This window comes from Lygodium microphyllum, chromosome 25 (assembly GCF_053477565.2).
Source record: "Lygodium microphyllum isolate KBCC chromosome 25, Lygodium_microphyllum_v1.1.10, whole genome shotgun sequence".
Taxonomy (NCBI): Eukaryota; Viridiplantae; Streptophyta; class Polypodiopsida; order Schizaeales; family Lygodiaceae; genus Lygodium; species Lygodium microphyllum.
This window is the reverse complement of record NC_141159.1, coordinates 86,130,892-86,202,980: the sequence shown is the minus strand read 5'-3', so window position 1 is coordinate 86,202,980 and position 72,089 is coordinate 86,130,892. Positions and strand designations below refer to the sequence as shown.

The 72,089-nt window shown below is 40.1% G+C and overlaps 1 protein-coding gene across 1 annotated transcript; it reads left to right on the top strand.

Moving 5' to 3' along the window:
• The first annotated feature begins 17,656 nt into the window (after window positions 1–17,656).
• LOC148014454 (transcription regulator NOT2/NOT3/NOT5 family protein) lies at window positions 17,657–58,448 on the top strand. The gene is made up of 16 exons (XM_087666246.1): window positions 17,657–17,887; window positions 18,039–18,164; window positions 18,267–18,398; window positions 28,502–28,618; window positions 29,482–29,532; window positions 48,466–48,555; window positions 49,369–49,515; window positions 49,612–49,737; window positions 50,969–51,649; window positions 53,190–53,261; window positions 54,268–54,484; window positions 54,566–54,729; window positions 56,951–57,211; window positions 57,432–57,551; window positions 57,652–57,833; window positions 57,946–58,448. Exons 2-16 carry the CDS (start codon window positions 18,072–18,074, stop codon window positions 58,010–58,012), a joined length of 2,520 nt encoding a protein of 839 aa, XP_087522372.1. The 5' UTR covers window positions 17,657–17,887; window positions 18,039–18,071; the 3' UTR covers window positions 58,013–58,448.
• The last annotated feature ends 13,641 nt before the right edge of the window (window positions 58,449–72,089 follow it).

Here is a 72,089-nt window from a genome sequence, read left to right as displayed (position 1 = left end):
TTATGTGTATCTCTAGGGTGTTTTCGATGGTTGGCTTTGTCTTTCAGTTATGTTTCCTTTTCACACTACAACATATTTGTTGGTTTTATTTCTCAATTGCAAGATTTCATTTTTTATTGTTTGGCTTCTCTCATGTGGTTCAAATTCAATTTTATGATTTCATTTGGAATTAGGGTATTGTGTGATTTTGTATTCTTTTTAAAAGTAAACAATCCTTCTTAGCACTTTGTGCAGATAACAATGCACATTGCATAACCAAGATTTCAATCTTCCATAAGCAATGTGATTCAATGCCATCCAATTACTATTGTGAAAATGGTGATCAAGCAAACTTTTTCACGTAATTCTAGTGCAATGTGCAAACAAGCATTAAGCCTCAAAAGTACAACACATTTCTCAAACAATTCACATCCTTCTCAATGATTATAACAATTGTGAGACAATTTTTGGCTCTCTCCTAGATTTATGTGGTTAGATTTGTAAGTTAGTGGGGACTCTTTAACTCATTACTTATGTCTACAAAACTTTTGTCACTCCAATTCTCAAGGCTTCTAGTAAATATTTCTTATAATCCACAATCCAAGAAGCAAGGTTCTCTCATTGCATGCCTAAAATATCTTGAGTTGCAAGAGTTTTGAACACTAAGGCATTTGAGCCTCACCCTCAACTAGGGGGAGTTATGAACACTTAGTGTTGTTGCAACTCCAAGCTGTTGGAGCAGTATTGAGGATGGCATGGACCTTGTACAATTGGATGTCAAGATTTTGCACAATGGCCTTCATGATGAGATTCACATGCAATAGTAGCTAGAGGGATTTATGGAATATGATTTTATTAAACAAATATAGCCTAAAAGCTTAAAAGGAATATTTGTGGGTTAAAGTAGGCTCCTAAGGAATGGTATAATGAGTTTGATGCCTTTATCTAGACTCATATCCTATAAGAGAAGGGAGACATACCATTGCTTATACATTGGAAAGACTAAAGATGACAGCTTGATAGTGTTGATCCTTTATATGGATGATATATTGATAACTTGCAAAAATAAGTATGAGATTGATGCCCTAAAGAAAAGGTTAATGAAAACTTTTGAAATTATGGATTTTGGACATGCGGATGACATTCTTTGCATGCATATAATCGAGGATAGAACAAAGAGATTGCTCTATCTATCCGTGTTTGGTTTGTAGTGACCATCGGTGCCAGACTAGACATGAGCAATTTTTTTGGGGGGGTGGTACTGTCTATTTTGCAAACATCTTCTCCTCCTTCTCCTAAACATCTTATCATCTTATGTTACTCTATTTTTTAAGTCTAATGATACTCAAATTAGCTTTCACTCACTTACTCTAGACCATTGTCTCTATGGGAGACCTTCAAGAGGTGATTGGGATAACCAAATAATATCAGAATGAGCTATATAAGTATGAGTATGCTAATGTAGCGCTACTCTTCCTTGTGTAACAATAGATCAATATTTGGAGGTCATCCCCTTGAGTGCATACAAATAGTGTCCCCAAGGCTAGTTCATATGGCCCTAAAGCGGCATATAGAGATTGTGCATGAACTTGTCATCAACAAACCTTTGGCTAAAGATGAAGTACAATTCGAGGCTAAAGTACATCCCAAGGAAGCCATGGAATTCCCACAACTTTAAATGGCAATGATTGTGTGTCAACTTGAGGTTGTAGTAATTCCACATAACAACAACAGTTGGCCAAAGAAAGATAACTATGTTGGGATAAATAATGAATAAATAAATTTCTATTAAACTCCACTTCTAAGTCATTGAATTTCTCTCCTGAATTCATGTGGGTGAACATATTCACATTAAATGGGGGGGGGGGGGGGGGGGGGGGACTAAACTTGAGTGTTATAAAAGCATGTTAAAAATAAAAAATTGCTTTTAAATTTTGTATCAAGTGAGAATTAACTTAAATATGCCCTAAGAGATCCTAATTGAACTACTTTAAACGTCACTTTGCTTTTACGAATGAAAACCCCATATGATTAAAGTAAGGGTAGGCTTGAGCATACCATGGTCATTTTATAATTAAATTATGATTTTTGTTTATAGCACGAGTATTTTTTGAATTGTTTGTGTTGAGGTTGTTTTACAGTGAATCCATGTTTGTGACACATGGACAAAAAAGAGGATATATTAGTAAAGATTATCAAGATCCCCACACCAACAATTCTTGAGCATCTTGCATGATATTAGAAAAACTCACCTTGTTGGTTCAAGGTCCTACTCACTTATGGCCTAACCTTGCAAGGTTGGAAGGTCCATCCTAAGTGGGATAATTTTGTTCATTCTCGTGGAAGTGATGGTTTTATAATAAACTTTTGAAATTATTATATTGTTATTTTCCAAAGTATTTTCTCATATGCTTAAAGGTTGTGTTAATGAACCTTATGTAACAGATGAATAAAAGGAAGCTACTTTTATATGCTCATGTTGTATCCTCTATCTCTTAAATTTGAGGGCACTAAGGAAGAAACTATAAGTGCATCATTGAACACTGCCCATTTTCTCTTTAGCTAGATCCTTGTTACTTCTTGCTTAGTCATGAATGCATCTACCTACTTGAGTAGTTAGTGCATATGTCCATCCTCAAGGTTTTTAGTAAGACACCTTAGAAGCGAGCTTTTGCGCCTCTCTTTTTGTATGCATTCATGTGCCTTACATTTGCCAATCTCCTTTGCCATGTTGGTTATCCCTTCGATAGCTATATTCCACCTTTCTATTGGGTCCTCAAATCCCTTGCAACTCTCTTCCAAGTCCTTAGTAGATTTATATTAAGTGACCCTTCATCAAGGAATGCAACATTAAATTTGAACAAAGGCATTCCATTACTTACCCAATTGGGTTACGGGACATTCAATATGTATAATAGTGTGATGCCGTTAGAGGAGGTGAGGTTTGTTAGCAACCTGAACATGCTCTTAATCGATGCCCACTAGCCTCCTTAATTAAGGTATAACATATCAAGTTGTGTCACTCTCCGTGCCTAGCCTAACTGCTTGTTGTGTGACGTGTAGGGGGAGTAGCTCCTTGGTTCAACACGAGTGCTAGGTCGACTAGTTTGTGAATGCATGCTAAACTAGTCCAAATTGTTCTCATGCATAAGCAAATTCCCCTTCTCATGCGATGTGTTCATGCCCTCCAATATCATGTTCCAATTACCAAGGAGTGTTAAGCTTCTATCACTCAACACCTACAATAACTCTCCTCACATAATTGCTTGCTTTGCATAACCATTTGGAGCATAGAATGAAAATACATCAAATTTCCAATTTCCCAACCTTATATTGGCAATGAACCCATTAACATTACATTCACACCAAAGTCCCTCGAATTCATAGTGATCATTGATTTAAATAAAAGCATCCCCCTCTTGCTTTGGCTAAGGCAATCAAAGTAGAGTTTGTAGCCCTTGAATTGCACTTGTTGCACCTCTTCTCACCCTAATTTAGTTTCTTCTATTTAGAATGACATATCATATCTTCCTGTCACTAAATTGATTGCTTATTACACATTCTCTATTTAATAAATTTATGTCAACATTCTCTATTTAATAAATTTATGTCAGTAAATTAATGACTCACTTTTCTTTAAGTGTTGATGATGATCTAGTATGGCCATGAGAGCATTTAGAGACTAGTATTCCTAGTGCATCACTTAATGGGGTGATCAGAGCACAATGACGGGGATATATGGTACAAGCACTACAAGTTATGAAGGGGGAAAGAAGTGTCTTCCAAGTGTAAGAGTGCACATAATAACCAAGGAGTTACACATAAATGAAGATGGATTGAGTTCTAAGAAGAGGAAGTGCATTAGCATTGTGTATATGTATTTATGTGTGCATCCGGGGACGCCTGGGAATGTTTACTTATGTGTGTAATGAGCATTGTATTCATTTGGGACCATCCTCTCCCTTACAAGTCAAGGTTTGAGGTCTTTTCTTTTATTAAGAAAGATGAGAGAGGTAATTCTCTCATTAAAAAAGACAAGAGACATGATCCTTTGGAAGTGAGGTGAGAAGTGATTTTCTCTTTCTAAGGTCTAAAATGACACAAGCTTTTGTGTGGAATCCAATCTTAAGGTTGAGGCCCAAGGCAATCTAATGAACTCTCCTTCTCTATGACTCAAGGTGGTTGCATGGACCACAAGTTAAGAGTACAGTTTAAAAAGCTATTTTTTTCTTTTTAGACATGGAAAATCCATTTTTAAAATAACTCAAAATAGAAAAATGATCTCAAAAAATGGGCCGCAAGAGTTATCGAAAACAGCAAGATCTACAACTTTTGTGTTGGATGTTTTTCCATCTGAACAATGCACAAAGAGATATCTCGAAATTAGTTTTGTAGAGTAGATCGTGGAACAACCACATCTTGCATGAAGATCAACTCAAGTCTCTCTCCAAGAAGAGAAGCTCTTGAAAGCCTATAAAAGAGGAGGATCTCCCCTCTGCTAAAATCAAGCGCCAAGAGGAGAGCCCTACACATATTGTGTAGGAGAGAAGGAGACTCAAGAAGGATCAAAAGGTGCCAACGTCCAAGTTGTGCAAGTGTTAGCCTGTTGTATACCATGCAAGGAATCGTGATCTTGTTTCCAAGATCTACAAGTAAGAATTGGTTTATGTGTAACGGAGGAGCTTTCTCCTTGTCAATAATATAACTCCACAAGGGGGGGACTGGCCCATCTTCCAATCCCTAGTGTATTCTCTCTCTCTCTCTCTCTCTCTCTCTCTCTCTCTCTCTCTCTCTCTCTCTCTCTCTCTCTCTCTCTCTCTCTCTCTCTCTCTCTCTCTCTCTACATCTTTCTTTTCTCTCATCTATTCTCCCTGAGTGCCAGCATAATATTCGACATATATATTTTAAGTATATGAGAAAGGCGAGTGTGTATCTTGGATCTTATAACACTTCCTATTGTGTTGTGACCCTAGCCACCCTAGCCCACGCACATTCCAAGTGATGGATATGCATCTTAAGTTGCTTTAGTGATGGCCAATACAATTTGTAGGCATACTTAAAGGCATTATCTTCTCCATTAAGGATTGCAAAATACTTGCAATCTACCAAAGGCTTATAAGTGAGCTTCTTAAGTGATATTTTTTGTTTTCCTTAATTAACCTTGTTGTGCATTTCCATAGCTTTTAGAACATGGCTTACTCTTGGTTGGGTTGTTTCTTTGTTGGAAATATCTTATGTTACTACACCCTCCTTGTTTGGTTACATCTTATCCTTGTCCCTTTGTTGAACCTTTGGAGGTCTTGCACTTCTTTGCCTTTTGCCTTCTTAGTTTGCATGCTATCCTTGGCCATTGGCCTTTGATTTGGTGCTTGTTTCAAGATACTTGGTTTACCAAGATTCTTGGACTCATCTACTATTGAGAGATAGGCATGTGAACCCTATCTATGAAAGGGTAGTTGGGTGTGAATGAACTAGATGGCAGGGGAAAACCCTAACCCTAGCCATCCAAAGGCTATTTAAGCAGTCTAAAGGTCACTCTCTATGCAATGTAGAGGAGAGTGTACTAGTTGTACTTGTGAACAACTCATTAAGTAATGTCTTCTTCTTGTAGTTGAGCTCTCTCTCTCTCTCTCCCTCTTGTGCACACTCTCTTGCTTTCACTTTGATATTTAAACATGATATCAGAGTCATCTTTGATCCAACAAGCTTCCTTCAACTCCATTTCCCACTAAGTGCATATGAGCATGCCATTTTCTCATTATACCTCTTCACCTCCATAGCTGCTTGCCATACCCACCTCTGTTGGAGGACCTTGAGAGAAAAAAGAGAGCATATTTTGCCTTGCTTTCTTCTGGAGACTTGCTCTCCAACTCAGGGCACTTCAATGCGGCACAACAAACCTCAACATTGGGCAACTAGGAGGACATCGTTGTTGGATTTGGTAAATCTAGTGCCGATTTCGTGGCAATAAGTTTGGCTTGATGGCACAACCTATTGAGGACACAATCATCCAAGCCACCATAGGGCTTTGTTAGCACCTTAAGTGGGCTATCTCCACCTAAGAGGGTTTCTTGAAATTCCTTTCCTACTGCTCACACAAAGCAAAACCTTAACTATGTGCCCTAATGGCAGCCATAGCCATAAAGTTTCAAGCTTTCTTTTCCCAACATTAATCCCCTAATTGACACTAATAATGATTCTAATCACTAACTCAAGTCCCGTGGAGTCTCTTACAGATCTGGAAGCTCCATCTTAGGTTCAAATATGCTTGGTGAACATCATTAAGCTTGCGAGAAAGCCGACTTGTAGACATATACTATGAGATGAGCGTTTGTAAGCACTACTGTTACATCTCATCATCATGATCCTATTTCTAATCAGCATGTGGAAGATATTTTATACTAAACCTCAGTCTTGAGAAGACTAGTTTCTATATTAAGCATATGTATTGAGTGCTTCATTGTCATTATGAGGCTATGAACACATAGACCATTGTCCTCATCCCTCATCTCATCTTGTAATTGAGCGTGGTGCGTATTAATCATCTCTTTTTGCTCTTGCACTTATTGGCCATTGTGTGAAGGACTAGACACTGCCATTGCCTAGAGCAATCGGTAAGACCTTCCTATCATGACTATGGCTTATGCTGATGTTAGACCTCAAATCCGTAAGTTTGATAGAAAAGACATTTATCCATGGCAGGTACTAGTGAAGTATAAAATGATGAAACTGGTGCACAGATCAGATGCCGTAAGCGCACATAGTGAGCGTCAGAAGGTCCCCAAGAACAAAAGAACTCTACTTTTTGCACACAAATCAATGTAAGAAGCTTGCATGACATGAACAAAAGACCAATTGGGTGCAATCTCCCCCCATGCCTTGCGTGAGCGCTCCACAAAGCATGTATTTTATGTATTAATCATCTTCAAGCTCAAATAATAGCCCAAATTACAAAATAGCACGCTTTTGGCTTTTGAGTTTGCTTTTGTGCCAAATAGAAATAAAGCTAATGGGCGCCCAAGAAGTCAGGCGTACCCAAATACAATCTCCAAATATAAATATCTAAATCGTGCGCCCATGCACATACAAAAATAATAAATAAATATCAAACGCCTTAATAAATAGGCGTGACAAAATATAGGCGCCATGCATAAGGTATGCGCCCATCAAAATATAGATGATAACTCGAATACATGCTATCCTCCAATGCTTTCCACCGCCACAACTGCTATCTCTACACATCAACTGAAGCATTCACAATCGTTAGTAAAATAATACAATTAAACCGACAAAAGTGAATACCTAGCAGTCTTCAGCTACATAAATAAATCAATTGGTTAGAAATCAATCCTAACCTTAATTTATCACGAGTGCGCACTCTAAACTCATAAATGTTTATTAATTTAAATATGTATTTTGCGAAATCACCCACTATGGAGTCACCCATGTACACACTAAATTAACAAAACGCTCGAAAAGGATAGGTGTCCCCATCAACTTCCGCACAAAGAATCCACTTTGTGTATGAGCCCCGGTAATAAAAGTTTACGGAATCCACCGTAAAACCTCACGGAATCCACCGTAAAACCTCACGAAATCCACCGTGGCACGGAATCCACCGTGGAATATGCCTCCTGGCATTAGGAACGGGGCTATTGGCCCTTTATCAAAGGGACCAAGGTTATTGATCCATCAAGCCCACTTGATGTAGAAGATTATGAAAGAGCCCAAGCCATAATCATGCTTCATGTAGATGAATCCCTAATCCATCACATAACATTGACCAAATCTCCATTGCCAAGGAGAAATGGGATGAGCTTGAAAAGCTTTATGGTGCTAAAAGAAAGAACACTAAAATTTTCCTTAAGATTGAAATTTTTAGTTTGGGGTATAAACATGGAGAAGACCTAGGTAAGTTCATTTCTCACATGAAGGGGCTCATGGCACAACTATCCTCAGTTCAAGCTCCAATTCATGATGAAGAAGCCATTGCAATTCTCTTGAAGACTATAAAGAAGGTATTTCCAACCCTTGTAACTACTCTTACAAATATCCCTAATCCAATCTTTGAAAGCACCATCTAATCTTGTTTAGACGAGGAGAAAAGAAATAAAAAAGAAGACAACACTAGTCAGGAATCCACTTCAATATCCCATGACACTGGTGCACATATCGGATGCTGTATGCGCACGTAGTGAGTGCCGGAAGGTCCACAAGAACAAAAGAACTCTACTTTTGCACAAAAAACAAGAGAAAAATCTTGCATGACATGAAGCAAAAGACCAATTGGATACAATTTTCCTCCATGCCTTGTGTGATCGCTCCACAAAGCATGTATTTTATATATTATTGATCTCCAAGCTCAAAAAATAGTCCAATTTACAATTAGCATGCTTTAGCTTTTGTGTTTGCTTTTGTCCCACTAAAGAATTAAAGCTATTGGGCGTTCAAGGAGTCGATCGGTGCCCAAATACAATGTCCAATATAAATATTTAAATTGTGTGCCCATGCACATACAAAAATAATAAATAAATATCAAGCGCTTCAATAAATAAGCGTGTCAAAATAAATATTGGCGCCACGCTTAAGATGCACGCCCATAAAAAATTGATAATTTCTTCTAAATACCTTGAATACACGCTATCGCCCAGTGCTTTCCAATGCTATCATTACATGCTCTACACATCAACTAAAGCATTCAAAATTATTAAAAAATAATAAAATTAAACCGACAAAAGTAAATACCTAGCAGTCTTCAGCTACAAAATAAATAAATTAGTTAGAACTCAATCCTAACCTTTACGAGTGCGCACTCTAAACTCATAAACGTCTATTAATTTAAATATGTATTTTGCGGAATCACCCACTTGCACATTAAATTAACAAGACGTCCGAAAAGGCAGGCGTCCCCATCGACTTTTCACACAAGGAATCCACCTTATGTATGAGCCCCGACAATAAATAAAATTTTATGAAATCCACCGCAAAACCTCACGGAATCCACCGTGGAATATGCCTCCTGGCATCATACCCTCGGGGTGGGATAACAATTGTCCTCAATTGCTATTAGCTCAATGTGGAACCAGCAGTGAGGGGTAAGCACTTAGGTCTCGAGCATGCATCCACAATATGATTTTTAAAATTAACCAGATATCTAGAATATCTATGGCCAGTTCTAGTGGTCATAAAGTCAGTATCTAGAATAGTTTCAAGCTCAAGGATTTCAGTTTCTTCTTCTAGCAAAGGAGGGTTTTCATAGACAATGTATACATATAATTGGCCTCTAAATGGTCGTAATAAACTGATATGAAAAGTGTTGTGGATTTTCTAGTGTTGTGGTAATTCTAGTTTAAATGCATTTTCATTGATTTTGTGAATGAGCTTGAAAGGTCCATAAAATCTAGGAGCTAACTTTATAATAGGGTGTTTGTCAACACTTTGTAATCTTTGCTTTTCAATTCGTAACCAAACATAATCATCAACTTTGAAACTCATATGTTTTCTTTTCTTGTTGGCTTGTTTTGTGTATGATTGCTGGGCTTTGGCAAGCATATCTTTAACTTCATAAAAAATAATAGCATGCATGTTAGCAATATCATCAGCAGCTTGAACTTTGTTTGACAATGATATAACAGGTGTAGGTAATCTATATCCATAAATAATTTCAAATGGTGCTTTCTGTGTAGCTATATGTGGTGTGTTATTGTATGCAAACTGAAGTAAATGTAAATGTGTATCCCATGTTTGTGGTTTTGAAATTGTGTATGCACGCAAAAGATCTAAAATGGTACTGTTAGTAGCTTTTGTTTGTCCATTTGTTTCGGGATGAAATGCAAATGAAAAATTAATATTTGTTCCTAAATTAGCAAACAAAGTAATCCAAAAATTATTGCAGAATCTAGAATCACGATAAAAAATAATAACTTTTGGTAAACTATGATTAGTGAAAACAGTTTTTAAGAACAATTGAGCAGCTTGAGATGCAGTTAACGTTTTCTTGCATGAAATGAAATATGCTTGTTTGCTAAACCTATCAACAATAGTCCAAATCATGTTATGATTAGCTTTAGTGTTAGGCAAACCAGTGATAAAATCCATTGAAATATGTTCCCATGGTCGTTCTGGAATTGGTAAAGGCATTAATAAACCATATTGTTTACCATGGTGTCTTTTAACTATTTGGGAAATTAAGCATTCAGATACAAAGTTAGATATATCAGATTCCATGTATGGCCAATAAAAATCTTCAATAAGTGTACGTAAAGTAGAAATAATTCCTCTATGGCCTTGGTACGGGGGACAATGAATTTCATGCCAAACAAATGATCGAAATAGAACAGTTACACATAATCTTTTTTCATAAAACATAAATCCATCAATGTAAGACAATGAATCAATGGGAATCCAATTATTTACAACTAATTTATTCCAATGAGCTTGAAAAGTAGGGTATTGGTCATAAGTATCGTTCATAGGGAGAAGAGAGTCAAAAGATATCACAGAAATATTATGAATCATCGGTCTTCTACTTAAAGCATCGGCAACAGCATTCTCTTTTTCGGGTTGATATTGTATAAGTGGATGAAAACTTTGAATAAAAGCAGCCCATTTAACGTGTCGGTCAGATATTTGTGGTTGACTAAGGAGATGTTTAATGCTTTGTTGGTCAATTTTGATCATGAATTCAGATCCCATTAAATAGTGTTTACATTGACGTAAAGCTTGTACTACAGCTAGCAAATCCTTATCATAGGTAGAATACTTAAGTTCGGAAGGTTTGAGTTTGCAACTAGAGTAGGCTATGGGATGAGAATCTTGCATAAGGACTGCTCCTATTCCAGATCCACTAGCATCAGTGACTACTAGGAAAAATGGTCTATTGAAGTCAGGTAATTGCAATACGGGAGCATGAGTTAAAGCATGTTTCAATAAATCAAAGGACTTTTGTTGATTGTCGGACCAATGATACACAATGCTTTTCTTTAATAATTTTGTCAAAGGTAATGCAAGCAATGAAAAATTTCTCACGATTTTTCTGTAAAAGCTAGCAAGACCTAAGAAAGAGCATAATTCGTACACATTTTTAGGTATCGACCATTTCAAAATTGCTTCTATCTTTTTAGGGTCAACTTTAATACCTTCAGATGAAACAATATGTCCTAGATATTCAATTTGTGTTTGGAAAAATTCACTCTTTTTAGGATTAGCATATAATTGATTCTCTTTCAATAATTTGAAAACCAAAGATAAATGTTCATAATGCTCATTCTCATTCTTACTGAAAACCAATATGTCATCAAAGAAAACAATGACACAATGCTGATGCTTCAAAAATATACGATTCATCATACGACTGAATGTGACTGGTACATTAGTTAAACCAAAAGGCATAATAAGGAATTCATAATGTCCAAATTGTGTTCTAAATGCAGTTTTGAATATATCAGATGTGTCCAATCTTACTTGATGGTATCCAGATTTAAGATCTATCTTGCTAAATATTGCAGACCCTTGTAGCTTGTCCATAAGATCATCTACCCTAGGAATCGAATATCTATTCTTAACAGTGATCTTATTTATGGCACGATAATCAATGCACATGAAATATGTATTATTTTTCTTCTTTACTAATAAGACAGATGCACCAAATGGTGAACTACTAGGTCTAATGAGTCCTCGGGTTAACAATTCTTCAACTTGGGCTTGAATTTCTTTCTGTTCAATTTGGTTATGTCTATATGGTGCTTTACATGATGGTTGTGATCCAGGAATTAGGTCTATTTTGTGATCTTCGAGACGTATAGGTGGTAAGCTAGATGGTAAGTCAGTAGCAAAACAATCTTGAAATTGTGAAAGAAATTGTGCATTCCTAGGATGCAATTTATTTTCTTTAGCTTCGATTTCATTCACCCATATTAAATAGGATTTGCTACCTTTTCGTAATGCACATTTAGCCTGTATCTTCATTGAATGCGTGGAATAGTCTATATCAAGATTGTAATGATGACACTAAGGCATTCCTAAGATAATGTCACTAGACTACAAAGGCACAACTAAGAAATTCTACGTTCAACATAATCACCAATTTTAATTTCTAAGTTATGCACTTCTTGTGTTCCATTGTATCTAGTGCCTAAGAATGCATCCTTGACGCGATAATGTGTAAAAACAGTAGGTAAATTCAATTCTTTGACCAATTTTGCAAAAATAAAGTCATGTGTGCTCCCATCATCATGTGAAACAGTCTTTTCTTTACCATGCATAAGACATTTCATTGTTAATAAAGAATGGGGATTTGGCATACTTGGTAAAGTATCTGAAGTAGTACCAATGTCTTCATCGTCTTCCGTAAACTCCAGCATTTCTTCATGGTCTTCATCTTTTGTCGCTCCCAAATAATTGATATGAACAGTTGGCTTTTTGGTTTGACAATTCGCCGCTAGATGTCCAGGTTGATGACATTTGTAACAGACTATGGGTTTGGCTTTAGATACATTATTGGTAATAGCAGGAAGTTTAAGAATGTTGGGATTTGGCTGGAGAGATGGCTTAGGGTTTGGATTTGTGTTTGATGGTAAAGCAGGTGGTCGTGTCCAAGATTTACGAAATTAAGATGGAAGGAAACGACTTTGATTGAATCTTCAAAAATTTGAATTGAATTGTTTTGAACCAAAGTTACCATTAGTTTGAAATTGTTGTGATCACTTCTCTTGTCCTCGAATTTTGTCTTCAGTGTCATGGGCCAAGGAAATTACATCTTCAAGAGTCGTTGGCTTGAACATGTTGACCTCCACATAAAAATGTCCAAGTAAGCCAGACATAAACTTGTGTTTATGGATTGCTTCAGGTACATCTTCAAGCATTCGTAGTTGCAATAAAGCATTCCAAAAATGCTCGGTATATTGTGAAATAGGCTCATGATCCCTTTGTTATAGAAGAGCCCATTGTTTGATTGCTTTTTCATGGAATTGGGGTGGAAGGAAATTCTGCAAAAATTTCTTTTTGAAAGTCTCCCACGTGTAGTAGGACAATCAATGCTCTTGTGGACAACAGTCCACCATAGGGATGCTCGGTCAACTAGATGATTAGTGAGACACTTAATTTTGTCTTTCTCAGTATATTGTTCTTCGAGGAAATAATCATCAAATTGACTCATAAAAGCAAGTACAGCCTTTCTATCATGTGACCCATTGAAAGTACGAAATTTGAAATTTCTTTTACTTATATTTGTTTCTTTCCGAATAGATTGTGCTTCAAGTGTTGCATCGATCGTACGTCGTATAAGATCTTCAAATTGCAGTCCATCTTGGTCGGCTGTAGATTGTTGCAGATTGGCCAATTGAGCTTGCAAAGTTTGATGTGCTCTTCGTTCCTCTTGAAGCTGCATCATAATCAAATCCAGTTTTTGCTCCATCATTGGTTCGGGTAGGTCACCTTCAGCCATAAAATCTTCCATGGTTTGATCAGACATCCTGTAAAATTCCAAAAGACCTCACACACTCGAAATTTTGTTAGCAAGATGAGCGTAGCTCAAAGTCAGGTTTACAAGGCTTATTTCTCTCTTTTTTTTAAATGGCTTTTTGTAGTATTTCTCCTTTGCGGATGCGGAATTTGATGTCACAGTTGTCTTCCAAGAAGATAATCTTGCATGTAGACTGCGTGTTGCAAATTGTTTTCTGGAATTTGGCTCTGTTAGTCCATAGGTGTGAACAGGGGCTTCTAGAGAGTTGAAGACACGTTCGTGTTTAGTCCAGTGGGAACTGTCGCTATGGAAGAGAGTTGAAAATTGGGATTTTGAGCATTAGTAAAGCTTTAAGCTTAAGTAAACTTTTAAAGCCTTAGGCTTTAATAAAAAACTTAACAAATTTTTTTAGACGTTTGCGACAAGAGGATGTTGACGACGGAATTGGCGCCCTTCAGTTAATACTGCCGTCGTCGTCGTTGAAATTTGGAGTTTAAGCTTTATTAAAAAGCTTATTAAGCTTTTAAGCTTAAATTGACTTAGCTGTCTTCTCTGGTCTTGAAGAAAAAAAAATGTGTTGATGAAGAAGCTTCCCGCGTGGTCCTCCGCCTGTAGAGACCGGTCCTTCGCGATCTGAGTGCGTAGCAGGGGGTTCTTGACTGCCAAGAACATACTGGTATTGACGAATTGCCACGAGACTGACTGTAGAGCTCGATCGTTCCAGGAGCTCCGCCTTCGCGCAAGATGGTAAGCGATTGAGAGCTCTCGATCTCAGCTTCGCTCTGATACCACTAGTGTACGGATTGGATGCTGTATGCACACGTAGTGAGCTCGAAGGTCCCTAAGAACAAAAGAACTCTACTTTTACACAAAAAACAAGAGAGAAATCTTGCACGACATGAAGCAAAAGACCAATCGGGTACAATTTTTCCCCATGCCTTGTGTGAGTGCTCCACAAAGCATGTATTTTATATATTATTGATCTCCAGCAAATGCTACATGGGAATTGGTACCTTTGCCTAAAGGTAAAAATGCAATTGGCTGTAAGTGGGTTTATAAGGTGAAGCACAATGCAGATGGTTCTGTGAACAGATACAAGGCAAGATTAGTAGTCAAGGGGTATGCATAAACATATGGCATTGACTATGAAGAAACATTCAGTCCGGTTGCAAGCATGGCAACCGTAAGAGCAGTCATTGCTATGGCTGCATCAAAGGGATGGTCTTTACATCAGATGGATGTAAAGAATGCCTTCTTGCATGGTGATTTGCAAGAAGAGGTCTATATGGAGCAGCCACCAGGTTATGTGCATGCTGTTCATCCTGAGTTTGTTTGCAGGTTGAAGAAAGCCTTGTATGGCTTGAAGCAAGCACCTAAAGCATGGTCTGACAAGATAGGACAGTATCTTGTCACTATTGGTTTTCAGATTTCCAAGGCAGATTTCTCACTTTATGTGAGAAAAACAGAGAAAGGTATTATGCTACTTGTCATTTATGTTGATGATTTGATTATGACAGGTGACAGTAATGAAGATATCCTTCATGTGAAAATGCTATTGAAGCAGAAGTTTGAGATGAAAAATAGCCCAAGTTACAATTAGCACGCTTTCGCTTTTGTGTTTGCTTTTGTCCCACTAAAGAATTAAAGTTATTGGGCACCCAAGGAGTCAGTCGGTGCCCAAATATAATGTCCAATACAAATATTTAAATTGTGCGTCCATGTGTATACAAAAATAATAAATAAATGACAAGCGCTTCAATAAATAAGCGCGTCAAAATAAATATTGGCGCCACACCTAAGATACGCGCTCATCAAAAATTGATAATTTCTTCTAAATAACTTGAATACACGTTATCGCCTAGTGCTTCCCAGTGCCACCACTGCCTGTTCTACACATCAACTGAAGCATTCACAATTGTTAGAAAATAATAAAATTAAACCGACAAAAGTGAATACCTAGAAGTCTTCAGCTACAAAATAAATAAATTGGTTAGAACTCAATCCTAACCTTAATTTATTATGAGTGCGCACTCTAAACTCATAAATGTCTATTAATTTAAATATGTATTTTGCGGAATCACCCGCTATGGAATCACCCACTTGTATATTAAATTAACAAGACGCCCAAAAAGGCAGGCATCCCCATCAACTTTTCCCACAAGCAATCCACCTTGTGTATAAGCCCTGGCAATAAATAAAATTTTATGGAATCCATAGCAAAACCTCATGGAATCCACTGTGGAATATGCCTCCTAGCATCAGACACCAACTTTTGGTTCATACTATATTCACTAAATGCTCCTTCTGCAACAAAAATGGACATCTTGTCGCAATTGTTGGAAAAAATATCTTGACAAAATGAAGTGTAACAAATGTAAGAAGAAAGGGCATATTACTCGTAAATGTCGTACCATCCCTAAAGTACCAAAAGAATTGGAGGCCAACTTTGTCTCCAACCCACTTAATGATCGACTTTTCTAAATCTGCAAATCCTCTATCTATAAGCACTCTTGTAGCTTGATTTTTATAAAGGCATCCCACTTTGTTTGAGGGGGGGCATTAACATGTCTTGTAGTCCAATGTCACTATGGCATTGAGGGGGGGTGTTGAGAGATAGGCATGTGAACCCTATGTATGCAAGGGTGGATAAGGGTAGCTAGGTATGAATGAACTGGAAGGCAAAGGGAAACCCTAACCCTAGCCATCGAGAGGCTATCTAAACAACCTAAAGATCACTCTCAATGCAGAGGAGAGTGTACTAGTTGTTCTTGTGAACAACTCATTAAGCAAGATCTTCTTCTTGTACTTGAGCTATCTCTCTCTCTTCCTCTTGTCCACACTCTCTTGCTCTCACTCTGATATTTCAACATCTACCACTTAGCTTGTGTCCTGTACCTTCTCCATTTCACCCTCTCTTTTAGGGGAATCCTTGGCAAAGTGGCCATGCTCCTTATAGACAAAACATACATCTTGGAAAACTAAAAACTTAACATCAATAATGAGTTCAATGCCATTAACTTCGTGAACCTTGAGCATGTTTGGTCGTGGCTTCCTCTTGTCCCATAAGATTTCTCTGGTTTAAGTGCAAGCCACATAGGTAGGCTAGGAAATGTGACCCAAATTGAGCATTCATGGAGTGTGATCTCTTTCTAGGAAGACCCAAAAGTCCATAGCATTGAGTAAACTAGGTTGCCATGATAGCTAACTACAAATCATGCTTAGTGCGAGAAGCAACTGTATGCATGAGAACTCTTGCCCACAAATCTAGACTGCATGAACATCGCTTTGTTGCCGAATGTGTGTGAAAACCATTTTGGGAATTCCTTCTCGTAGGAGCTCTTCCCATGAAGTACATCTAGAGGCCACAAAAGGTAAAATCAAAATTCATTTTGTTTGATTTAAGAGAGTGAGAAAACCACAGGGACTTCCAACACTTCCTTCCCTTTCAATTTTGTTCCTTTCTTTCACTTATTGAATTGTTTCTAATTTTCTTGCAATTGTTTTTTGATAACAATAGCATTTATGGTATTTGCTTGGCGCCTCAATATTGTTAAGCTCCATTCCCTTTGTACATCTTTACCGTTTTCCACTATTGCTCTCTTCCCCTTCCCTTCGACTCAAGGGGATGCTTGTGATGAGTAGCCCCCCTGCAAGCATGCAATCAAGAGGCCTCCCACATGTTAGGGACATGGATAGTATTTGCCCACATGGGAGTTTAATCCTCTCAAAGGAACCACCCCCATATGTTATCACTGTTGCTAGGCTTGAGTTTCATGTCAAAAGGTAGAGAGCTAGAGAGTTTCTCCCCAAAGCATTCCAAAATCGAAGCACTGCTCTGAGGAAACTATGCTTGCAAATTTTTCATCTCCTTCCCACGTTGTCAAACGACTATTGGCAAAGTTATCAAACTTTTGCCTTATCAAACAAGAGTTTCCTAAAAAATTGGAAATGCTTAAGGGAAAATCTAAAAATAATAGCTGTTTTCTCTCCAAAACTCACATGGGGAAAGAGTCCATATGTTGGATATTTCATCTTATTTTTGACCCTTGTTATACTCTTGAACATTCTTGTTACTAATGTGTTTGGTAGAAGTACAAAAACATATGAATCTAAGGTTTTAAATATAAAGCTACTTATGTCTTCTGATTTGTTGGATGGTTCCTTTTGCTTGCAAAAACGGGCGCGTAATATTAGCAGGATATTATCTACGTTATTATAATCGGAAATGCGAATGCTGTATATAATAACACTACTAGCGTTCTGCGATGACAGAGAAGAAGGGCATGTGCACAAGCTGTGTCTCCGATCGACGAGAATGACTCTCATGGTTGCCTGGTCTTAGAAATTTCTGTACTCAAGTACTCGCTCTTTCGGTAGTGACCCTTTCCCTAAACTATTTCGTAAACGGTGTCTCCAGAATTCTGTCAATGTCCGCTTGTCTACACGGTAAACATTCTGCCACAAAACCTAACTGCTTCTAGTACATAGATAACTTAGAGTTCTTAAAATGCGGGTGCTACCGAGGGTTTTTGTTACTTGAATGCAGAATCCATTATTTTGTATTCCGTAGTCGATGACATAAGAAAGAACTGTGCAGATTACTTGGTGGTCATCTAGCCTTCAAGCTGCAATGGGCGCTACTCGCAAACTGCAAGGGGAGATCGATAAAGTCCTGAAGAAGGTTCAGGAGGGGGTGGAGGTCTTTGACAGCATATGGAATAAGGTTTCTCGTGATCTCCATTGAAGACTATTTCGTGGACAGTGTGAATGAGTGGATGTTTTCCTGTCGGCTGATGATCGGTTATGACTGAACACTTTTGATCAGGTATATGACACAGAAAACGCAAACCAGAAGGAGAAATTTGAGGCAGACCTGAAGAAAGAAATTAAAAAACTCCAAAGATCAAGAGATCAAATTAAGACATGGCTTCAATCCTCGGAAATCAAGGACAAAAAGGTGAGGTTTTGGTGGTGTACATCAAATCACTCAGATTACACATATTGAATACACTCGACACTACGAGCCATCCTATTCTCTCACATTAGGCTACCATGGGGATCTTTGGAAATCACCAAGTCTGCTGTTTGATCGTAGCATGTATCATTTTCATTGTGTTTCAATGTAGGAGAGGATTGGAATGCTTTGGCTACAAGGCTCCATTTTGGTTTTAGGGTGAAGAACAAGTCAATATCTGGTACAAGAAACAAGTATTTCTCCACTTTCTCGGTAACCATTAGTTCAGTCTGGATGATATTCTTGTAAGCAAGACCATCGTCTCAACAATCCTTTTAGGAAACTCAAGACCATGGCTTAATTAGCATAGTTTAAAAATCGTGCATAGGAATATCTTGTCGGATGAGTGGCTTATCTTCAACTATGATAATTCCAGGATCCAACTTAGTCCACTAAAATCCAACCATGGGTGTTAGAGCCATTGTTCTCAAAATATTTTGCCATTTTCTTATATCTCATGTGCAACGGATGTTAGAGCCATAGTTCTAAAAATACGATCTCTGTTGATCCCTTGTCTGCAACTTCTTGTGTCCCTCTTTGGATAATATTGTAATCTTGATCTTAGATCATCTTAGGCATCCACCTTGGATTGTGACATTTCATTTTTTGGCAATTGGGTCCATAGTATACCCAAGTAAGTTTGGCTTTTGTGCCTTGACATATGGAAACAATAGAAAATAATGCTATCCTTGGGAACACTTTTGAACCTTTTCTTGGATGTTGGAGCAATGTTGCATTTGACATTGATTGTTGATGACTTCCATTGTTATGTGTGGCCTTGTTTTTTGGAGTACAAGAGCAAGGCATACTCCAACTTTTGCAATTGGTGGGTGTTTATGGAAATGCAAACATCTTTCAATGTTTGGCATTTGAGCAGACCATGGCGGTGAGTTTTGTTCTGACATTTTTTTCTAAGTTTTGTAGGGATGATGGCATTTGGATGGAGTTCCTCCATCTGAACACACCATCCAAGAATGGTATGGTGGAGTGTGCCAATTGGATCATGCTAGAGATAGCCCAATCGACGCTGGAGCATAGGGATCTTTCTCATTTTCTTTAGGGCGAGGTGCTGACTACTTCGGTTTGCATCCGCAACTAGTCTCCTATCTCTGTATTACAAGATATGACTTCCTATGTGGCTTTATTTGGAAAGAATTCTTATGTTTCCCACTTTCGCATCTTTGGGTGTGATGCGTTGGTCCACACGGACAAGAAGAAAAGGAGCAAACTCGACTCCAAGTTGGAGGAGCTTATCTTTGTGGGCTATGGCTTGACCATGAAGGGCAATCGGCTCTACGACACAACGAAAAGAAAGATTGAGGCGAGAAAGGACGTGATCTTTGATAAGGCTTCGGCCTCTGATTATCTTGTAGATGGTTCTTTTGCTGATGGTTCTTTGTCTTCGATTGATTTGCCCTCACTCCCCAATTCCTTTCCCTCTCCCCAGCCTCAACCGCCGCTACTCGGGCCATCAGCCCCTTCCCTTCCTTCTAGGTTACCCATTCACACTTCTTCGTTTGTGACTCCTCCCCCTTCTTCTTTCTCTCCACTTGCTTCCCTTTCTCCTTTGACGGTTCCTTCTTGTTCTTCTACTTCGTCATTTGAGTATTCCTACTCTATCCCCATTCTATCCAGTTTCTTCCGTGGTTATTGAGCTGTTAGAGAAGAAGAGATTTTCTCTTCAGATAAGGGGGATTTGCCTTCACCTACTAGTGAAGGGGAGTCTCTATCCCAAACATGTGCTTTATAGGTACCAAAGACCAAAGTAATTGTTTAGGAAGGCACTTTTGACATCCATTTGATAGAATAGCCAAATGTGGCGAGTGGCAAGGGTAACCAATAGACAGAATGATATCAATTGCGTAGTGGGTGCGAAGGTCTCCTCATAACCTATGCTATGTTGAAAACCTTACACTACAAGGAGACTTGAGAGCCTTGTATTTATCCAAAGTCCCATTGGCTTTCAGTTTGGTCCTAAATGTCTACTTGGTTTCTTATGACTTTCTTATGGCTTCTTAGATGATTCATCAAGGTCCAAGTCTCATTTTGATCAATACTCTTAAGCTCCTTTTTCTTGACCTCTCAACATTGGGGATGCTTTAGAGCCTTTTGTTAACTCTTCGACCTAGATTGCGCTTTATAATTTGCCATAAAAATAAATACAAATGATACACTAGGTGCATTTTGGGCATATCTCTAAGGCCCCTTGGAGTGGAATCAGTTGATAGGATTCTCAAATCTCATATGGTTTGCTGGTACTTGTGAGGTAACGGGTCTTGTGGAGGAGGCATGGGTATTGAAGATTTTGTAAGTGGGCTAGGAGTGGGTAGCACACCTGGCTTAGATTGTACTATTTCCGATATAGTAGGAGGAATTGGCATAGAGGTCAGTGTAGGGGACTACACAATATCTCTCACAAAAAATGACCTCTCTTCAGACAATCATCTTGTTTGTTCGAGAATTGAACAAACAATAAGCTTTTGCCTCAAAGAAATGGCCAATAAAAATCAAAAGATTAGCTCGGGGAGTAAGCTTTTCTATCTTATTATCAAGAGTGTCTGTGTAAGCATGACAAGCGAAGACTCTGAAGCGAGAAATGATAGGCGGAGTGTCAAAAAATGCCTTGAAGGGGTCATTTGAGGAACTATTGCAATCGAGCACTGGTTGAGGAGGATGTACATTGAAGTGTTAACAATCTCAACCCAAAAGCGCTTAGGGTGCTGTACTATGGACAACATAGAGCATGCCATGTTTATCATAGTCTAGTTCCTGTGCTCTATTACTCCATTCTGAGAGGGAGTTGGTAGAGGCGAGCTGGTGAGAAATGGCATGCTCTTGTAGAAACTTGGTAAAACTCACGGGAGATAAACTCACTACTACCAGAATCACTCCTCATACAACCTATACGACGACGTGTTAAGTTATATACACCGAATGCATTAGATTTATGCTTTAAAAAGTATATCCACATGTACCTAGAAAAGTCGTCCACTATTAAAAAGAAATATAGTGTGCCATTAAGGGCAGTAGTGGATATCGGTCCACAAAGACTAACATGAATCAATCTCACAGGTGCCTTAACTCTATGTGTGGTCTACTGAAGGAATGGAGTGAAGTGGTGTTTCCTGAGTTGGCACATGGAACATACATCCTTGGATAGTTTAAGGTTTAGAAGGCCCTCAACCATTTAATGATTGATAGCTCATAGAACGAGTCATACTCAAGGTGTTTGAAGCGATAATGCTCGAGGTGCTCATTGTTCGCAGGTTTTTGTGTAGTGACTAAGCTTGGAAGCGGTGGAACTCTAAGTCCTTTGCTGTTAGTTGGGAAAGGAAGTGAATAATCATGTAGAGGCCACTAGGCTATGTTTTCATAGTTGCCAAGAAACCTGTTTCATAAGGTTAGTAAACTTGTTTCATACCTAGGCGTTTTATAAATGTATGAAACACCTATTTTAAACTTTCACAAATTTTAGAGTCAAACGCCTTAAGACTTTTGTAATCATCATTTATCATGCATTTACTTAACATTTTGACATGAATATCGGCGCATAGGAGTTTTTCTTGAGTTGTTATCCATAATGATTGTATATATTGATGACTCCTTTTACGACTAAAGTTAATGTTGGGCATGGATAGTGGACTATGTTGCATGCAAATATTGATGCTAGGTTGAATGTCCATTTTTATTGTATAGAATAATGAATAATGTGAATCTGTATTTTCTACATCACATAAGTTATATAGTATATGCATAAAATGCTTTCATATTGTTTTATTTCTCGAATGAAACCCGTTTTTAATATTTTACAAAACTTGTATGAAACCTATGAAACCCATTTCATACCTTTTGTTCCAGAAACTCGATCCTCAGGATCCCATATGCGTCCACAGTGGATAGCTTGATGTATGCTACGAAAGCCACTAGACTTGACATAGCATTTACAGAGGGAGTTGTGGCTTGTTATATGGCGACACTTGATAGGCAACATTGGTACGCCGTGAAGGGTATCATGAGATATCTTAAGGACATTGCAGACTTGTGCCTTTGCTATGGCAGCTAGTACACTGGAGTCATGGGTTACATAGACTTTGATAATGTAGGACAAGTAGATAGTAGGAAGTCCACCTTTGGCTATGTCTTCATCTTTGTTGGAGGTGTTGTTTCTTGGATGCTAGCGTGTAGAAATGCAGTGCCTTGTTTACTGTTGAGGCTAGGTACATTGCAGCCCTTGAGGCTTGTAAGGAAGCCCTATGGTTAGGCAGCTTGGTTGCTGACCATGGTATCACAAATATGACTTCTACTTTGCATTCGGACTCTGGAGTGCCATCTAGTTGGCATATAAATCTGTCTTTCATACGAAGACTAAGCATATTGAGGTTCGTTACCACTTTATCAAAGAGGTGGTTTAGGACAAGTAGATAGAGCTTGTCAAGATCTCTATAGATGAAAATCCTATTGGTTTACTCACTTAAAGTCTCCCAATGAAATGTTATGCCTTCCTTAAGAAGAAGAAGGGTGTAGGATGAGATGACGTTTATTTTTTATTCAATTGTACTTAAATATACATATTGTACTTTGTTACCTTTTTTCTTGTTTTCTCCACACTCAAGCACATTCATCTTTAATTGAGAAATTGTTGGGGATTAAAGGTTGCCTATGCCTAGCTGCCCATATTTACTTTGTACTTAGTGCGCACACACTTGTACTTTGCAGGTGGCAACCGCCCATCACTATTACTTTATTCTTTCTATGATAATAGAATAAGAAAAGACAGGTCACACATTGCGACTGTTGGAGTTCCCAGATATTGTCTTGCTCTCTCTTCTTGCTTCAATCTTTATAGCTCTTGCTTACTTTTTCTGCTTGTGCTCTCATTTTTGCTTAGCCTTTCCACCTTTCAAACAATATTGCTTGTGATGGTTGATTGGTGATAGTGTGAATTTGGGCTCGCCATTGCCCCTAGTTTTGGTTATTGCCAACTTGTCTCCTTTGCTAGGGGTTACTCGATTGAGGTGGTGGTTTAAGTCTTTTGTTTTGGTTGTGCGTCTCTTGCCTTTGATCAACGCTCGTGGTCAAAACGACTAACCTTTTGATGGTATTGACAGTGTTTGTTTTTCTTTGGAGCATTTCGCCACATGGGTTTTAAGGATGATTGGGAGTTCTAGTTATGACTCAATAGCTTGGTTTTGATTTTAGCAGTCATACTTGTCATACCTTGTCATCTCTTGCGTGTGACCTTAGATGAGGGCTTTAGGAGCTTTGACTTCTCTGTCACTCGTTTTGATGGAGGAGGTAGCTCATTCTAGAGCAGTTATCTTATTGCCTTTTAGTGCATTTTCTCCTCCAGTCCGGATTTTGTGTGCATTTTTAAAGTAGTTTTTGCATACATTTGTTTGCCTCCCTTGCCAGACATTGTTCATTTTTTTTCCGGATTTTTTGTACATGTTTGGCATTTTTACTAGTTGTGAATGCTGATCGGACCAACACTAAACACTAGTCAACTAGTTTTGGGGATATTTGCCTATTTATAGTCTCCCCCACTCACTTGGTAGATCATCTTCCTTATTTCTTAGCAAGTGCACACTCCGACTCTGTCATCTTTCTCCGTCTTTGGTGTTGCCATCATCATCAGTGTAATTTGATGCCCTCATTGACATTGTGGGTTGCGTGCATGGATTGATCAGTCATGTATTCAGCATTTGCTCCTTGTAGGGTGTATATTTCTTTTCTTCTTTCCTTGTAGATTTTCTCTCTCTCTCTCTCTACATTATTGTTTCTTTTTCTGTTGTGCACTCTTAGATTGATTTTGGCTTTGGTTTTGATTTTGAGTTTTCTTGCTTGCCTTGTCTAGGTTGCCTCTTTTGAGATGAGGTAATAGGAGCCCCCTCTACGGAGAAAGCATCATGAAATTGGTCAAATCATTGAGTGTAATGCACTAGCTGATACGCAAATTCATAGAATGTAGGCATGGTGGACTGTGAGATCACTTGCTGCACAAAACGGAAGTATTTCTAGGTAGCTTGTTTAGGAACAGAGTAACTTGGTCCATCAAGGGACTTAGGAGTTCTTGTAGTGGAGAATTCAGCGAGAAACTGTTGATACTCAACCAACTTGACCTTAAGGCCATCCAATTAAAGATTTTGAAATTTTGAAGCTCATGGTTGAGATTTATACGATAGCTCTTTGCAAATCGGCACAAATAGAAGAAGATGCAAAGTTGACGATCACTAAAATGATCTCCAAGATTTACACCACGTGAAACCATATAAACTGAAAATGCACACTTTACTGCTTTAATCTTGGACAATGGACAATTTGTTGGCCCCGAAATAGCACCCCTTGTGGTATTTCTTTCGTTTTTATTGCACATGGATGGAGTACAAATGAGATTCTTTGATCTCCTCCACTAAGCCAAGTGCATCTTGCTATTAAAACTGACCAGCAAGCCTTCAAACCAATTTGGGGATTGGCCTTTACCTTGCTCCTTGAAAACCAAATTAAGTCCCAAATCTAATATAGGATGGTTGGACTCTTGTATTTGCGTGAAATTCTTAAATTTCAACTGTTGAAATTCAAGTCCTAGGCCCTCAATTATTAGTACGCATCCCGATGTGACTATCAAACCTTGATTTTTGTTGTAAATTAGGGTTTACATTGGAGATTTACTATTATCTTCACCTTAGATGACTCAAAATGGCTAGATTTTGCTGAGATAACTTGAGAGATGGTTGTAGGATGAGAGAGAATGCCGTATAGAGAGATTTCAAAGTTTCATCTTGAGAAAGGCTAAAAGATTGATGTTGCCTTGCTCAAATAGCCATGGAAGTTGTCACCTACAGCTTAGGACTAGTAGAAAGATTGTTGCCCCTTCCTATATGTTGCCACCTTCACCAGAAGGACCTTGGGCTGCTAACACTTGCACTTGGAGGCTCCAAATTGATGTTGCTTGTTATAGGACTGGCCCTTGGTGGAATCACATAAGCAACATCTCCTTACTCTTTAGCAAACTCTTCTCTCACAATGGTTGGAATAGTTTTTCACTAGCCCCCAAAAACGTTTTTTCCACTTGCATGGCAAGTTTTGCCAAGTGGTAGCCTTCTAATCCCATATTTTAGCATTATCTAGCTTATTAAATTAATTCTTAATATAATACCTTTAAAAATTAATTTAATAATTTCTTGTGTCCAAAAAATAATTTGACCAACCAAGTATTTTAAGTATCCTTGAGCAGTTATTAGTGCTTAGATTGGTAGTAATTAATTAATTAATGTCTAGTTCCTAATGTCACCATTGACATTAGTGGCCAATAAATTGGTCTAGGCCAAAATTTGACATTGGGTACCACCTAGTGTCTATCAAACATAAGTTATTACAACTTTTGCCTTTGGTATCAATTGATATTTTGGGGTCTTGGGTTCCACACTGTGAAATAATTAACTTGCACCTCACATGTGCACGTTGCATTAGTACATTTGATTAACTTTTAATCAAATGCTAAGCAAAGCAATAAAATTTCATGTCCTTGTGACACCATGAATGATTGATTGAAAACCAAGAGTGGCTTTAAATAGCCCAAAATTCTTCAAATAAATTAAAAAAAAGGCCAAACTTTTGAAATAATTACCATATTGGTCCAATCATTAAAAGCTATTTTTTGAGCATCAAAATGACCATGTAGGGTCATTTTAAATATTCATATTTTTGCTCGATTACATACACATGGTCTAAGGGTATTTCTTACAAGGTTATAACTCTTTCTATTGCCAAAACAAGTGTGTTTTGTCGAGGAAAATGTTGCCACGTCAAAGTGCATTGCAAGCATACACATCTTGCCTCTAGCACAAGTCCTTCTCTCGCATGCGCTTCCATGACCATGTCATCCTCCTTCGCCTATCCATTGCCCGTTTGATGTATGAACATGTGTATGTGGGCAAGGCACGCAGAGAGAATGGCAAGGCTTGGGTTAGTTTCTATTGTTGGCATGCTTCTCCTTGCACAACAAACTTTGATGTCATTTTTGTCAGTGCAAAGGATTTTTTGTGTATGTAGAGTGTGTTGTAATTTATGGGAAACCATTTTAGCATCCTTGCTTGTTTGGCAACCCTTTTCTGACTTAGACTTGGATAATCCCTAGCAAGATTGGAAAATTAATAGAGGTTGGTCTTAGAGCACACATTCACAAATCGGATATATCATTTGCTAATTAAAGATCAGGAATGGCTGATGAATAAGTGCAATTCCCTTTGTGACCTTCACAAAGGTAGAGCTTCGTGGAAATCCATTGTAATGGTGGGATGGCTTAATAAAACCTCCTTCAAATGCAAAGTTTTTGTTTGGAGAATGCTGGTGGGTGGACTCCCTCTTGCTGCCGCTCTTTCAATGTGCAACATTTCCAATGGTTTTTGCTTTTTTTGTACTACAATCAAGGATACGTGTCAGCATTGATTTCTCTCTTGCTTGGTGGCAAGACACATATGGTATCTTCTATCGAAGGTTGGGCATTACATTCTTGGGGCACCCATGCATGCAAGAGATTGGGTTCTTGGCAAAGCCAAACTGATAGACTTTGTGCAGCCACATGTAATGATTGTTTTCCACTTTTTGTGTTTTTGGGGCTGCTGGCATAATTGAACTATTCAGAATGCATTCATTTTGAGTCCGATTCTAGAGTGTACAATCCTATTGGCCACTTGAGAGGTTGCCTACATTGGCAGTTTAATACCTTAAAGTATGCAGGCCTCATTTCCAAGGATGATTTGACTTCTTGGCATGCTGCGGTCTCTTCAGTCTCTTTGCTGTGCATATAGTTCTCTTGTGACTTTTGTATTTTATGTTTACAATAGTTAATACAATTACCCATTCTCGGGGGCGGGGGGGCATCAGACAAGCCCAAACTGGCAGGATTTGCGCAGCCACATGTGTTGATAGGCTTCCACTTTCAGCATTTTTGGGGCTGTTGCCATAGTTATGTTAGCAAATGTGTTTTTGTCTTCAGTGTTTATCTCCCGTTTGTGAGCCTCAGCCAGAATCTGGCCAGGACTTCTGGAGCTCTGACACTGTCTTTGTGTATCAGTCTTCTTTATGTAATGGTTGCTTTCATCATAAGCAGGTCCAATGGAGGTTAGGGTTCTTTTGCCTTGTCCATGGCAGTCTTTGCCTTTTCCACAGGTCATGCAACCTTCTTGTGGATTTCATTGTTGGAACAACTCAAGAATGTGATGTGCTTTGGGAGTTCCTTAGATCCACAGAGTCGAAGTTACACCATCTTATGGGAAGAACCAGAACCAAATGAAAATCACTCATAAAGGAAAAAGAATTTGTTGTAGGACTCTATAAATTCATGAAGTAGTAGAAAGCTCCATTTTTTGTTTTTGGCCTTTGCAGAAAGGAGAAATTATTGATGAAAAAGTTTTAAAGAATCTAGCAGCACAAGGTTGCACAATTTGCAAAATAAATATTGGTAAAAAAGCTGTCTCTGCATGTGTCTGTGTGGAATTTTCTTTACAGTCACCAAAGCAGGATAATTGCTTTGCGTGTGGAATTCTTTACAGTCACGAGAGCAGAATTATTTCTTCAAAGTTGATGGGATTATATTGCTAAGAGCTGCTCTGTTTTGAAACACAATATTTTGCACTGAACTTGAAATTAGTTTTATGTGGATGATGGAGCTACCAAACCCAAAACAAGTCTCAATCAAAGTACTGTGATGATTAAAGCTTCTTCAGTTTCATGTTGTCGTTATTGTAGTGACATTGAATGGAGCAACTTCACACTTACAGTGCGCAGTTAGACGGTGCCAATGTATGATACTTGTTTTAGTTGCTGTAATCAGCTGTGAGTGATGGAGTGTAAGATTATCATATTTTCTATTTGCAGTGCTGTGTTTTCCGTACTTGTTATTTGTCTGGAACAGTGTTAAGTTTTCAGTTAAGCAATTAAGTGTGCTTAAGTGCATGCATTTGGGTGCACATCTTCTAATGTTTTTAAACAAATTCATAACATGTTGAAAAGTACTTACGGTCTCAAGGTCTTTTCATGAGCAGGCTTTGCTTGATGCCCGAAAGCTTATTGAGCGAGAGATGGAACGCTTTAAAATCTGTGAAAAAGAAACCAAAACCAAGGCCTTCTCTAAAGAAGGGCTCGGGCAACTGCCAAAAACAGTGAGTGTACTGGACTCTGCGTATTTGATTAGAATCGCCTCTAATTATATGCACATGAGAGAGAGAGAGAGAGAGAGAGAGAGAGAGAGAGAGAGAGAGAGAGATTTATGTCTGCAAAAGGCCAACGAGTCCTATGAGACAAACCCAGAGTACATCGGTGTCCAATGTCATCTCATCATGAAAGTGAAAGGGTGAACACATAGTGACCAGGAAGTCTCGAGTTCAGTTTATATATTCTCACAATCATCTAGTAATAGGAAGAAAAGTGAAGATTTGAACCTGAGTCTGTGGGTTGATAACACAGTTGCTACCACTAGGGTAGCCACACACACACACACACACACACACACACACAGACACACAGAGAGAGAGAGAGAGAGAGAGAGAGAGAGAGAGAGAGAGAGAGAGAGAGAGAGATTAGTGTCTCCAAAAGGCCAATGAGTCATATCAGACAAAACCAGAGTACATCTGTGTCCAATGTCATCTCATCATGAAAGTGAGAAAAATGCATCCTAGTATATGTCTTGACATCTAAAATCTAAAGATCTCAATGTCTAAAAACTGTATGTATAGAATATATAGCTACAATAGCTCCTCTCTATATCTCAAGGTCAGCACATGATTCCAACTATGATGTGGTCAAGGGCCACTCTGCTTATCTGTTGAGGGGTGTGAGAGAGAGAATAAAAAGTCAAAGTGATTCTTCACTACTGATGGCATGTCAAGGGAGTTTGGTTAAATAGACAAGTCAACTTTTTGTTAGTATGAGTCTTTACTGTTCTCACAATGTAAATGACAAATTCTTTTTCCACAGTAGGTGCTGTACAGCAGTTCCTAATTGATTATGTTATCTATAATGGCAGGATCCAAAGGAAAAGGCTAAAGGAGAATCAAGGGACTGGTTGAATAACATGGTATGCAGTTTGTGCTTTGGTGTTTCGGCGATTTTGAATGGAAATAGTCCACGTTTTAACAAATGCATAGTAAAGTGATAATTCTCATGAATTTTCTTCATGTGTAATCTTAATTTGAAATTCAATGAGACTTTGGCTTTACATCAAAGTGGGTCTGGACTACTCAGGTGCTTATTATGGAAAGTTGCTTGATCATAAAATTCCAATACTTCTGTGCACTTCATTGCATTAGAGTAGGGCCTTGGTTCTAAGTTTTTTGGCTGTGTTTTAAAGTTTTCCAGAGAAGCACAATGTATGTGTGTCCCAAATGAAAGAGGTTTATTTTTGTTCCTAAACAAGTTGTCCCCCAAGTATTTTTATTTTATCCAACAAGTGATCTCTTAGACTACCTTGCTTACCTTCTATGAGTTTGAGTGCCAATGTTTGCCTTATGCTGATTGTTCAATCAAGTTCATAAGAAGCTCTCTTTTCTATCTTCAGATGGGGCCCTAGTTTCTATTTCTTAGAAGGGGATGCAAGGGAAAGGCAAGAAAAAGGACAAAAGATAAAGGCACAAAGACTAGTGAACATGGGATGATAGGATGTACCAAGGAAAAATAGTTATTGCCAATGTTGTCAAAAGGCTAGCTGTTTTGACAATGAGTATTGCTCAAAGGCCAAGGGCACTATGCCCAAGTCACCTTCCACTTCTTCTTAGACCTCAGCCCCACTTGCAATGTTAACCCCTTTAATGGAGGCAAAGTGGTAATTACCCTCTAGCATAGGGCTAGTGGATCTTGGAGGGTAATATCGCCTTTGGATGATCATCGCAGTTTGCTCCCTTTTCAACATCGGAGATGTCAAATTGGTTTGTTAGACCATCAATGGGCTTTGGTCCTTAGGCCCACCTCATCTTTGTAGAGATATTGGGGGTTGAGAGCTTGGTCAACATTCATGAGTTGCCTTCAAATGAGGCTATTGAGAGGTTCAGTTGACACATCTATATAGCCATCAAGCCGTTTGGATAGTGGAGCCACCCATCATGTGACACTGCTAGAGGTCTTATTTGTCACTCGTGGATCTATGGTGGGAGCTGTTTGATGTGGTAACAACTCATTAACCGAGATTCATGGCATTGGTTGTGTTAGATTTGATATTGATGAGGACCCGATTCTCGCTATGTTGGACGATGCCTACTATGTGCCCAAGTTGGGCAGGACATGTTATCTGTCCATTAGCTTTGCTGTTTGGGGAGAGCAGCCTTTTTCACAATGACCATGGTTCAAGTTCTTGATGCCAAGATTGACCTTTTGATTGCTCATAGTGAGGCACAACCTAATGACCTATATCTGATGACAAAGTTCCTCTCCTAGCCAATTGGCAAGGGGCCAGGGCTCTGAGTTTCATCATATACATGGCTTTGCTGTTGCCAAGTGACGTTTTTGCTTAGGCCATCTTGTCAAGACTCTCTTCATGAGTTTGTTGTGATGTCAAATGGTTGAGGGCCTTCTACACCTAAACTATCCGAGGATGTTCACCAACCATGCCAACCAGGGAAATAACATCACATTCTCAACAATCTAAACATATAGTTGAGGGGCCACTTCTGTTGATTCACATTGATCTTGGTGGCAAATCACCCACTATCGCCATAAATGGTGCACAATATTTTTCTTTCTAATGGATGATTTTTTGAGATACATGTGGATATTTGTTCTTAAAGAAAAATCGGATTCCTTCACATATTTCTTTGCACGGGTGCTCCTATTGCTAGATAGACATGGAGCAAAGGAAGCAAAGCAAAGAAGCTGTTTTATACCTATAGAACTAAACAAAAGAGTAAGAACTCATGAACTTAGAAATAAGGAACTTGGAAAAGGAATCCATATAAAGCACAAGGGTATGCACATTAAAGATAAATCCGATGCCTTCACATATTTTTATGCATGGGTGCTCCTAGTGCTAGATGGATATGGAGCAAAGGAAGCAAAGCACTGAAGCTAATACATATGTAGAGAATTGAATGAAAGACAATAACACATCAACTCAGAAATTAAGAACTCGAGAAATGGAATCTATATATCAAACCACAAGGCTATGTACAATCACATGGGATGTGGGCAACCAAATGAGCGCTCCTAGATTCCCTCTCTCTAGTAGGATGCTGTGTGCATGAATGACACTTGATGTACATGGAGGAGATGAAGCCTATAATCAGGTTGAAATAAGTCACAAAAGAATCAGGTCATTGAAGGGTCAAAAATACAGGTCAGCAAGCTGGAAAAAGACCCTCCATACATGATACGATGATAAATGCGCCTACTATGCTAACACCCTCTCCTAGATGATGGATGACAAGTGCAATGAAAAAGACAATCATGGAAGATCCACCACAATACACACAACAATGACAATCAAAGAGAGGACCATAGATACTCAAGCAATGGGTGATCAAGCCACCTCCAAGGTGCCTCAGAAAGACACCAATGGTGTGCCAATTGTACCAATCCTTGACCATAGAGAGTGGCAATGGCTGAATCTCGATGCCTATCACAAACCAGCTTTGCAAAAAGCACATCATGACCATGGATTCCCAGCCTTGGGCCAGACATCCAAAGTGTCTCCTCATGTGGGAATAGATTAGGAGCAAAGACTGAATTGTCTCACCTCCCATCATGAACTTAACAAGCAAACCAGCTCCAAGACTTGAATATGTTGGACTTTATTGGTGCATGTAGAAAGCCATGCTTAGGGTCCGCCACACCTGCATATGGATGAGGCTAGCATGCCCCACTACGTGCTCACAGTCCCTCTTCGACGGTGGAGAGTTGTGAGGGATGACAACACTACAAGGGCTAGAAGAGGAATGCGTGGCCATTGCGGCCTTTGCCGCATGATTGGAATCTTTGTTGAAATTCAAGGTTGATGAAGAGTTGCAGGAGTCCTTATCCTTCTCTTGTTTTCGCAAGGCTGCTAGCTTCTTGCAATCCTTGTGGAGGCTCCACTTCTTGCCATAGAAGTAGGATTGACCTTTCTTCTTCTTTTGCATGTTACCCCTCTTTGAAGTAGCCAAGGCTCTTGAATGAGGGATGCTAGAATGAGATGGAAATCTCCCTTGTAACCACAAATCGGATTCATGCTCCAGTAACATGATGTCATGTGTTGGAATTTGGAAACTGATCGGAGAGTTAGATGTTTGAGATTGGAAGGTGTTTGCTACACTATTAAACTTTGGAGGCAGTTTGTGAAGAACAACCCCCACCAAATGAGCTTTAGTTAGGGTTGATTGCATGTTGTGAAGCGGATACTGGATATGTGTCACTCAGAGGCTCTGATAGACGACTAAATCATATCAATGTACTTGAATTGGGTAGTCTACAATTGGCTTTAGAGGGTACCAACTTTCATGGTTGATCGAGGCTTCTACATAACTAGGAGCTTCTCTCACACCTTAGAGATGTCCCGCAAGAGGTGATCTTTGTAGGGCTTCCTTCAAGATACATGAAAGAAGCATTGAGTACCATTGAAGAAGCATTGAGTATGCTTTGGCATCATCAGTGTCCCAATTTAGGATTGCTTCCTCAAAGATGTATTAATCCCGATTGGATGGAAAGAGGAGAGGGTCATGGGAGATGAGAGGTAAAACTTGAAACAATATACCAAAGGTGCTTTTGCACAAATAAGACTTTCATCACCACGTTCGAAGTTAGATAGTTGGGGCTTGTAAGCTTGCCATTAGTGTTATAGCATGGAGTAGCCATTGGTCGATGATATGGAGAGAAGATAGGGAAGGGTTTTTGAGGGAATACCTAGGGTACTTATGGTTAATAAGCCCAAGAGCACAAGCTCAACAATGCAAGCAAAAGATACCAGTTCGAGTCAAGATACCACTTCAAGGGCACTTCAGCTTAGGGCAATCAAGTCCCATTTGTAGGACTCAAGGCCCTATTGTGCACATCAACTTGTGATCATCACTTTTCAAATCTTGGCTCGTAGGCCAATGCATTTGCACACTAGGATGGTGTGGACTAGTGGTATGGGACACTAGCTCTTGTGATGTGGTCATGACCCGACTTGATGCTAGCTTTTCGGCTTGAGGGCGAGCCCATTTGGCTCCATGTCTGGGAGGGGAGCTCGATGTACATTCCCTTTATGTTCTTTGCCGTGGGTACGGCTTGTGTTGTGTCTCATGTGTAGGCTAGGATCCTTGTGGGATGTTTCAATGGCCCCCTCCTAAGGACTTGTTACCTAGTAACAGTAGATCATGTGGGATTTCGGAATTCTCCACCGGGCTCTATCTTGGAGGGGGTGAGATGTTCTGCTAGGCTTGTGCCTTATGATAGACTACACAATGCACTCTGAGTTGAAAAGTTGGTAGAAGGCCCTAAAGCATCCTAAGTGGTGATCAGCCATGAGAATGTATTTTTGTGACCCGTAAGCCATGTCCCAAACTTTGGTTGGTTCCTCATCTATAAATAGATGGTTTGCATGGTCATTTGTACCCTGTTCCATCTTGCCCCTCTCAGTCTACATTGTCATGTGGCTCCTAGCTCCATTGCCTATTGCTGCTATCCTCCTAGTGTGGTCATCTACAGCTGCCACTGCCCTTCTAGAGGTTGCTACCTGTTGTGTTTTCAGCACAGCTGCTGATGTCAGCTCCAGCTACTGCTCCATGACCTTCATGTTGCTGAGTTTTATTACTTCCAGCCGTTGCTTGCCTGTTGTCATGATCTTCTGCCTGTTGGACAGCTGCCTTGACTCCCCTAGCTCTCAAGAGCTTCTTCCAGCTTTTGACCTGCTCATCCAACCAGTGGACAGCTAATTTTCAGGCCTGATCAGTTGCCTGTGGCTGGACAGCCATGGGGTCACACATGCTCTGACACTTACAGGCTGTGTTTTGCTGCTTGCCCACTTCTCCATTATCTCTCTGGTGGTTTCAGCACTCGGAATCTGTCTCATGTGGATGTCACAATCCGACACCTTCCTCTTTCATGAGAACAATGGGCTGTTTGGACAGCTCTACCTTTGAGCATTGTGTAACTTCATTTACATTCAGCATTCATTTAGTTTCACAGGATTCTCTTCTTCTCTATTTTTTGTTCTTGCGTTTTTGTTTGAGTTATTATGTTTTATTCACATTCCTATATTTTGTGTTTTCTCAATGCAAACCTTAGGATACCTTCACATGTCATCATAGCCAATGCTCTACTTAAGAGTATCCTGTGGCTACCGTGGAGGCTTGGTTTGTGTGAGATACATGAGCGACACTTAACCAACTCACAATGGTTGAGACATCTTACTCTTGGGAAGCTATGGTGTCTTCTCAAGTTTCTCCTTCACTAGATGCCTAAAGGAGGCATTATTGTCTCAATGAGGAGGTCAACACATCATCTCCCTCATCTTCAATAGGTATAGAGTGGATATCAAACATAAAATTCGCGAAGTACTTGTAGAGAAGGTGGCTTTGTGAAGAAATGCTCTAAACACAAAAAACACAAAACCAATTGCAACACAAAGCACAAATTGATAAACTCAAAAGACAGTTAGGGTTAGGGTAACTCAAAGATAGTGAACACAATGAATAATGAAGTGAATGACTATTGAATATATAGTGCTCATGCAGCAAACACACTATGTTGTGAATATTGAACCTCGAACTCTCGTATCTCTGGGATCAAGGCAGAGGTTATGAGTTGGAGAGAATATCATACTTGGAACGGACCCCGAAACGTAGCAAGGCAACCTCTATGTGTCGAATAACATTAAACATAGGTAGAGAGGTTGGATTTGATGCAGACACGCAGTGAGGAGAGAGAGAAAGACTAAAAACACAGCTACTTGAGGAGAGAGAAAAATGCCAGCAAGTTGATGATGATGTGGCAGGCTGATGGCAGCAAAAACACAAGCATGATGACATGGCAACCTGATGGCAGCAAAAACGCATGTATGATGGCATGGCAGTTCGTATAGCAACCGTAGATCACAAACGTAGGAGTTCAGCAGTTCGCCAGCTATAGACGATGTGGCTGATCAGTAAATGCAGCAGATATCAATGTAAACTACACGATGGAGGTTGGAAATAGGTGCTAGATCGATGTAGACAGCAATGGGCAGCTTCGGATGAGTTGTCCTCTACGAACGGGGTGTGGGCAGTGAAGCTAGAGGGCTTGAAACTTGCAAAAACGAGATTAAGAGAGAGTGGTGGGTTGCATGTCTGTTTATAAAAAGTTTGGGGCACCCAAATTAGGGTTTCGCATATGGGACATAGTCACTCTCTAGGATCGCAGTTCTTTTTAAAATAATAAGGTTTCTTCATTGATTAAGCATGTTTTGGGGTTGTTTAAGTCGGGCTAATGCAGTTTTAGCTCAACACTCTCTCTTAGGCCTGCCACGAGAAATAAACCCATGTATTTATTTTTTCTTTTACCCCGAGCCATCCCACTCCAAAGTAGCTAGGGCATCAGGCAAGGGCATCAGGCAAAGGGTGCACGTTGGCTGCCTATTGATCTACCAACACTACATAGGCAATGGTTATCTTACCAAGGGAGCCCAAGTGATTAGTCCATGGAGGCCAGGGCTTTGGACCAAGGATGCTCGTTGGCTGCCCAAGGGCCTACCAAGTCTCGCAAAGGTGGATGGAATCAGCAATGTTTTTTTTTTGGTGGGTGGTTTGAGGGCTTTGTTTTAAATGGTCACAAGATTTAGCATTGAGGGTTCAAATCAATATTCATCCCACTAAGTCACTATGCCTTGAAGTATAGGAAATAAGGATGGATAGTCCCATTATCTTCACAAAAAAGGTAAAGTAATCCTATATACTATTAGGATAAGGGCCTAGGGATTACCTAAGCCCACCCCAAAGTAGCCAGGGCATCAGGCAAAGGGTGCACGTCGGTTACCCAGTGACCTACCAAGACTATAGAGACGATGGTTATCTTACCAAGGGAGCCCAAGTGATCACCCCGAAGAGGCTAGGGCATCGGATTGAGGATGCTCATCGGCTGTCCAAGGGTCTATTAAGTCCTACGAAGGTGGATGGAATCAACAATGGATTTTAAAAAAAAAAGGGTTTTGTTTTAAATGGTCATAAGATTTAGCATTAAGTGAGGGTTTAAATCAATATTCATCCCACTGAGTTACTATGCCTCGAAGTACATGAGATAAGGATGGATAGTTCCATTACCTTCACAAAATAGACAAAATAATCCTACACACTATTAGGATAAGGGCCTAGGGTTTACCTAAGCCCAAGGGCCATCATTGTCACTATCAAGAGAAGATGTCCATTGGCAAAAAGTGAAAGGGAAAATCGTAGACTGCCCTCTCTCACCATTGGACAATGGAAGGAGAAGTAAGCATCCCTTGTTGAGAAACCCTTCACCCTTCACTTGCAGTTTGCGTTTCTGCGTTTTGCGTTTAGGGTTTGCAGCCCCAAAAAGGGGTGCCACCCTAGATTGACTGTGCCTATTTATAGACCACTCTCTCACTCATTCTACACGGTTGATTCATTCAGCTCGTCACCTCTTCTCTCCAGTCTCTCCACTACCCTTACACCCCTTCAAGAGGACATTGCGGTTTGTGGTTCGTGGCTATCTTCATCATCTTCCTTGTGCTACGACACTCTTGTTCTCTTGTATCACATTCACTCCATGATTTAGAACTTCATCATTCCATTCATTAGAGTTTCTTCTCTCTTCTTTTCTCTTCTCCATGTTTGCTGAGTTCACTCCGTGTTCCTCTCCACAAACCCTACTGTCTTGTTGGTACGTCATCTTTTAACATGGTATCAGAGGTGGATCTGCTCAAACAACGGCAAAGATCCTCCACTCCAGTGACGGCAAAGACCCTCCACTCCAGTGACGGCAAAGACCGGTGGCGGGTTCGGCATCCACTTCTCTTCTTCTTCCACTGCATCAAAATCTCGTTTTTGCAAGTTTCAAGTGTTTTCAGCTTGCTGCCCACACCTCTTTCACGGAGGACATTGCAGTCTCAGCTATCCCTTGCTGTCATTTATAGTCTAGCGCATGTTTCCATCTTTCCACTTGTAGTTTGCAGTTGTTTACAACAGAGCGATTGTTGCTGATCACTCTCCATTTAGAAAACAATCTCGTTTTTGCGGATTTTAGGTATTTCAGCTTGCTGCCCACACCCTGGACGTGGAGGACATCGCGGTCCAAGCTGGCCATTGCTGTCTACAACAGTCTCACGCCTGTTTCCAGTCTACCACACACTGTTCGGAGCTGATTTCAGCATATTGACTGCTGTTGCTGGTTTTTCGTGCGTTTTTAGTCTTTCTCTCTCCTCACCTGCGTTTTTCTACTGGTTGCAACCTCTTATTGCTGGTAGCATCCTCCTCCCATTGGCAGCTCACTTCATTGTCTTCCCACCCTTGCGGCAGCCATTGCGGTTCATGTTTCACACTGCCCTCACACCCCTTGAGGCGGACATTGCGGTTCATGGTTCGTGGCTGACCTCTTCCACCTCTTCCTTCTTTAGCAAGGCACACTAGTATCCATGGCTTCTTTACCAACAGATGACTAGATTACTGGGTGCTTCTACTGCGGCACAAACGGTCATCCCACCGAAGATTGCCGACTTCGACCTTTGCTCCCCACTCCCTCGGAGTATATGCGGCTTCCACCAGACACTCCTTGTGCCACCTCTCCTTTTTGGGCCATACAGATTGTTTTGCATTGGCTATCAGAATAGTATGCTTAAGGCAATAAGATGCATCCGATGCGCACTAAGTTCTTTCGAGTACATGGAGGATCGATTGGCACTATGACCTCCTAGAGATCGTCGCAATGCCAGCATCAGTCTTCTCCCACCTATTTTCGGGTATAGTGGCTACCACGGCCCGCGGTTCTGTAGTTTGCTCCATTGAGAGAGAGTGATTGTTTGATACCATCTCCTCATTAGTCCGCTCCTTCGAGAGACAGTGGTTGCTCGACTCCTTCCTCTTCTTCGGCTATCCAGTCTGCTCCACTGAGAGACGACGACTGTTGCCCACCTCTTGCTCATTTTGAGCCCACCCTTTCCCACCCTTGACTACTCAGGTTCGAGAGGCTACCTCTGAGAGCTCTTCGGTACCCCAGATACCTTCTTCAGCATGATCGGTGGCACTTCCTTTGTAATTAGACATTTCAGAGTCTGTGATCCATGAGTTTTTGGATTTCCTATCTACTTCAGAGGGAAATTCAGAGGGGGATGTTATTTCTTTGCCCTCAGAGGGGGCATCTACTTCTTCTTCGACTTCAGCGGTGGCCCCTCCACCTCCCACCTCAAAGGGGGAACCTACTCCACATGAAGTTCTTCACCCATCCTCTACTTTTTTGCGGTGGCTGTCTTCGACCAGTCATCTCTTCTATTGATATCCAAGATATTCAGGTACCACCTAGATCGGGATCTTGGAGGTTTAGTTGCGATTCGGTGATGAGGCCTTGAGTTTCGGGTTCTCCAGTTCACTTTGTCTACTGTTCTTTATTGCAAGTTTCCTTTCCGGTGGAAATCTTGGATCTTAGGGATCCTCTACATCTTCTTTCTTCTCTTCTCTTCTTGCCTTGGTCACTTGTCAGCATGGAGCCACCTCTCGAGATCGAGTACGGGCATATCCTTATGGTTCTCGGTACCACACAAAGTCCGACATTCCTCCTAGACATTGCATGTTTTCATTATCTTTGTACTAGGGCGCTTGGGCAAGTGAATAATTTCCCCATGAGGGACACTGTCCAAATGGCACCTACTGCATGAGCATTCTTCAGCATGTAGCATTGCATCTCCACCTCACTCTTCTCTTGTTTCTCTTTTTGGTTTTGAGAGGGGGTGTTGAGAAACCCTTCACCGGCAGTTTGCGTTTTTTGCATTTTTGCGTTTTGCATTTAGGGTTTGCAACCCCAAAAGGGGGCTCCAGCCTAGATTGACTGTGCCTATTTATAGGCCACTCTCTCACTCATTCTACATGACTGATTCATTCAGTCCGTCATCTCTTCTCTCCAGCCTCTCCACTACCCTCACACCCCTTTAGGAGGACATTGCGGTTTGTGGTTCGTGGCTGTCTTCATCATCTTCCTTGTGCTACGACACCCTTGTTCCCTTGTATCACATTCACTCCATGATTCAAAACTTCATCATTCCATTCATCAAAGTTTCTTCTCTCTTCTCTTCTCTTTTGCATGTTTACCGAGTTCACTCCGTGTTTCTCCCCGCAAACCCTACTGTCTTGCTGGTACATCATCTTTTGACATCCCCTTTGTCCCCAAAATGTCGATGTCGATGGGAAAAAGGAGTAGCACCAAAAGAAGAAGAGTGAGATACATGTCTAGCGGAAAATCCGTGAAATGAATAGCCTCCAAGGTGGCCTCTGAAAGGCAATGATAAATCTTGGGAATGAAGTGCCACCAAAAGATGTAACCATGGAAAGGAGTGCTAAACGATCCAAGGTTTTGGTAGGTAGTAGAGCTTGTAGAAGAAATGTCAACCTGCAAAAGGAAGTAGAAACAACTACACAAGATCATAAAACATGCAAACCTTGACTTCAATGTTAAGTGCAAGTGAGTGCTATGGACAAATGTAAATGGGACTCCCACTACCAAAAGATAGACACACTAAGAATGTAAGTAAAAGGAGAAATGTGTAGTGGAAAAGAGAAGGCAAACTAGAGTGTACCCTACAAGACTCAAGTGATGTGCATGTGGGGAGTGGAAAGGAATCATAGTTAGTATCTTGGAGGTTTGAACCGGAGGAAGGCTCCATAATCTGCTAGGTCAAATGGTCTCTAGAGGAAGTGGACTCAAGTGGTTCTGGCTGTGAACTTGAGAGAGAGGGCATGCCTATCTAGGGAATGACCTATTGTCTAGCTCTAACAACAGCCACATCGCCGAGATCATTACACTCAAAGGGATGGAGGGTACAAGGGAACCTTTGGAGGAGAGGGTGGGAGATGGGAAGGAACGTGTGGAAGCGATGGTGTACAAGTGGGAATGGGTGTGTAGCAATAGACAATTGTTGCGGAGGACCTTGCATAAGAGAAGGGGAATGGAGTTTGTATACAGGTCTTGTGTAAGAATCCTCGATACAAAGGGCATGCTTAGTGAAGACAGCTTGGGTTCCAAGCCTGATAAGGCCATAAACTGAGTGGAGTGGAAAGCCCAAGTCTGGAACATAAAGGGCCTCTGAAAGGGAGCTTGACTTGTGGTTGAGAAACAAAGGCAAAGTGCCAACACCGCTAATAGATACCAATATAATATTACCAACAGTGACTAAACCCTTAGAAGGGTGTAGATCTTGCAACAAGTCACCTCGTGGAGTCATATGACTAGAAGCTCAACTATCAACCAACCAAGGCCTCCTAGAAGACGAGGCAACAATTGAAGAAGGCTACTCCAACTCAACAATATGAAGGAACATTGACTCATGGGTAATTGCTGAAGTAGAGGTAGAAGACTTGGATGTTTTAGCTCCATCCTTTACTCTTGGACGAAGGCGAGGATACTTCTTCCAACATTTCTCCTTTGAATGTGTCCCCTTTTCATAGTATGGGCATTCAGGCTTTTTCGAGTCGGAGTCAGAGCTTGAAGAACTCTCCTGTCGCCTTTGACTTCCCTTCCTTCTTCTTCCTACCTCTTGAACCTTCAACAAAAGCTTTGGTGGATGTGGATCCACTGTTGAGAAACCCTTCACCCATAGTTTGTGTTTTTGCATTTCTGCGTTTTGCGTTTAGGGTTTGTAGCCCCAAAAAGGGGCGCCATCCTAGATTAACTGTGCCTATTTATAGGCCACTCTCTCATTCATTTCTTACGGCTGATTCATTCAGTCCATCACCTCTTCTCTCGAGCCTCTCCACTACCCTCACTGTCACCAGGTGGTGATACTTTTTACAGTTGCTTTTCTTATTTATTTATATAAATTTTTTATTTTTCTTTTCTTTTATTGATGTTGTTTCTTACATCAGAGTTTTCTTGAAATAAGTCGGGATCTGTGCATGGCTAGAAGAGGCAGCCATTGGGACAAATTGGACTAATGGTTTGTCTGAGCCTTACGGTCGGTTCCATATTGAATGGGCACTGAAGAATAGAATGCCAGTGGTTTGGGACTGTGTGCTTAGCCATTGGAGATGGTGCAAGACAATGAGCATGGCCAAGACAGAAGATGGCAAGTCACTGTATCTGAGCCACATTACACTTTCTGATGTGGTCACAATGATAAAAGTTGCTCAGAACAAATTGAGGAATACAAGGGTCACCATCCCTAAAATTTAGGGAGTTACTATTTTTGGACCCCAGAATTTGTTCGTGTCATTATCTTCATTTTTGCACGATGATTAATTTTTCTAGTCTGTACCAAGGTCAAATTTTGCACCGAACAGGGAGAATTTTAGACCAAAAGGTTAAAATGGGAAAATTGTTACATGTATGCCATGTGGCACAAATTCCCAAAAGAGAGAGAGAGAGAGCATTAAAAAAAAACGTAATAGGCATAAGGGGCAGATGGGAGAATGAAGTTTTGAGGAGCTGAGAGCAGGTTGCTGCAAGAAAATCAGCCATGGAGAATACTTCTACGTCTCTGAGTCAAGAATGGAGGTAGAGCTTGCTCCCTCTGATCAACTCTCTCTCTATTCTCAGAGGAAACGCTTCACATGATGGGATGATTCCATCGAAGGTACAATTCTGTGTTTTCTTTGAAATTCTGAACATGAATCATTGAGTATTGGTCACAGAAAATGCAGGACATGCTGGACAATAAGAACAGTGAATTCAGAGATCTGCAGACTGTAATTCTGCACATGAATCATTGAGTTTTGGTCACATGCTGAAGAGTAAGAAGAGTGAATTCTGCACATGCTGGACAGTAAGAACAGTGTGCTGGACAGTAAGAATAGTGAATTCTGCACATGCTGGACAGTAAGAATAGTGAAGTCTGGACATGTTGGACAGTAAGAACAGTAAATTCAGAGATCCAGACTGCAATTCTGCGCAGGAATCATTGTGTTTTGGTCACAGAAAATGCTTTCCTAGAAGGGATGTTGATCTGGACATGTACTACTATTCTTATGCAGCTGGGATTTACTCAGAAGAGATGAAAACCCACTGTTCACAAGTTATTTATTTTTGAACATTATCATTTTTGTAATTTTTCATCTTTTAATTGATAAAGAAATACCGAGAAGGGCGCCGGACTTCGGGGCCAATCTGGTGTTGAGCGAGGGAGTGAGGTCTCTGCTTATGCGTGTGTGTGTAAAGACTAGGTGTTAATTGAAGGAACTACCACTTTATGTGAGTCATAGACTGGTTTAACTCACACCCCTTCAGGAGGACATTGCGGTTCGTGGTTCATGGCTGTCTTCATCATCTTCCTTGTGCTGCAGCACCCTTGTTCCCTTGTATCACATTCACTCCATGATTCAGATATGCTCTTCTCCATGTTTGCCGAGTTCACTCCGTGTTCCTCCCCGCAAACCCTACTGTCTCGTTGGTATGTCATCTTTTGACATGATATCAGAGTTGGATATGCTCAAACAGTGGTAAAGATCCTCCATTCCAGTGATGACAAAGACTGGTGGCGGGTTTGGCATCCACTTCTCTTCTTCTTCCATTGTATCAAAATCTCGTTTTTGCAGGTTTCAGGTGATTTCAGCTTGCTGCTCACACTCCTTTCGCGGAGGACATTCCAGTCTCAGTTGTCCCTTGCTGTCATCTACAGTCTGGTGCCTGTTTCTAGCCTTCCACCCGCAATTTGCAGCTGTTTACAGCAGAGCGACTGTTGCTGATCACTCTCCATTCAGAAAACAATCTCGTTTTTGCAGATTGCAGGTATTTCAGCTTGCTGCTCACACCTTGGACGCGGAGGACATCGCGGTCCAAGCTGGCCATTGCTGTCTGGCGCTTGTTTCCAGCCTACCACACACTATTCGGAGCTGCTTTCAGCATACTAACTGTTGCTGCTGGTTTCACTTGCGTTTTTAGTCTTTCTCTCTCCTCACTTACGTTTTTAGTCTTTCTCTCCTCCTCATCAGAGAAGACAAAGACCGGTGGTGGGTTCGGCATCAACATCTGATTTCTCTACTATTTCCGTTGCGTAGCCGTGCATTGGGAGATATCCTTTTTCTCCCACCCACCCACCCTCCCTTATCCATTTTACCACACCGGTACCATGGCGTCTCCCCGACAGATTGCCCTTCTATTGGGTGTTCCTACTACAGCACGAACGGTCATCTCATCGAAGACTGTAGACATCGACCTTTGCTCCCTACCCCTCCGGAGTATATGCGTCTTCCACCACGCACTCCTTGTGCCACCTCTCCTTTTTGGGCCACAGAGATTGTTCTACATCGGCTGTTAGAGTATTATGCTCAAGGCAATAAGCCGCACCCGACGCGCACTAAGTCCTTTCGAGCACACGGAGTCTCTAAGACCTTACTAGGCGATAAGCCCTCCTGGAGACCACCCCACTGCGGGGAGGTTTTCCCCATCCACTTTCGGGTACAGTGGCTTCCACGGCCCACATCTCCTCCATAGTCCACTCTCTTGAGAGCCCGCGATTGTTCCCCACCCTTGGCTCGTCCTAAGCCTCCTTCTTCCCTACCCTCTTCCAGTCGAGTTTGAGAGGCTACTTTTGGGAGCTTTCCGGCTTTTTCTTTCGATCCCCAGCTACCTTCTTCAGCACACTGGCGGCACTTTCTTTGTCATGAGATGCTTTGCAGTCCGTGAGCCATGAGTGGTTGGATTCCCTTTTTCTTTCAGATTGGGACTCAGAGGGGAACTTTCTTACTTCGCCCTCAAAGGGGGTTTCCAGTTCTTCTTTGGCTTCAAAGGGGACTCCTAGTTTTACCCCTTCCGATTTAGAGAGGGACCCTATGTGCCATGAAGTTCTTCACACACCACCACCTTTCACTTTCGAGGAGTGGCTCTCCTTTGAGGAGTCATTTCCTCTACTCATACCCAGGATCTAGAGGATCTACCTTGATCGGGGCCCTTGGGTCTTCAGCAATGACTTGGTGGCTAGGCCTTTGTATTTCTTCCAGCATGGAGTCACAGAGCTAGTGGCTTCTTCCGGCGGTTGAGTTTCGGGTTCTACAGCTCATCTAGTCTCTTGACTATCTTCAAAGGTCTCCTTTCAGGTGGTATTCTCAGATTACAGGGTGGATCTTTTTCGTCCCTTGGTCAGCATAGAGCCACCTCCCGAGATCGAGTATAGGTATATCCTTATGGTTCTCGACACCACACAAAGTCCGACATTCCTCCTATGCCTTGCATGATTTCATCATCTTTGTACTAGGGTGCTTGGGCAAGTGAACAATTTCCCCACGAGGGACATTGTCCAAGTGGCACTTGCTGCATGAGCATTCTTTAGCATGTAGCATTGCATCTCCACCTCACTCTTCTCTTCTTTCCCTTTTTGGGCCCGAGAGAGGGTGTTGAAAAACCCTTTATCTACAGTTTGCATTTTGTGTTCTTGCGTTTTGCATTTAGGGTTTGCAGCCCCAAAAAAGGGCACCATCCTAGACTGCTTATGTCTATTTATAGGCCACTCTCTCATTCATTTCTCACAGTTGATTCATTCAGTCTGTCACCTTTCTCTCCAGCCTCTCCACTACCCTCATACCCCTTTAGGAGGACATTGCGGTTCATGGTTCGTGTCTGTCTTCGTCTTTCTTGTGTTACGGCACCCTTGTTCCCTTGTATCACATTCACTCCATGATTCATATCTTCATCATTCCATTCATCAGAGTTTCTTCTCTCTTCTCTTTTCTTCTCTTCTTTATGTCTTTCGAGTTTACTCCGTGTTCCTCTCCACAAACCCTACTGTCTTGTTGGTACGTCATCTTTTGATATCCACTAGCTACCTCTTTGGCGTGCTTGTCATACTCTAAAACAAGTGGGGCAAGCTCCTCCTATAGAAGCTTCTTACGGGTCCTCGATGTACGAAGGTTGGTGTGGAAGACATCAAACTAGGGAGATGGCAGCTGATTCAAAAGAATCATGGCGATATCCTTTGAAGAGATCATTTTGCCAAGGGATGCAAGCTCATCTGTCATGTGCTTTGACATATTGATATGATTCTTCAAGGAAGGAGAGTCATCAACAACGAGCATCTGTAATTTCTTCTCAAGAGTAATTCGGTGGGAAAATGTCTCTTGATGGTACAAAGAAGCAGGTTTTATCCACACCTCTATTCCTTTTTGCAATTTGTGTGCCTGCACTAGGATAGAATCTTGTAAGCTCATTAAGAGGAAATATTGAGCTCTAGAGTTGAGCCGATCCAATAGGGCTACACAATCCATTGATGATCCAACAATAGAATCCTCCATTGGATGGGTAACAAACTCCCAAAGATTGAAGGTATCAAGGATACACTCCACCTTACATGACCAAAGCGAATAGTTTGTGTCATGGGGATGTGAAATTTTATGATGCTTTAATCTTGTCGATAATATTTGATTAAGTTATTAATCAAATATGCAGGGTTGTTTAGCACATGTGATGCACATGGCCGTTATTTAATGGTACCAAGCCAAGGACCTTGAAGATGTAGTGGGTGTAAGGCAAAAGTTGTGATAAGTTATGCCAACTAGGCTTTAGGGATTAGTTGGTGTCAGTTTTGACTCTAGGATAGTTGTTTGGCCAATGAGTGTTAGTGGTGACACTAGGGATCAGCATCAACAAAGGTTGGGGACCACTCTAGGTTGCAAATGGCCTAGCCAATTTAATTATGGAGGGGCTTGGTAGTAGTAGGTGATTGCATTAAATGCATGATGGAGTAGGCAACATGCAAATTTTAGGGTTTTCTTGCGAAGAACATCAGATTTCTCATTGATCTTGGCTTTCTCTCACCTTCTCCACTAATTTCTCAAAAGATCTCAGCATTTCTTAGTAAATCTCAGCCAAATTTGGTGGACGATAGGAGGGTTTCTGTCGAAAACCCTATTTTTTGCAGAAATTAGGGTTTGATAGCCACCTTGGGACCTATGCCAACAGGAAGAGGCATCTTACATTGAAATCAACACCTGAAATTCACGGAATTGACATGGATTTTAGATGCCAAGTCATCCAATGTAAACTGGGGCAACGTTTGGTCAGTTGGTGGTTTCATCTGTTCAATTCCTAGGTGAAAAGCGAGGAGCAATTGGCCCAACTTGCTTGCTGATTGTATGTACAACAAGGGGCTTTTGGATCGGCAAAGAAGATCGTGGAATCTCAACTTGTACACTGTCCATTAGCAATTAAAGATAAAGAAATACCGAAAGGGGCCCTAGTTTTGGGGCCAACCGGGTGTCTAATATCCAAGATTGTTAAGGTATTGTATGCATTTCAGTTTATACTCAGTTATGAATTATTGTAATTAAGTGCTTGATCTGGTTTTCCCACCTTATACGAGGAGGAAGGTGGTTTTCAGTTTGAACCATCAAGCTGGTCTTCTTTGGGCAAAGAAGGGATTATGGGCACCTGCATAGAGGGTACCACAGAAGGCATTTTGAGGCCAATAGAATGGATCTTCTATGAAACATGGAGTGAATGGGGAGGAGACCAGCCTTTAATGCTGGAAAAATGTTAGATGGGCATGGAATAGGCCCAATGTTGATGGACAAAATCCCGCAAGTGATGATAGATTGGTAAATGTAGAAACTGCTCAGGAAATGCACACAAAAACTCAAGTGGAGGAGAAAATGCATAGAAAGGCAATGAAATGGTTGCTCTAGAATGAGTGACCTCCTCTGTCTAAACAAGTGACAGACATGTCGAAGCTCCTAAAGTCCTTGTTAGATTCGAACTGAGGCTCACATGCAGGAGATGACAAGGCATGACAATCATGATTACGAACAACTCCATCCCTTAGGCTACTTAGCTTTAGGATTTTCATTTGTCTTCCATCACACACTTTTTTTTTACTATGTTATTCATTAGTTTTTAATTTTATTTTTCCATTAGCTTTGCATTACTTTTTTGTCTTAGCACCAAAGCATCTCAATATGAAGCACTGTTGTGCAGGTTGTGGTTTTGTTTCAGTTACTTACATGTTGGGTTTTGTATCTTAGTTCAAACATTGTAGGTTTGCACTAGTCCTTACTAGAGTGAAGACAGTTCAGGAGCCGTTCTCTTATGGTTTCATCTTCCTTGCTGGTACATACCTCTACACCCTTTTACTTTGCCACCAACACCACTGCTTGCAGGTGGCTATGTACATTCTAACTGTTTTGTGATTTGCAAGCTAACCATTCCTTTTCCCCAATGAACACAATTTCAGCAACGAAATGCTAAGAGTATTTTTGGGCCCCATAAGCCATCTCCCCAACTATGGTTGATTCCTCATCTATATACAGATGATATACATAGTCACTTGTATTCTGTTCCATCCTGCCCCCTTCCGTCTACTCCAAAGTTACTGCCTTGTGGCTATATAATTCCAAGTTTTGTGGAAGCTCCATTTACTATCCTCTATGTATTTGCAATCCCTGGAATTTTGTTTCAGTAAATTTCACATTTTGCAAGATTCAGCTGTAACAAATGCGTTTTAGAAAGATTTTCAGAGTTCCACTTTGAAATAAAAATTTTCTGCTGGAACCCATCTAAAGAAATCAAAGTGATTTGCAGTCATGATCAGCACTACTTTCTTTGCATGAGCTGATGTTTCTAAATTTGTTCGACTACAAGGAAATGCTTATTTGGCAGGAACAACCTTTATATGTGTGTATGCTATGTTGGTGTCGTCGCAATATTCTTATGAATTTTCGACTGTTTTCAGCTAAGATGTAACTCATGTCTTTTTTCCCCCAATTTAAAAGCATAAGATGATAAGTGTATAATTAGAGGGTATGTCTCCTATGAGATCAGAATCAATATTCTGTACAGAGTGTGCAGAGTAAGAAGACGCAATGCATTTATATGGTATAATGGAACTTATGCCCCTTTATAGTATTGAATCTCTGTGGTTTAAACATTTTGTTTTTGTTGCAAACAGGTCAGTGAACTAGAATCTCAGGTTGACACATTTGAAGCAGAATTGGAGGGCCTTACAGTGAAAAAAGGGAAGAGCAGGCCACCACGCTTGGTAAATTCTCTATATCTCTCTGCTTCTCAACTGGGATGCACTATAGTTGATCCTGAAGATGTGGCCTGGTGCATAGGACTTCTCAAGCATTCTTCTGATTCTGTTTCCCCCGGGGCACCTAGATTTCAAGTTTTTGGGTCACTGTCTAAGTTGCATGGTGCATAGGATAGACTTCTTGACCACTTCTCAAGCATTCTTCTGATTTTTTTTCTCCCTAGGCATCTAGGTTCTAAGTTTTGGGGCTACCTTACTTGTTGACCATTTCTCAAGCATCTAGATGTGGCCTGGTGCATAGGATATGACCATTTCTCGAGTGTTCTTCTGATTCTGTTTCTCCCTGGGCATCTAGGAGAGGTCAGATATTCGGTGAGTGTCTGGATTACCTGTTGCAGTGTGGCAAACTGCTTGGCTTGCTCCACAGAACTGGAAGGAAGGTGAAAAATCTCAAGTACCTGCTGCTGTGGGACAAACTGGATGGCTTGGTCCAGAGAGCTGTGTGAAAGTCAGAGCTGTGCATAAAACTACACGGGATCGCATGCTTTTGAAAAGGCAAGGGAATTTAGAGAAGCGTTTGCTTTTTAGGAAGCTGTCCCATCCTCTCCACTTCTGGCCATGGACCCCTGGAACTTGTGGGAAATTTGAATAATTGTTGACTTGCAAAAGCTATTGTAAAGGAGTCTCTGTTTTATATTGGTTTAGAGGAGTGGCTTATGTGGAGGCAAAGACATGTTGTGATGCTCACGTGATGGTTGTCTGTAATTTTCTAGTACATGCATTGCTTTTCTCTAATTTCACAAGTTGTTGGCACTATAGACACATCTCGAGGAGTCGATCAGTCGTCATAAGGCCCATATTGTGAAGCTAGAACAGATTTTAAGGCTGTTAGACAATGATGGAGTAAGCCCTGACCAGGTGAATGATGTAAAAGAATTTGTTGAAGATTACGTTGAGCGCAATCAGGTAATTAGGCCCCTTGTAAAATTGTATGGCTTACTTTTGAATGGAATGGTGTAAATTTGAGGACTCCTTTTGATAGCATATGTTTATGTTTTGCAGGAAGACTTTGATGACTTTGCTGATGTAGATGAGCTTTACAGCTCCATACCCCTTGAAAACTTTGAAGCCTTGGAGAATCTGGAGGCAATTAACAATGTTACCTCGGTCCTTCTGGTGAAAGAGAAGGTAATCATGTTGGTTATGCTGCTTTGTTCTTTTTGGTATGCAGGTGTAATGCTCTTTCTCTTGTTTATGGTGAAGGTGTTTATGATTGATCCTGCATTGTTTCTCTTAGTTTTTGCGTAAGTCAAATTAGTCTTTCCTTATATTCACAAGATGCTGGAATCGCATGGATTGTTTTTCGCTTGTATCATGGCACTTTGCTGAGGAGGTTATTTCAAAGGAGAACGGAAGGCTACAAAACAAGCGAAACTTGGTTGACACTATATCAAGGCTAGCTATGTATTCTGGTATCTCATCTATGTAGACTCCAAAATAATGCAGGTGATGAGGGGAGACCTTGCTCCAGGGCTTCCCATTCTCCCTACGTATTCGGCTGTCTCATCTATATGAAGTCCAAAATAATGCAGGTGATAAGGGGAAACCTTGCTTCAATGGTGCTGGTTACTCTGTGAGAAATATGTTTTGCTGCCCGCACTTAGCCTATCACTAGCTCATTTAGTGCATATATCCCTCACTGCATGCTGGTACTCCTTGTTCTTGCTACCTCCTCAACAGCCTAGCATGTGGGACGGGATGAAATGCTTTCTTAAAGTCCACAAAATGGTAAATTGTCTTTCCATGTGCTCAGCCCCTCCTTTATGATGGCTCTAAGCATAAGCACATGATCCAAAGGTAGTGTAGCCTCTCTTGAAGCCAGCCAAAAGGCCATTTATCTATACTTCTCTGCCCAAAGACTAAGCTGATGCTCAAGAAGAGATCCATAGGTCTTGGCTCGGTAGTATCCAAGCATGATAGTTCGATAATTGTTAGGTATCATAGGTGTCTGCTCTTCAGAAGTGGCACAATTATATCTGTCCAGCTGCTTCAGCTGCAACAAACATGTATACAATCTCTCTCTCACACACACACACATACACATATGTGCCTTGCATGCTTGTGTACATACATGCATGCATCATGCCTGCATGTATGTGTATACACATACATACATACAAACACACATTTTGAATCAAATTATGTTGTTTCAAATTATACATCTTCCTTAAATTTATATGGTTCTCCATTAAGAGAGGAAATTTTACATACAAAACACGTGCACATGCACACACATACATATATATATTCAGCAGGTTGATAAAACAAGTGGCTTACCACTAGAGTAGCCATTCGATTGAGAGAGAGAGAGAGAGAGAGAGAGAGAGAGAGAGAGAGCCTGACTATGATTTTTTGGCAGGTTCCAAAAGATGTTTTTCCATCGACTCAGTCTGTTGACGAAGCACAACATGTTGTTGAGAGTGGGAGTAAAACTCCACCAATACAAGCACAACAAGAACTACAAGTGGGAGGGATGGCTCCAGCAGTCTCAACTTTAAATGGGACTCGTACTTTAGGTAGTAGCAGTCCCAGTACATTACCAGCAGTTAATATCACAAAGGGAAACAACCCATCGGTTCCTTCATCTCCCATTAGCTTATCAAAGGAAGAGGAAGGAGGTGGATTTTTAGGCCGCAGTCTGACTCTGTCAAGGACTGCAGGAAGAGGGACATTGGCAAGTCCTGGAAACCCCAATCAGCCCTCGCCCCATGTTTCTTCTGCAATTTCAACAAGTTCACTTACTGCATCACCTGTTGCATCTAGTAGTAGTCATGGTATTGGGGCTTCAGTTTCTGATCTAAGCAAAAGAGGTGCACTGGCTGGTGATGAAAGGCTAAGTAGTGGAGGGCTTGGACAGCAGCTAACTTCATCTGGTTCTCAGAATCGAGTTCTGTTGCAATCGGCCTCTAAGATTGCAGAAACAAGTGGAAATCAAGATGCAAGTTCTTTTGCAGAAAGTGGAATTATTGGCACTAGACTATTCACCCCAGGAGGACAGTGGAGAACCCCTTCAGCAATGTCATTTCAACCTCTAGAATCTGTAAGCATATTTGCTCGGGACTAAATTTTTAGCTTGTCTTTGAAAGCAAATTGGCATTGTAACTTTACTTATTTCACATAACATCTGCATGTAGCATAATCACAAGATCTCAATTCTCAAGCTGACAACGTCCGAGTATTTTTGCTGTGCTGGAATGACATGATTTCGTGGAAACCTGAATGGCAAGGAGGCTTGAGAACTAGAATAAAATGACAGGCAGACTCGGATACTCCTGCTCTTGAGGCACATGCACTATTGAGAGAAGATGACTGTAAGAGAGTGTTTAGTTAGGCAACATAACTGAAAACTAGCGCAGAAGACTGGCCAGATGACCAAACACGAAAAACGTTTGGAAAAAGATCCCATGCTCAATTAAAGGCTACGATATTTTGATGTCTGCTCATACTTTACATTGTGTGACATGTGGACATCCTCAAAAAATTACTTTTCATTTTTATCAACTTCTTTAGTTGTTTGTGATTAAGTGCAACTTATTTCTGTCATTGACGTTAGCCACATTCTTTTGAGGTTTGTTGTAATGTGGGATTACTGTATATGAACATTGTTTCAAGGGTGGCCATATTTTCTGTTAGAATTATTAACCCTCTTTTCATGTTCCTAATGCACGTGCATTTTCTCACACAGACAACCTTAATAGCTGTCTTTGCAGTAGAATTATTGATCCTCTCTCGTGTTCTCAATGTACACGTATTGTCTCACATGGACAACCTTGATAGCTTTAAGTGTAGCTTGTAAGTATATACTTGCATTGATTTGATCCCAACACTATTATGGTTTTTAGTATTTAGGCAATGCAAAAGATAAACTGAGTGTAGAAGACTGGCCAGACACCTATTGAACACCATTGAAGAAAAGTCCCCTATGCTTAAAAAAAAACAGCGATGCCTTAGCATATTCTACATTTGTTGACCTGTGGAGATGCATATAAATTCTAGCTTCATGTTCAGAAACTTTTTTTGCCTGTTTCTGGTTAAGTACAATTTATTTCTGTCTTTGTTAACTGTATTTCTTTGTAGTTTATAGTAAGCATGATTTCCAAAGTAACTGTTTTGTAGCGAGCATAATTTTTAAAATTTATTTGTAGTAAACAAAATCTCCAAGGTAACTGTTTTTGCAGTCCCACTGTACACTTACTGTTTCTCACAGATGACCGTTGTGTCTTTAAGTGTAGCTTGCATGTATCAAACATAGGATAAGAAAATGTGTGAGCAAGTAGGAATCTTCTCCAAGGATGCAAATGTTTGATTTGGCATAAATCCATCTTGTTACAAGATATTGCAAGTGAAACAACTTTCTTGATGCACATTGTTGTGATGTTACAATTTTACAGACTAAACACTACAGCTTGTTCTTTGTTAAGAGCTTGTCTTGTTCCTCAAAGCTGTAGCTGATGTTGTTTGCAAAATGCCTCTAAGGGCTAATGTTAAACAATCGGGATCATGGGTACAGGCTGTATTTTGGCACATGTACAAAAATTTTCAACTGATCTGTTTATGTTTATTCTTGCGGTTCACTGTAGGGTCAATTTTTAGGACGCACAGAGATAATGCCAGATCAAAAGCAGAAGTATCTTCAACGTTTGCAGCAGCAGGTTTCTCTCCTTTTGGCCACCGCTTAACTAATTTCTCACATGGCAGTTCCTAGTCAAAAGCAGCAGTGGGTCACACCTTACTACAATGTCTTTCTTGCTTGGTAATGGGTTAGGGTGACATCAGTAAACATAATTTATTTTGTGTATATTTAGCTGTTTTTTTGCCACGGTTCAATGCACATGTAGTTCTGGTACTAATGCTACTTTGAGAAGGGGCATTCTGTAGCATCCTATGCACTAAACATTTAAATGGACGTTTCGACTTCCACATTTGCAACAAGTGTGTTGCACAGAAATTAGTAGTCAAAAGCAGCAACATGTCTCAACTTACAATGCCAAGCCTTTCTAGTTCTGTAGTTCTGTCAAAAAGGCAGGACTACAGGCACCTCCTCTTCTTTAGCTAGAGTCATTAAGTCTCCCTTGCAAATACTGTTGCAATGGTGTTTGATTATTTATGATGTAGAAGTGAAAAATTTTAAGCTTTTTGGGTCAGAGACTTGTATACTATTTATTCCTTGGAGGGGATATTGTCTCTGAGAGGATGAGGGGGAAATGATTAGAAGCCTTCTTGCACATGTGAGAGCTAGTTCTTTTCCCCCAAAACGAAATTCCAGTGACCACGTGTTGCTTGTCTACACCCACTTTTTGTATGAGGCTACTATCCAGAAGCACACTGCCTTTTAAGAGGAGGGGGCCCTTTGCTGCCCTTTGGGAAAAGATCTATTTCTTGTAGGCAAAAAAAGATTGGAAGTCTTGTAAATCATGTATGCACCTATGAACATGTGGATGCTAAATGTCGACAATCTGATGGAATTGAACTCCCACACTTGAAACAAAGGTTAACATGCAGTCATATGAGCAATTTCTGCTGCAATCTATCCTGTCTAGCAGGTTGGGTAGTCAGGCATCTTTTGTTAGAATTGTAGGATCACTGCTTTCCCTTCTATTTGTTTTAAAAGGCTATTAGCCAAATATCTGACGTCTTTTTTTTTTTGTGGTGACACAGTCACAGTTGCAGCTACTACAAAATCTTCAAGCCTCTCAAAATGCAGCATTTCAACATCAACAGCAGCAGCAGCAGCAAACAAGTTTGCATATTCCTGCAGCCACAGCACAATCTCAGGCAGGCTTGCAGCAGCAAGGGGTGCAATCACAACCACCATCAAATACACAGACAACCCAGGAGTTGATTCTACCTGCTGGAGCTACAGGAAAAGAAACTGGTGTGTAGTTTTGGAATGTTGACCCCAATTTTTGAGGTGCAGCAATTTATGTTTGCGTCTCTAATTCTTGTCCTATGACAGAGTCAGCTCCACCTAGACTTGGAGAGCGCTCCCAGCAAGGTTCACAACAAAAGTTGGTAGAGGATGTTAAGCCTGAAGGACCAACTGTCACTGCACCATCTTATACTAGGCCTCCCTCCAAAAATGATGATGACCTGAGCAATGCAGACACATTTGATGTGCCAGTAAGATTTGTACTTTTATTCTGGTGTGTGTTTGTTGTCAATTGATTTGCAAACAATAGAGGTTTTTGAAATCTGGTTTAATAATTATAAGCTTGTTAATGCTGTCTTTTTTGTTTTTGAAGAATGATTTTCTTTCTTACTTGAGCAGTGATATGTGGTGATGTGTGCACTTTCTAGTTGGGTGTTAATGCTGTCTTCTTTTTCCAAAGGATGATTTTCTTTCTATTTGAGCTGCTATATGCATTGACGTGTTCTTTCAAGTGGCTCATACTCCCCCCTAGCCCTGCCCCTCCGTTGACTTTGAAGATGACTTAAAGAGAAGCTTGCAGGAGTTTGCTTTCTGTCTTCTCTATTGTGAAAGACAGGGAATCACAGTAATAGGATGGGGAATGGAAGTCAGGGACTCAACACTAATAGGATGGGAAATGGTGAAACATCCTCATGTTAAGTGTACACCAAGGGCAATCGGCTTAAGGAAATAGAGGTTAATGCAATGAGCATAACAAATCACTCTTTATTATGTATATGCTTTTAGACTATCCAATGTACAAGGCATAAGGCAGTTCAAGAAATAATGTTTGTTTTGGGATAATGTCCTTAGTATGCAGCCACATATGTAGTGTGCACAGGAATACAGCTAGCACAACTTTGGCTGGAAAGAATGATTAATTTGTTGATTATGATATATTTGCCAAAAGGTTCAGGGAATCTTTAGATCAACTTCTTCAGTTCCCTTGGGTCAATTCATGAACCCAAAAGGCGTCATCCTGCATCTGCAGCTTTTGCAATTGCAGGCCCTGCCAGTTAGTACTTCTCCCCACACAAAGCAAACTGACTTCCTTTTCATCAATTAGTGTCTGCTTGATAAAAGAATCGCAACAGTTTGATCTTTGTATCTATTTCATTTAAGCATTTTATTGGTTACAAGTTAGTCAATCAGGTAGACACTTGGAGTCAAGACATACTTGCATGTTGGACCCATACTTTAATCCAGCCAGGGATCGTGTTCTTCTATTCAGGGGGGGTTGCACTTAGGGCTTTGCTGATTCATTTCTTTCATTTCATTCTGATGGTTTTGACAAAGTTGATAGGATAATGGATGTTTAAGGGGGGCCACGACAACATATGAGCATGGATATGAAAGGGACTCCTTCAGTTGTGTCAGAATTGGAGCAACCTGCATCCGATGAGGAGCAGCTTAGCAAAATGTTAGTCATGTGATAAGGCACACCTTGTTGCACTTGTTCTTCACATTTTTTAACTCACTGCATCTGTGTATAGATGAGGAGCAGCTTAGCAAAATGTTAGTCATGTGATAAGGCACACCTTGTTGCACTTGTTCTTCACATTTTTTAACTCACTGCATCTGTGTATAGATTCTCATGATACGGGGGGGTATCTGTACCTTCCCAGGAGCCCCCTCCTTAGGTGCGTCAAGACACAAGGATGAAGGCTTCTTCAGTTTTGCTGTAGCTCTAGTGATGCTATGGGTGTTGCTATAAGGCAGAATGGCATTAGTTAGCATAGCTCATCTCAGGTTCCACGAAGTCCAAAGGCATTTTCATAGCAGGCAGATCAAGGCACTGTGTGAAGTGGTAAGCTTCTAAGGCCTACTTTCCTAGCAAGCAAATGACCATATTTCCTTGCAAAGGTGAAGGTTTAAGGTGATGATTATGGGACAGTTTAATAGGATATTGGAAGGAATTACCAAAGAAAGCAGTGATTTCAAATTCTTCTCTTTAATAAAAAATCTGGCAGAGAGGAGGGATAGTGTACAATTAATGTTGTACTCTAAGATTGAAGGCCATGGAGGAACCATACACAAATTATTCACTGTAAGATTCAAAGTCTTGTATAAACACCATGACCAATAATTACCGAATACTGGTGCAACTGATAAGAACTGTTTTTGAGAGGTAAAGTTGTTTTGATGGCCTCATTATATGTAGTGTTTGATAGAGAGTTTCATGTTTCATGTGTTGTGAAATTGTAGCTGAGTTGCCATGGCTGATGATTTATCATACTGATGCAGCTGATCAGAGCTGTTTTTGATAGGTTCATACTATTTTGATTGTTTCATTATATGTAGGGTTTGAAAGAGAGGATTCAGTTTTTAAATATAGACACAAGTTATATATTGCTCAAGGTTGATGTACCTACGTGCATTTGAGGGATGGTTATAGGGTGGGTTGTTTATCCAGATTGGTGGTTTTTGTTTTAGGTTGGTGGGCCTGGCACACTCGCGGAGCTGAACCGGTGGTCAACCAATGCAGAGACAGGAGCTCAACCAGTGCAGACAGGGCCATCAACTGCTGTACCTGGGGTTATAGGTCGTAGAAGTGGATCTGATCTGGGAGCAATAGGTGACAACCTAACTAGCACTGCTGCATATGACCAGATGTATAACCTGCAGATGCTGGAAGCTGCCTTTCCGAAGTTACCTTTGCCAAAGGACTCTGAACAATCAAGAAGTTACACACCGGTAGATTCTACTTCACATTCCTACCGTGAATCGGTTTGTCAGTTTGCTATGTAAGAATGCCATGATGCTGTCTGAAGTTGTGAATGATTGCCTGGAGCTTTCTTTCCCTGGTGTGAGACTGTGCAGTGTGTTCTGTGAACCTCTTGTAAGGTTGGTCATTCATAAGTTGGAGCTTCTGCAGGTGTCTCATTTTCCTTCTTTCTTTTTCCAATTTTGCCAGAGACATCCAGCTGTGACACCTTCATACTATCCTCAAGCTCCTGCAGAACTTATAAATAATCCAGCCTTTTGGGAGCGGCTTGATACAGATGTTTTGTTTTTTGCCTTTTACTACCAGCAGGTTTACTCTTCAATTATTGATTTTGAGTGGAAGGTTGGTCTGATAAATGAAATGATAGATATATGTATCTGACATTTTAAGGATGCTCTGCCTTTTCTAGGGTACATACCAGCAATATCTAGCTGCCAGGGAACTGAAAAAACAATCATGGAGATACCATAAAAAGTATAATACATGGTTTCAGCGTCACGTGGAACCTAAAGTTACAACAGACGATTATGAGCAGGGGACATACGTGTACTTTGACTTCAACCTTGTTCACGACGATTTTCAGCAGGGATGGTATGTGCTGCTAAAAACAGGAATGACATTAATGAGGGCTAAATATAGGATTTTGAAAAACTTGGTGTGGCATTTTTCCCTAGCTGAACTTTCAGTATTGCTTTTACTGTAGGTGTCAGAGGATCAAAACAGAATTCACCTTCGAGTACAGCTACCTTGAAGATGAGCTTGTTGTGTAGATGCTTCAACTTTGCTAGTCCCCAGGAAATGAGCATCATAACTTCTCCAATGTTCACATATGAAGGACAGATTTCTGAATTTTGATTCTAGTGCTCGGCCACTTGTATGACTTTTGAAATGCCTCGGTGCAGAATATCCATCAGTTCATTGGTATTTTCAAAGGTGGTTTCCCCTGTATATTGATTATTCCATAAAATGTGAGCTTTTATTCCTTCAAAAGCCAACAGTGTGTTGTTAGTAAATGGAAAGTTCCAAACAAACCACTGATGATGTGTAAAGACTGCCCAACATGGCATCATGGTTGAGTCTTTTGTTTACCGCTTGAAGCAACCCCCCAATCCCAATCAGCCTTTCTTTAAAAAGTGTGTAAAGGAAATGGGGGACTATTCTATTTAGTAGAAAAAAATTGCAAATTGAAGTTTGCCTTGCGATGCACTATTGGCAAGCTCATTCAAGTTGAGGTTTGAAAGTAAATGAATGGCCATGTTTACTATTAATGCCTGCTCTTATTTATCTTTCTATTAATTAAGGCACTTAGTTTCAATGCATTTATAGAAGGAAGTGGTAAACGCGTTTTGATGATTTTCTTTATTGAAAATTGGCCTTTAATTTTCATTACTCATTCCATTTTCTGTTTGAGAAGTACTTCGTGCAAAAATGCCTTAATCTTCAGTACATGGTAATATACTACAGATGCATCTTGGGAAGGGAGACACATTTCAATTATGTAGGAGTAAAGGTCTCAGATATGAAATGCAAGAACTTGCAATTTCTAACATGGCATGTTTGTAGACGATAAGGGTCGAAATATTGTGATTGTTTTCATTTTGCTGAATGGGCTTTTTCTAGCTGCAAATCTAACCGCATTTTCTATGCAGATAGTATCCTTCAACATTGTATACAAGTGCTTCGAAACAATGAAACTTCACCTTGAGGATACCCTTAACAAAAAAGCTTCGACAGACATTTCTGATGTTGGTAGGGTGGCCCAAGTTGAGGAAGGAAAGATCCCATATGTTGTACCTCATATCTGATGTTGGTAGGGTGGCCCAAGTTCAGAGGAAGGAAAGATCCCATATGTTGCACCTCATAAGGCGGTTTTTGGGGGCAACCGATCTCAAGGTTTAACTCACAATCTAATTCTAAAGACAGCTCACGAGCTAATTCTAAAGTTAGCTCGTAAGTTGCATCTATAAGGAAGATATTCTTCAGGTTACCAATACAGCTCACGAGCTTATTCTAAAGTTAGCTCATAAGTTGCATCTATAAGGAAGATATTCTTCAGGTTACCAATAGTCTTTGTACGATCCCAAAGGTTTTAAAAAAACCCCACATGAATAGTAAAGATGGTTAGTACTTCAAACATTGACTTAATCCAAGGTATACTAGTAGCTCATGTGTCATAATATTGTTGTGGCTTGAACAGTAAGTTTTAAATTCCTTATATGTCGGTATTTGTTCCTTATATGGACTTATTTCCTCTCCTCTCTTAAGATCCATCAGTTTGTCAGCTCACCAAGATGATTCCTAGATGAGAATGATGGAATGGTGTGGTTTCAACTAGCAAGGCGATAGCTAGCTTGGCTATAGGGAAAAATAACTATGCCACCAATAGTTGCCAACTCAAGGAGTTGTGAGCATTTGCCACCATATCAACCATCCAATCGCCTCAAGCAGTTATATCATCTCTACTCCCTGCCGTAGCACCAAACTCCTCTCATCTTAGTTTGCATCTCAATTTTAGTCATATATTTTATTTGTTTATACACCCAAAGTTGCACTTTAGCCACTCCCAATCGTAGTACAAAAGCTTTCGCATGCTAGTTTGCACATGTATGTGTGTGTTAACTAGTGAGATGTGCATACATGCTCGTATTTGTAGGCTTCTCTCTTTGAGCATCCCCCTTTAGGGGTGGGTTTCTTGCATGCACACATGCAAACTATTAAGTTTTCCTCGTTATTTACACCCAAAGTTGCACTTTGGCCGTTAGGTAGTCATTTGTACAATTATTATTGGAGTCTCTCCCTCCCTTCCCCCCCTTCTTTCTATTAAACATGTAACTTTCTAGAATGCCTTGTATACATTGTAGACTTGGCTACATTTATGATTATGTAAGTCAATTTGCTTGTGGAAAATAGTTTGGTAGATTTGTGTGTGATGCAAAAGCAAGCATGACTTCATGGTAAGGCCAGAATGGATAGTTGGCTAAATCAAAGCTCATTGATTGGGGAATTGGGTGATGAGTTTTGCCACACTGGAAACTAGGGAGATTTGTGTTGAAATTTGGTTGATGGTTCCCACATGGTTTGTGGATATAACTATCTTTATATGCTTACAAGTAGAGCCTTGATTGACTTTCACATATGGGGCAACTTATTTTCAATTGTACTAGATGACGGATTGACTTGTGATAGAGTTGTGCTTGACACTTAGCCAATCCCGAGCTACACGATTGATCTCTCTCTCGAATGGCTTAGTTTTAGCATTGTCAAACATTGATCTTGTCTCTCAAATGACTCAGTTTTAGCATTGACCTCTCATCTTTGTTTCTCTATTTGGTTTTTGGTGCTTTTTATGAGGATGAAATATGTGATTGGCTATATTATCCTATTTGTGCAATGATAAGTAGGACAGTTTGTGGATGCCAACTTCCATATGGCATTTTTAACGGTGGATAAAGCCATGAGTAATGCATGCCTTTGTGTGCTATTAGTAATGCATATATTGCATGCACTTACATTGATCTTGAAGGGCACCTAACAATTATATGAAACCTTATAACCATCCCATTGGCATAAACTCTGCCTTGTTAATATGTATTCTTTTGTAATGCTTAAAAGGTATTGGCTGCTAGTGTTACAAGCAACTTTATTGATTGGGCTTGGCGATTGCACAAAATAATAATGCAACTCGGGGGCATATGCCTAGAATGTGCAAGCACATCTAATCGTGATTGGTACTCTCAATGGCACGTTATAGTAAAATAGCAAATCCTCATATTTGTTTCAATAATATTGACTACTCTAGCCATTACAAGTATATAGTTTATTGCTAATAGGAAACATGCTAACCTTGATGCATGTAGTGTATTATATTGAGTATCTATGATTACAATCATTTTTTAAAGGCACTACTTGGTTATGTTTCTAATACCATGCCATATAATTAATAACTATTGGTAGTAACATTTAAGTTGCAAAATTCATGTTTTCACCAACTATAATCCATAATTTATATGAGCTAAAATTGGATTATTATAAAGCTAATGGTTGATAGCCATAGAAAAATTAAAGATGGCATTTCATATATTAGATGATTCACCATATCTTTATAATCATAATGTGTACTTGCAATGAGTGTATCTTTTCCTTGGCGCATGAATCATAAAAGAATTTATTATTACTTGTTATAAAATCTATGCAGTATTTTGTGATAGCATCTAGGTAGAGGTTTAGTGTATTCTATTTCTCCATAATAGTATTGACCTCATGCTCGACAGTTAGACATCAATGGAGCAAAGATATACATACACATTTTGCATGGTAGTCTCAACAAGCCATTGTTGTTCTCTCCCTTGAATTGTGCTTTGCTAAGTTTTAGGTTAATGAATTTATTAGTATAGTGGTGTTGGCAATGGGTCGTTATTACTCTCAGGCTTATGCATGAATTGGTGCATGTGTAGGCATGGTACACATATAATCAAATGCATGTTCATTTATGTATATACCAACCATATTGGTCTAAAATTTAAGCATAGTTAGTTGGAATTGGTATTAATATGTGCCATTGGTGTGGAATTTCCATGTCTTGGTTATCATTAGATGATTTGTAGATTAGTTTTTATGCATGGCTACGATTCCTTTCTAAACATAATTGGGCATTATTTTCATACAAAGATCCTTATCAATGATTGATCAACTGAAGCTCCTAAGCAACTTTTGACTTACCCACTAATACATATCAAAGTAGGTTATAAATTTCCTTGTGGGAACCAAACTAATTAGAAATTCTTTGTGCATTGCATTTTTTGGGAAGAGGGGGTTTACTCACCTTACAACATATGTGATTTTGTTCATGTCATGGTAGACCTTGTTACTATGAATGGTTATGTAAGACTAACACTACTATTATGATCGTGCTTGGATAAATTGATTGCCTAACAATATAATAAAATTTATATAATGTTCCTCTTTCAATACTATAAAATGGTTTTTTCTTATTTGAATAAGAGTAATGAAGTTTTTTCTTATACTTAAGATTTTAGTCTCTTTAAGTAAAGGTAATATTGAGTCATGATTAGAACTCATTAGTGATATCTAGGAAAAAACATAAAGTATAGAGAATGTGTTGTACTCTTTTGATAGGGATAAGAGGATTATCGTAGTTAGAGAGTTGAGATTCTTCAAACGAAGAGTTGGGATACATAGGACTTCAAAGTTATGTAATGCTCAAAATTATTTTTCTTGTTCTCAAGAGACAAATTTAGAACTCACTTGGTAGGTGGATATGGATAACAACTAGGTTCCATTTTAACATTTGCAATATGCATTGGCTAGAAGGTTCCAACCTTTTTCTTCTAAACAATGTAGAACACAATTGGACCCTCACATATTGAGGCCTAGAAATGATTCTTCCTTGGAACTTCTATGGAAAAAAACTCTTCAATTTGTGCATACCAAGAAAATCTTAATCATCAATAATGGATTTTCCATTTCTTATTGTTTACATCATCATTGTGAATTTGATGTGTAAGTATGGATATGATATAACTAAAATCTTTTAGATGTATTATATGTTGCAAAAAGTAAACTTTTATTTGTCATAAAACCTTGCTTGAGCAACCCATAATATGTATTTACACTAACCAAGCAATGCTTGTAAAGTTAATAACGTTTTGATCGCACCTATAGAGAAGTTTGTATTTTGATAAGCTAAAGAGTTTGTAGCATTGAAGTACCTATAATTGTTATTCCAATTTGATTTTGTATTGTTTTATAGTTCTAGTATATTAGATGATAATAATTATAATGAGTAGATAAATATTTGGGCATACTTCTAAATGAAAATACTTTTCTTCACCTTCCCCCTCCCCTTCCCCCCTCCATGTCTTTGTTCCATGACACAATACATTGATACACTTTGAATATCTATCCTATTAGTTTGGGGGGGGGGGGGGGGGGGGACGGGGGTTGTAAGGGCTTTGTAGCTATACTATGGCATTGCTACCAGAAACACCTATATAGGGACTAGTAGTGACTCTGAGCCTTGCTTGGTTTCCACTCTACATGTGATTCCCTATACCCAGTGGTGAACCCTCATATGTGCAGTGTCATGAGGGTGTAGTCCTGGGATTCGCCTATGTTGTACTATTTCTTTCATTGAATAATACAAGAGTATATCTTGCTCTCACATGTTGTGTTACCTTTCTATGCCGTGTTGAGTGAGTGAACGAGTGCATATGCATCACACTTGGTATTAGAGAAACTTTTGCTTAGAGTGAAGGAGTGCTCATGGAAGTAGGAGAGGAGATCCAGTGCCCCAAAGAAATTGTGCCAAGATGATCCACGTCGTGACGCCCCACATCATGTCTCCCCACGCCACATCCACCCCCAATGCAATGACCCCCCCGGCGTGATGACCCCTGACACAACGATCCCGACACCAACCAACATCTAAAGATGTGATGTGGCTTCCCAGTGGCATGACCACCATTCAAAGGTGAAATGCGGCTTCCTCATGTTGACAACACCAAAAGCTGAGGTGCGGCTTCCCACGACCACATGGAGGATGATAGAGAGAATGCACCCATCCCAACAATGGAAGAGAGGAAGAAGAGCAGAGGGCAAGAATGGAGAGTAGCTCAAGAGGACAAGGTAGCTGGACTAGAGAGGAAATTGGAGGGCATGTTAGGCCTATTGGATTCCATTTGGAGGAACATGCAAATGAAGGAGGAAGAAGAGGAGAGGAGAAGAAAATTGGAAGCATAGCAAGGCTATAGAGAGTGGGTGTTACAATAACAAGAAGAGGAGAGGAGGCACAAACTGCAAGAGGAGATGGATAGGTTAGGAAGAGAGGAGACCTCTAGGAGAGCACAAGATACAAGAAGAGACAAGGAGAAGGTAGTGGAAGCAAGTAGCAAGAAGAAGGACCAAAAGAAGGACAAAAGACACAACCATAGGGAAGAGGAGAGCGACATTTCAGAAGATGACTATGGCAAGTTCAAAATGCTCAAACCCACCAAGAACAAAGGAGAGAGAGACGTGTTGGTTTTGAAGAAGTGGATTGTAGAGGTAGATAGGTACCTAAAGTATGCTAGGATCACAGAGAAGACATGAAGGGAGAAGTGGCAGCCATCTACTTAGAGGAAGATGCTGCTAGTTGGTATTTGCTAGAACATGAGCAAGGACACACCATCTTTCATGAGAAGAACTCCAGGAGGAACTCAAAGACCATTCCATCCCAAAGATGGAAAAATTCAAAGTTAGAGATAAATGGAGAAACCTCAAATAAACACAAGGGAAGATGAGGTCATATGTCAATAAATATAGGCAGCTCATGTTGCAGCTACCCAACATGGACACTAGCACTAAGCTACATGGATTCTTATTTGGCATGCAAGAATGGGCCATAAGAGATGTAGAGAGATAGGAGCCGACCAGTTTAGCTGAAGTAATGAGGATGGCTGAAAGATTAGTTGGCCTAGAAGGAAGGAGAACAACCCAAGGGAATTAGACTATATTCAACACTAACCTCAACAACAACTCTTGGACCCTGAGACCCAATACCACTAGAGGCCCATTCCCGGAGTGCGGAGTCAAATCATAGGTGTAACCCTAGTCATGTCACAATCTCCTTTAGTACAAAGAGGAGTGATTGGCCGATGGGGGACCAACCACTACAAACCAACTCCAAGTGCATCATATGGGTTCATTGTCGGATCAAATACATCATGGCGAAGACCTCAAGGCTCAACCACATGGATTAGATGTTTCAAGTGCGGGAGACCCCATCGTCAAAATCGATGCCCCATGGATGACATAGCCTCATCAAGCGGGTCGAGAGTGGTCGCCACTAGTGCATATGGAAGAGAGGAACCACAACCCCACGACATCCAAGAAATTCCCAGTGGAAGTGACGAGGGCCTAGACCATCCAAGGGTGGGGACAGTCAATGCTCATCCCCAATGCATGGCGGCCAGTGTAGTAGCAATCCAACACTTATACATCAAGGGTAGAGTGAGTGAAGGGGATCAAGCCATCATGGTAGACACATGAGCCACCGACAACTTCATTACCCCAAACTCTGCAGCCAAACATGGGCTAAAATTGTCTAAGGCCCTAGAAGGATTAACGATAACTTTTGCACAAGGAGAAGCCAAGGAGGTTAAACAGGTCTTTGTAGTGCAAGTAGAAGTAGGGAAATGGAAAGCCAAACTCAACTTCTTGGTCATTCCCATGGACGATTTTGAAGTCATCTTAGGTCTGGAATTCTATGACAAGTATGCCATTGCAATGTTTGGGAAGGGAGTTAACGAGATGATGTTGGACATGCAAGGAGAAGATGTTAGAGTACCTTGTGAAAGAATGCAGCTACCAGGTAGAACTTCAATTAAAGTACAAATGAAGGAGAACAAAGAGGGCAACCCTACCTTATGGACTTCTTAACATGAAAAGGTGTTGTGAGCTTTCCATTAACAAACACTCTAGAAGAGGCATTTCCTAATAAAATCATCATACACTTGATGAACATCTTACCAAATCCCATGTCCTATAAGGATTGGAAAGTAAACTCCATTCTATCCTATCATCGGCCTTCTCAAACTCTATTTTGAAAAAGACATAGTCTTGCTTGGTGTCCTATGCATTTTCATGCCCTCCCAAAGGGCTATGATTAACCCTAGGATATACCTTTCCTTATTATTAAATCCCTTTTTCTCTCTTCTAATTCAATTGTCTAAGTGGCTAGATATTCTTCTAAATAGGACCTTAACATGGACCTTGTTGGGCTGAAGTCAACAAGCATGTGATGGGCCTCTAATTAGCCAACCTAGACTTATAATCTTTTTGGTGAATTAGCTTCATGATACATGCATTAATGTTGTGAGGAAGCACAAAATTTTCATTGATTCACCCTAGATAGCCATCAAGTGGGAGATGAGGATCTCCTTAGGTTCTTGATAGAATCCTTTAGACATGCCGTCAATCTAGGGGTTTTACCTCTCTTAAGAACATCAATTGTGTCACTTAATTCAAAAGGTGTGATAACTTGGTCTAAAGTCCAAGACAAAGAGGAAGGGATGACTTTAGGATGGGCTCATGTAATTTCGGCCCTAGCCCTTATTTTCTCTTCAAAATAGACTAGTGGGGAAGTAAAGATGTTGTAGTAGTATTGAGGGACTATGTCGAGGTTTTGGGCTTGGTCCATGGCCAAGATCCTATCTAGATCCTTGAGGGGTAGAAGCTCACATTATTTTTTCTTTTTCCATAAAATGAATATCTCTTTTCTACCATCATTAAAAATGAATATTTCGTTAACTATGCTATGGGATTTTACTATTTCTTGCTTGGCTGTGAGCCTTTGAAACCCTAGTAAAATATAAGTGATGGTCTTCTTTAGTGAAGTGCTTGTGTTTGCCTCATTGGTCAGTTATACAAAGGTGAATCCATTCTTGGGCCTTGTGTACACATTGCCCATCACCCTACGGGAGCTGGCCCTGTTGCAAATGAGGCATGCTCTTGGTTCCAATCCCTACAATCTAATTTAGTCATAAAGGCTCACTTATGAAGCTAATAAACAAGTTTTCAACTTTGATAAGTGAAGTCAATGTTGGAAGCACAACAACTTGGTCACTTAGCCATAGTAATGTAAAGCTATAGAAGCCCTCATATTACCTTCACTTTGCTCCTAAAATAGCATGAGAACTATTATATCATCCATAGTATTCATATCAAATCATTCTTTGAAGGAAATGCCTAATAAATAGTGAATGGGACTATATAGGAAATATTTATCTTTTATTTATCAATCCCTCTTTGTTCATGTTTCCATTGATATGGTCAACCTTTCATGGTTCAAAGGCAATACAAAGGTATCAATCAACTCAATATTCTAGTAAAATATGAATGGACAGTTATTACCGTATCATACAAGTTCCATGAGTGTTGAACATGGCTCAAAAAGATAGATGAAACCTTGAATGAACAATCTTGAAGCTTTCCCTTGCTATGGCAAGCATTTAGAAGTCTTGTCAAGCCTCTAATCAAGAAACCAAGCAAATTGTGAGATGAGTGTTGGAGGATCTCATGCTTGCAGGTGGCACAATTTTCACTTAACCATTCTATCATGTTAGTAGCACAAAATTTTTGAATGTTTTTTTGTAATCCTTAAGTAGGCCTCATCACCCTCTTCATAAGTGATCATACATCTATATTCATCTGCATTCTTCTCATGTGTGACCTTGTCACGCTTTTCATAAGTGATCATATGTATACAAGATGTCTATATTCATTTGCATACTTCTTATAGCTATTTTGATCTTGCTTAATATTCAAGCATGCTACTTTTAGCATATCAAAATGACCTTGAAGAAAATCCTTTACATGTTGGATTTTCTCATTAGCTAATCCCACTAGTGATTGTGAAGTCCATACCTAAGCATGAACTAAGTATACTTAGCAATATTATAAGCAACTCTAAGATGGGGATATAATCTACCCAAGTAAATTGTTGTGTGCTTACATATGATCATAACATATCTTTTAGAACTCGGTTTACTCATTCATTTTTTCCATTTATTTGAGGGTGGTTGACAATACTTAAATTGAGCATTGTATCTAATCTTTGGAACACAACTCTTAAAACTAGCTATTAAACTTTTGATTGTGATCCCTTAGTTTTCTTATCCATTTAATGCTGATTAGTGATACTTAAATTGAGTAGTTTATCTAGTATTTGGAATACAGGTCTCAAAAATTGCTATTAAACTTTATGATATTTTCTAGTAGCCCATTTAGCCAAAAAATATTATTCACAAATAGTCATGCTAGCTTGAGAGTTTTAACAGTTATCTTGCTAGGAATAAATTTATACATCTTAATGGGTCTATCTACTACGACCCGAATGGCATCATGACCACGATTGGTAGTAGGGAGTCCAACAATAAAATCCATAGAGATATAATCTTAATTGCCATTAGGGATCTTAAGGGATGCAAAAGCCCATCTACCTTTAAGCACTCAGCTTTATTGACTTGACTTTTGGCATTGAACAACATAGTGCTCAATATACCTATGTATTTCAAACCAATAAAAGTATCGATGTACATGTGCATAGGTCTTCCTTATCCATGGATGACACACACTAAGACTATCATGATACTCATAAAGAATTTGACAGCATGTATCTAAGCACTAGAGGATAGGGTATGCATACCCTACCTTTGTGAAGCAAGTACTGATCATCAATGATAAAATTCTTACATCGATTGAGCTCATCACTATAAGAGAGAGACCTTGTGAGAAATTCATATCTTGTGCATGGATTGGTGTGGGATCCCTTCTTTTAACCATGTTCCACACCTTTGCAAAAGACTAATCTACAATATTATAATGACCCTTGCGATACAATAGTATGCAATCAACTTGTTGAAGTTTTTTAGCCCATTTACCCTTTCTTCCCTTCAAATCCTTGTGTAATATGGAGTCAATCTCTTGAAGGTCTCTAGCCCATCTAGCCTTCCTTCCCTTCAAATCCTTATGGGTAGTAAATCAATTGATATTCTCTTGATCAGGTACTCTGTCAAATGTGGCACCATACAAATGATGGCACCACTTCTTCAAAGCATAAACAAATAATTTTCTTGAGACCTAGCTAGCTTTTTATATTCAAAAGTCATAAGTCTACTTTCTTGGAGTAGCATGTCCACAATAGCTATGAACTAACATCAATTTCTAGTACAAGTGGTTTGTGTGGATCCACTATAGCTAGCATTAGTACAATAGTGATAGTTACTTTGAGTTTACCAAAACTACATTATCCTATTATCATTTGATTCTCCAACCAAGTACATTCCTTGTAGAAATTACATGGCACAGCAGATATAAAAGCAAGGAGTAGAGAACACACAGCAAATATGAGAAGAATAGAGTCTGCTTTAATTTCAAACAAATGGATACAAGTATGGCTTTGTCTTTTCCCATGCACTTCCATTGTGAAGCTTAGATGGTGATCTAGGTAGATCATAGGCAAATAGCTTAGGGTAGCTGGAAGAACTCTGACTAGGTGAAAGATAGATTGACAATAGCTTTAGAGGGTTCTTCCTTTTATAGCACGAGAAGGTAGTTTTGGTCAACAAGTCCAACTATATTATGAACCTTTCCTAGCTGACCAATGAATATTCCAGACAATATTTCCTTTACCGTCGAGCTGACAGCACTGTTGGGGGGTAAAGGTACCTCCGCCTAGCCGCACATGTATTATTACATTGACAGTACCAGCCACTACACACTGTAGGTTTGGTGGGCGCCCATCACCGTCACTTTATTCTTTATTCTTTTAGTGACAATTTGAATAAAGGAAAGCCCAGTCACACATTGTGACTGTTGGAGTTCCCATTTTTTGTCTCTCTCTTTCTTGCTCTTACTCTCCCGCCATAGCTCTTCCAAGCAAGCTTTGATCCTTCTTACCTTTCAAATGGTATCAGAGCATGGTTGCTTGAGCATTCTGACTTGGTTCATTGCATCTTCAGCTTCCTATCGAATCCCTACACTCATTGGGCCTCCTTCCTGGCAACCATAGCCAACTCTCTCGAGCTCTTGTCACCTGTCTTCCCGAGCACCTTCCTAAACCCTTTGGACACTCTCAGGGAATTCCAACAAAGGTATTCATTCATCTTATTCAAGGTTTCATGTTGGTTACATGTCTATATGTCTGAGCAGAAGAAAAAGCCAGCACCATTGTATCTTGTTGGCTCCATATCTTGACACAGGCCTTTGTGGGGCACTCAAGGCTTGATGTGAGCCTTCCCCGGCAACCATTGAAGCCTTCTAGCACCCTGACTCAACACCAAGATGTGATCACTAGAACCATACAATCAGCATTAGTTTGTGCTTGATCTACAAGCCCCTAGACAACTCATCTCCTACTTGCTGATGATCATGGTTGTTGCTTCCTTAAGCATTGTGGCATTCTTGGCAATGATCTTTTGCATATTTTTTGAGCCTTGAAGAGGCCTTGGGCACTGAGATTGAGCTCCACATTGATCGTATGTACATCACCAGACCTGGTTACGCCTGCAACTGAAGCTTATTGAAGCATTGGAGCTCTCTCCTATACTGATTCATGCTCGTATGCTTATGCCATGGTTGCCCAATGTTAGTGGATGTATGTCTAATGGATGGCACTCATTTGATGCTTATTTGAGCAACTATTTTCTAAATTTTGAATAGTAAATCACTATTGTACAATAGTGGGTTGAAACCTATTACTTCATGTTTGTGTATGCCTCTTGGAATTGGGACATGCTTGTAAGGTGCCCATCCATTGACTGTCTAGGCACACTTTTAGCGGTCTATCGAGAAACGAATCTAAGTTTCATTGCCCGGCACTCCCATGGAATGTTTCAAGTTTTGTTGCCTAGGATTTCCCGAATCCGCCTCGCAACGGAACGTTCACAGTCGAACCCACTAGGATCGACTTGAAATTTGGGCTCCTAGTGGCCAAGGTCTCCTAACAGCATTCTATTGTGCGACATTTAAAATCAGCTTCATTAATCAAGCCTTTTAGGGACAAGGTTTATTCGCGTAACTTACAGCACATACACGAAAACAGAGCAAGCAATCCTTTGGTAAACAAGTTCAAACAAGTTCCTTAACTTATCTTCAAGTTAATCTTTGTCTCGTGCCCATACAAGAGAAATTATGTATCTCTTCTGTCCAACAGAAGTAATTGGTCCAAATCACATGGCACCACAAATTCCATATCTTTTCAACCCAAGGGAAGATACATAGAATTCTATGAGGGTATTCTGCCCACCAAGATTCCACCCTTGTAACTAGTATTTAGGGTTCCAAGATCCCATCCTGGGTCACGAAGGGGCTCGTCAGATTTCGGGAACAATGCAGGATTTACAGCCAGAGCCCCCTTTGGCACCCACATTTCTTAATGCTCGAGACTATCCCTACTGACAGACCTTTCGCCTACGGAGCCGATCCAAGCATCTCATAGTGATAATCATGACCCCCTTGGAGTAGGGTCTCGCCGCCAGCTTGGGGGTAGCCCAACGCGATCCTTCCTTAATTAAACCCTTTAAGAATCAAGCACAAACAAGGCATTCAACCCTAATATTCTTTTCCAAGAAAACATTCCTTTATTCCCATGGCAACTTGTCATCAGAGACCCTTGCCATGCATTTACCATAAATCACAAGCACTTAGAATAATCATCCAAACAACAAACAAAAAACTAGTTGAATGTAAAAGCATTTTGGATGTTGTTCGACGATATAACATTTTCATTGCATATTTGCTCTTTTCCTTGTGATCTAAGAGTGATACTATGCAAAATGTTCCTTAACACTTCCTTCGGCTAAGGCATATGTTAAGGGTTCAAACACTATTAATGACGTAAGTTCTATAGGTCACTTACATTGATCGATGACCCAACCCTGAATTGGATTATAGTTATCCAATGGATCTCAAAAGATCTTAGTTTTAATCCTTATGATTAATTCCTTGTACTAGCTCTTAGTCAAGTCATGAGGCAAATAGGAAATTATTCTCATATATCAAAACATGTTATAGGCATAACATGTAAATACTTGATAAGATAAGTGCGAGATGATCTCAAGTAATTAGACTCCAATAGGCCTTGTCTTGAGCTAGAATATAGTTCTTCTTAATATTTGGGCTCTTAAGTTAAGTAATTTTGAAGTATCTAAACTTAATATAGTACTCTCTATTCATGATTCTTAATGTCATATTCTTTTAGCAATTATGCTATTTTTAACCCTTGACTATGCTTTAACCTAGCACTTGTATGCACAATCTATTAATGTCGTTCTTTTGACAACTATACCA

What these genes read in the sequence shown, in the direction of transcription:
- LOC148014454 (XM_087666246.1), top strand. Translation starts at nt 18,072, where the DNA reads ATGGGCGCTACTCGCAAACTGCAAGGGGAGATCGATAAAGTCCTGAAG. An exon ending in TCCTTCTGGTGAAAGAGAAG is followed by an intron (nt 49,738 to 50,968) that starts GTAATCATGTTG and finishes ATTTTTTGGCAG; the next exon opens with GTTCCAAAAGATGTTTTTCC. An exon ending in CAGACACATTTGATGTGCCA is followed by an intron (nt 54,730 to 56,950) that starts GTAAGATTTGTA and finishes TTTTTGTTTTAG; the next exon opens with GTTGGTGGGCCTGGCACACT.